The 72089-nt window shown below is 44.5% G+C and overlaps 1 protein-coding gene across 1 annotated transcript; it reads left to right on the forward strand.

Moving 5' to 3' along the window:
* The first annotated feature begins 4878 nt into the window (after positions 1-4878).
* Positions 4879-58270, forward strand: RHEB (Ras homolog, mTORC1 binding). Its single transcript, XM_075587900.1, has 8 exons — positions 4879-5322; positions 27661-27732; positions 46144-46211; positions 47412-47494; positions 52541-52597; positions 52693-52740; positions 56786-56867; positions 57772-58270. The coding sequence occupies exons 1-8, from the start codon at positions 5271-5273 to the stop codon at positions 57862-57864; spliced, it is 555 nt and encodes a 184-aa protein (XP_075444015.1). The 5' UTR covers positions 4879-5270; the 3' UTR covers positions 57865-58270.
* Positions 58271-72089: the final 13819 nt, after the last annotated feature.

Consider the following 72089-nt stretch of genomic DNA (forward strand, 5'->3'; position numbering starts at 1 on the left):
CGCTGTGTCCCCCCCTCCTGTCCACTGTGTCCCCCCCTCCTGTCCACTGTCCCCCCCCCCCCCCTCCTAGCGGGAAATTTAACTCACGGGCAACGCCGGGTCTCTCAGCTAGTATATATATATATATATATATATATATATATTTTTTTTTTTTTTTTAAGGCAAAGATCCTTTTCCTACAAAAGACTGAATATGTTCTCTATAAAAAAAAAAAAAAAGTAGGAGGAGAGAATTGTGCATTTCTTCACGTACAAATCCACTACTTTTTCCACGCAGTGTTTTTCTGAACAGTGTTTTTCAACCAGGGTTCCTAATCGGGGTTGCCACCTTCTACTGAAGGCCAACCCAGAGGGGAAAAAAAAATCCCTTACTTGATGGCGTGGTGCGGCGGTGTCTCCCGGCATCCAGACATGATGGTGCTACGCAGCGCCGCCATGGCAACGCAATGTCATTTGACACCAGGCAGCCATGTTCACTACAGTTGGAGGGGGAATAGTAGGGGAATGCTGGAGTCGCCACCACATCCCGCCAACACCTGGAGATTGACAGCAGCAACCCGTAGCCCGAGCCCAAAACCCGGGTCAAATCCGGAGAGGTTGCAACCCTGTTCCCAGTAACCCTTGTTTACCCCGGGCATCCCTAAAGGATTCCATATAATTTTCAGGTCATTTGAAAATTGTATCAAATACATAATTTACAATGCATCTGATCAGATGCGCTATTAGAGAACTCCCAGTTCACGTATGGTTTCTTAACCCAGGAGTGTGCAAATTTTTCTGTTTGCACCTCCTGTCTGCTCTCCCCCCCTGCTCGCGCCCTACTCCTTACCAGCTCTCTGGCATCAGCGGCGTCATGTAACGTCGCATTGCCAAATGTATTATTTTATTTGACCCTGGCGTTGTCATGGCGTCGCCGAAGAGTTGCCTGGGAGCAGGTAAGAGGGAGTAAGGCGTCGTCCAGGGTAGTGCTGAGCGGGCAGGCGCACTCACGCTGGCCGCGATGAAACATTGCTGCAATGTGTGAGTGCACGCCTGCGCTTGCTCGGCGCTTAGCTGCTTGCCAAAGCAAGCAAATTTGAATCTGCCGCTCGCTCGCACGTCACGTGAGTGCGAACCAGCTCCGTGACGTCTTGGTCACGCCCCCCGCGCGCGCCCCTAGCCAGCTACAAATTGCCCGGCCGAGTAGGAGCGCGTGACGTCATCGCGCATGAGTGCCAGTGCGCTTTCTCCCTGCCTGGCCGCAGCCTAAGAGGCCTCACGCCTGCCCCAGGAGTTAATTTAAATGTTGTGGGCAATACTGTGGGGCCTATGTAAACGCTGCGCCCCCCAAAAAATCCTGCACACCTATGCCTTAACTAAACAAAGGTTGGAAACCACTGGTCTAGAGGGTTACTCACCCCGTCTCTCAGTCACACTAGACATGTACAGGGGTTTCACAGGCAACCACGCAGTCTGTACGATGACACAAACACGTGTAACGGTGTTTCCCCCAACCAATCGCAGATAGGGCCATTACACGGTGTGTGGTGCATATACCTACTGGCAACAGGAGAGCTGAGTCATCTGCCGATGGTAGTGGGGACACAGGACCAGGCTTCTGGGGTTCATACCCCACATATCTCCTTAGCAGTGCAGCGCCTCCATCTGCCGTGGACTTCAGGAACTGAAGGTGATCTTCCACGGTAGAACTTATTACCTCTCCCCCACAGTAAGGTCACGCACCAGGCAGGAGTTATATTGCAAAACAGGAACAGGTTAATTATTACACTCTGCAGTAACAGTTACACAGCAGTCTTCTGCCGGATACAGTCTTTCAGATCAGCTATCACTGAAGATGGTCCCTGGACCGTCACTACAGGCCAAGGGCATCCTAGCTCTTCCCCACCTCCCTAGCGGAGGCAGAGGTATGCCCCGGAGGGAAGAGCACATGGGAAGGCCCCAATCTCAGGCTCCCAGTTGTGTGACCTGCCTTCCTCAGAGGGGAAGGAACAACTAATAGCCTTAGGGCGGTCCTGATTGTAAGTACAGCCAGAAGGCGGGCACCCCGTTGTCCCAGCTACAACAGGATGTACCACCCTCTGCTCTCACTCAAGTGCAGTACCAAAGGTGAGGAGGAAAACCCCATACCAACTACTGGCAACCTGATAGTACCATGGTTTACTGCCAGCCCATTGGGTAGAATAGTAGTCGGGGGGACCCTGGTACACTCTCCCTCTGGTGGATTCCCAACGACCCTGCTTGGGTCCTACAGTTTCAGGTACCATTGTCAAATCAGACCTGAACAAAAACAAGATAACAGTTCACATGATCATCCCATTAATATGCATGATATACAGTTCTCTGTGAAAAACAACACGTCAGGGTATTTGAATATACACATACAAAATGGCTGTAATATTAACATAGGTTCCTCCAACATGGAGAACCCTTAGGGGGGTCGTCTCATGCCATGATCCACTCTCTCTAAAGCGAGAGCAGAACGATATTCCTGGTAACATACTGGGCATCCCGTCGTCCCAGGACGGTTTGGGCATAGGTCTATAGGCCATTACATATTTCTGATACCGGGCCAGAAAAGCAAAAGTCAGAACACCCGGCCACACCGAAGGACTATCTGTCTCAGGGACCAAGGCCGTATCGGCCATGGCAGCGGCCGCTGGTTTACGGGCCAAATGCTCATTCATGGATTGGATAAAGGCAACAGTTCCTTTCACCAGAGCTATAGTGGTAGTCAGCGGAGCGGGAATCGAGGGCTTCTCATTCGCCCCAGCGATCACCGTAGCAGTGGCTTGATCGCCAGAAGATATCACAGGATCCTGTTGCAAGTCCCAGACACGCACCCGAAGGGCGTCGACATCCGGCCGTTGCATAGGGGTGCTGTCTTTGCCTTTGACAGCTTCCGCCGCGTGGACGTCGGCACCGGAAGGTACCTCCATCTGTACCGGAGAATCCCTGGATCAATTTCCGGACACCTCCACGAGGGGTAGGCCCATCCGCCATTCAGGTCTCATGGTAGCGTACCGGGGTTTACTGCCAGCCCCTTGGGTAGAATAGTAGTCAGGGGGGACCCTGCTACACACGTCGTCCCTTATAGTGCCGTCGACAGCGACGCCGCGTCAAAACAAATGCATTGCCGCCGTCGCGTGCGCTTATAGTAAGCGTGACACAACGGCTTAGTTGTGATTGCTGGAAGTTATCTGAATTTGATTTTTCCAACGACCGCAGCCCGACGTCACCAGCACTATAAATATAGTAATATAGTGTGTGCGTGCGCGCGTGCCCCCCCTCCCCGCCCCGCCCCCACCACACCGCACCCCCCCTGCCCCCACCACACCGCACCCCTCCTGCCCCCACCACACCGCACCCCCCCTGCCCCCACCACACCGCACCCCCCCTGCCCCCACCACACCGCACCCCCCCTGCAGCCACCACACCGCACCCCCCCTGCAGCCACATGAGATAATCCCCAAGGTAAGTCTGATTTTTATATGTATTGGGGGTGTATTTTATATATGTGTTGGGGGGGTTGGGGTATTTTTTAGATGTGTTGGGGTATTTTTCAGATGTATTGGTGGAGTTGGGGTATATTTGTTGATGTATTGGGGGGTAGTGGGGTATATTTGTAGATGTATTGGGGGGTTAGGTATATTTGAAGATGTATTGGGGGGGAGTGGGGTATATTTGTAGATGTATTGGGGGGTTAGGTATATGTGTAGATGTATTGGGGGAGAGGTGGGGGAGTGGGGTATATTTGTAGATGTATTGGGGGAGAGGGGGGGGGAGTGAGGTATATTTGTAGATGTATTGGGGGAGAGGGGGGGATTGGGGTATATTTGTAGATGTATTGGGGGGTTAGGTATATGTGTAGATGTATTGGGGGAGAGGTGGGGGAGTGGGGTATATTTGTAGATGTATTGGGGGGTTAGGTATATTTGAAGATGTATTGGGGGAGAGGGGGGGAGTGGGGTATATTTGTAAATGTATTGGGGAGAGGGGGGGGGAGTGGGGTATATTTGTAGATGTATTGGGGGAGAGGGGGGGGAGTGGGGTATATTTGTAGATGTATTGGGGGAGAGGGTGGGGGGAGTGGGGTATATTTGTAGATGTATTGGGGGAGAGGGGGGGGGGGGTGGCTCGGGTTTTCCAGGGGCCTGGACATGACCTCATGCGGCTGGTTCGTCCTCATTGGCTGAACCGCCGGTGGGGGCGTGGCCACCTCTCCGTCGCAAACTGTGAGGCCTCGTTCAGGGTGCCGGAGGCAGGAGTTGCAGGGCGGGCGTTCGCGAGGGCGGGCGGCAGTCTGTGTTCATCCTCCCCAGCAGACTTTTTCAGGAGTTGAGGGGGCGGGACTACAGACCTGAGGTTAGGGATCCAAGTTGCAGTCTTTAAATCATTCTCAAGAATGATTTCATTGGCTGCCGAGGTCCCAGTGACGCTGCTGCAGCTTCAAAAAACGAATTGGTTTGTTTATTGAAACTGTAGCCAGCGTCAACTCCGTACTTCGGAGACAGGGCAGCTGCTCCCTGACAACCAGTATTCAATTTGAATACATTGTGTCCCACGGCAGCTCGGCACGGCAGCACGCCCTCCCTCCGAAGCCTGCACCCTGAACGAGGCCTAAATTTAATTTCTATGTGTTTTGAAAAACTTGGTGTGCAGCGCGACGGTCCGTACTAGGTCCAGCCCCATTGGGGGGCAGTGCTTCTACGCACTAGGACCGTGGCCTCACAACTCGTGGAGCGCGCACAGCCCCCGCCTCTCTCTCTACGATGAACCAATGAGCGATCGCGGCCCCACCCTCCCCCTTCACCTGTCAGAGTGGCACAGCCCGCATCCAATGAGAGACGAATCTTCCCTGCCTCGCCAATCCTCCAATCAGAACAACCCCCAGCCACCTACGGATGAGGGAATGACGCAGCGATTTTCCGGAGCGGCTTCCTCCGGGTGACAGCGGCGGTGTGTGTGGCGAGGGAGCAGAGAGGCGTCATACAACAAACACGTATAAAAAGAAGGCGGAGGAGGAGGAGGAAATAGCTGACGCGTTTACGTACATCGGCGCGAGCTCAAAGCCTGCTTCCTATCGAAGACGCGGGTCGTACGGTGTGTGCGCGCGCCGGGCAGTTGACGACTCCCGCTGCCCTTGCCGGGTCTTCGCATTCCCGGTTCTGCTGTGTTTTTTTTCCCCCCCAACCCTCCTCCCCGAGTTTGTTCAATTCAAGAAAATTCTACATATATATTTGGGGGAAGGCTCTGAAAACGGAGAACAAGAAGATGCCGCAGCCCAAGTCGCGGAAGATCGCCATCCTCGGGTACCGCTCCGTGGGTAAGTGTAATAACTGGGGAGGCGCCCGGCGGCCGTTAGAGAGGTGGGGTTCGGGGGTGGGTGTCCTCGCGGGCAGGAGGTGTCCTCGCGGGCGCCTCCGCCGCGCTCCATTTCCACCTGCTTGTGTTCAGTGGCTGCAGCCTGTCCCGCGCTTTCACGCGGCACCCCGTTCCGGTCGAGCGATATATACCAAGGGAAATGGTAACCCCGCACACGGTGTATGTGCTCGCAACCCCCCTCCTGGCGGGAGCCGCGGACAGCCGGAGGGCTTGGCGTTCCCAGAAAGCAGGGAGCACTGGGCGGAGGGGTGGGAGTTGGTGGAGATGAGATGACGTTCCCTGGCTCACCTTGTACAACGGGGTGTCCCGGCCTGTGAAGGCGCGCTCTTTTTTTCTGGACTCTGTGTCCTGTCAATGCGTGTGTCTGACTGACAGGCTTGCATTAGGTGAGTTGCACAAGCCTTACATGTGGATTTTAAAAGAATGAGCCCCCTGGTGTTTTTTTACTCTCCTTCTCTCTCCCCCCCCCACCTTCTCTCTCCCCCCCCCCACCTTCTCTCTCCCCCCCCCACCTTCTCTCTCCCCCCCCACCTTCTCTCTCCCCCCCCCACCTTCTCTCTCCCCCCCCCACCTTCTCTCTCCCCCCCCCACCTTCTCTCTCCCCCCCCCACCTTCTCTCTCCCCCCCCACCTTCTCTCTCCCCCCCCCACCTTCTCTCTCCCCCCCCACCTTCTCTCTCCCCCCCCCACCTTCTCTCTCCCCCCCCACCTTCTCTCTCCCCCCCCACCTTCTCTCTCCCCCCCCCCACCTTCTCTCTCCCCCCCCCCCACCTTCTCTCTCCCCCCCCCCACCTTCTCTCTCCCCCCCCACCTTCTCTCTCCCCCCCCCCCACCTTCTCTCTCCCCCCCCCCCACCTTCTCTCTCCCCCCCCCCACCTTCTCTCTCCCCCCCCCCCACCTTCTCTCTCCCCCCCCCCACCTTCTCTCTCCCCCCCCCCCACCTTCTCTCTCCCCCCCCCCCTTCTCTCTCCCCCCCCCACCTTCTCTCTCCCCCCCCCACCTTCTCTCTCCCCCCCCCACCTTCTCTCTCCCCCCCCCACCTTCTCTCTCCCCCCCCCACCTTCTCTCTCCCCCCCACCTCTCTCTCCCCCCCCACCTTCTCTCTCCCCCCCCCACCTTCTCTCTCCCCCCCACCTTCTCTCTCCCCCCCCCACCTTCTCTCTCCCCCCCCACCTTCTCTCTCCCCCCCCACCTTCTCTCTCCCCCCCCCACCTTCTCTCTCCCCCCCCACCTTCTCTCTCCCCCCCCCACCTTCTCTCTCCCCCCCCCACCTTCTCTCTCCCCCCCCACCTTCTCTCTCCCCCCCCACCTTCTCTCTCCCCCCCCCCACCTTCTCTCTCCCCCCCCACCTTCTCTCTCCCCCCCCCACCTTCTCTCTCCCCCCCCCACCTTCTCTCTCCCCCCCCCACCTTCTCTCTCCCCCCCCCCACCTTCTCTCTCCCCCCCCCCACCTTCTCTCTCCCCCCCCCCACCTTCTCTCTCCCCCCCCACCTTCTCTCTCCCCCCCCACCTTCTCTCTCCCCCCCCCACCTTCTCTCTCCCCCCCCCCACCTTCTCTCTCCCCCCCCCCACCTTCTCTCTCCCCCCCCCACCTTCTCTCTCCCCCCCCCACCTTCTCTCTCCCCCCCCCACCTTCTCTCTCCCCCCCCCACCTTCTCTCTCCCCCCCCCACCTTCTCTCTCCCCCCCCCACCTTCTCTCTCCCCCCCCCACCTTCTCTCTCCCCCCCCCACCTTCTCTCTCCCCCCCCCACCTTCTCTCTCCCCCCCCCACCTTCTCTCTCCCCCCCCCACCTTCTCTCTCCCCCCCCCACCTTCTCTCTCCCCCCCCCACCTTCTCTCTCCCCCCCCCACCTTCTCTCTCCCCCCCCCACCTTCTCTCTCCCCCCCCCACCTTCTCTCTCCCCCCCCCACCTTCTCTCTCCCCCCCCACCTTCTCTCTCCCCCCCCCACCTTCTCTCTCCCCCCCCCACCTTCTCTCTCCCCCCCCCCACCTTCTCTCTCCCCCCCCCACCTTCTCTCTCCCCCCCCCCACCTTCTCTCTCCCCCCCCCCACCTTCTCTCTCCCCCCCCCCACCTTCTCTCTCCCCCCCCCACCTTCTCTCTCCCCCCCCCCACCTTCTCTCTCCCCCCCCCCACCTTCTCTCTCCCCCCCCCCACCTTCTCTCTCCCCCCCCCCACCTTCTCTCCCCCCCCCCCACCTTCTCTCTCCCCCCCCCCCCACCTTCTCTCTCCCCCCCCCCCCACCTTCTCTCTCCCCCCCCCCCCACCTTCTCTCTCCCCCCCCCCCCACCTTCTCTCTCCCCCCCCCCCCCCACCTTCTCTCTCCCCCCCCCCCCCCACCTTCTCTCTCCCCCCCCCCCCCCACCTTCTCTCTCCCCCCCCCCCCACCTTCTCTCTCCCCCCCCCCCCCCCCACCTTCTCTCTCTCCCCCCCCCCACCTTCTCTCTCTCCCCCCCCCCACCTTCTCTCTCCCCCCCCCACCTTCTCTCTCCCCCCCCCCCACCTTCTCTCTCCCCCCCCCACCCATTAGCATAGTGGTGACTTGACCTGTAGTGAATACAGCTGCTTTATTCAACTTAAGCCCCCCTTTACCAACAAGCAGCGCAGGGTTCCAAGTGCAGTGTCATGTGTATGCCAGACCTGAGACAGCTGCTCCGGAAACAGATTTCGTGGCAGTAGGGGATGTGCCGCAATGCACATAGTTGCAGCAGGTGTATATACCTATTTCTATATTTTAAAATGTTCTGTGCCAAATGGGCTCTATATGTATCTGTAGTGATTTCTATCCTTATGTTCTGCTAATCTTTCCCCTTCTCTCCACCCCCCCCCCCCCCCCCCCACCGCTCTTGACTATTACTAACTGCTTGACCGATCCTAGGCAGCTTAGGGTCCTAAGTAGTGGTGTACCGAGTACCCGGCACATTTCCAGCTACCCGGACATTACCCTGACCCGGCAACTGAGAAGTGGGCCCGGCGCCTGGTAATGTCGGGGTAGCTGAAAATAATCTTATTACTTACCTTTCTTACCTTTCAGCCAGCGACGGACAACATCTAGGAACAGCAGCAGCGTACCTGTGGCGGAGGCAGCATCGGAAGTGTCTTCAGCCGGCGTGGGACAGCAGGAATCTATTCCACAGCACCGCAGCAGGTAGGCAGTGTGTGTGTGAGCCGCCGGGGAACAATGTGACCGGAGAAGGAGTGTTCCTATTGGACAGCCTGCTGTCCAATAAGAACCCTCCGGTCACGTGGTTCCCCGGCGGCTCACACACACACACACTGCGTACCTGCTGCGGTGCTGTGGAATAGATTCCTGCTGTCCCACGCCGGCTGAAGACACTTCCGATGCTGCCACCGCCACAGGTCTGCTGCTGCTGTTCCTAGATGTTGCCGCGACCCTGCAGGTAAGTGCCTAACCGGATACCCAGCCGGGTAGAACTATTGATTTTGGCCGGGTACCAGTTACCTGTTTTTTTCCAAACTCACTACCCCGGTACAACACTAGTCCTAAGCTCGTGAGGGAAACACATGCTTGTGGCCGCATGAAGTCACTTGCGCCTGCCGCTCGCGCGATACGTGCACTGAGGTCCAAGGCGTCACGCAACAAACTCAAAATTTTGTCTGTATGAGATGCGCACTCTATGGCCAGCCTCAGAGGTACGGCCTTTTGTTCGTGCACGCCATTGCGGTTACTGTAATCGCGGCCTAAGGCCCCAAACTGCACCTCAGCGTGTGCAGATAGCTCTGTTAATAGCTCTAATATCTGTTAGCTCTGTGCAGATAGCTTTGTTAGTCACGTCCCACAAGGCGCTGCTGCTGTGAATGCAAAGCAACGGGGAGTAACTTTGGAAGCTCCTGCTCCAATTGTCAGCTCCCACACGTTTTTGTTCTTGCTACGGACTCAAACTTGCTATACTGCCGTTAAAAAAACAAAAAACAAAAAAACGATCCCCTAGCTTTTTTTTCCCCCCCTGAATTTGATTAGCTATTTAACTTTTTCATGTAAACAGGCATGTGTCCTCTTTGAGCCGCATCTCTGAAAACCTATTTATTTTTATTTAATAACCTCTGACAGTTGGTCACCTGGATTTTTATTTTGCAATGTATTGGCTATGGCTATCCAGATTTAGTCTGGGGTGACAATTGTACTTTACTTTTTTTTTTTTTTTTTAATTTTATTTATTTTTTATATACAATACACCAATATATGTTGGTTTAATGGTTTTTGTCCTGAAGCTAGTCAGATTATGCTGCTCCACAATTTTTACTAACTTTCTAGAGTAACAAAGCAATAAAGCACAAGTTATATTTTCTAAAAGTAGATGGTGAAATGCTGGTATTGTGGTCTTTGAACTATTGCACACAATGTAACCCAGTTCTCCATTTCCTCCCCCTCCCCCCAATATGGTTTGGGAAGGGGGTACTTTTCATGAACTTTTATGGGTTATAAATGTAGGTTAATTTGTGAAGTACGTGGGGCACTGCCAAAATGTGTAATCCCATATGTGTAGGAGGAAAAATCTACTGGTGGAATTGTAGCTTCAATTAATGTATACACGTAAACTTTTACCTTTCACATAGAACTCCTTTTAAGGATGCCATAATTACGGACCACGTCTCAAGGGTCCTAACACTAAAATAGATTCTTAATAACTTGTACATTACCAGGAAGAATGATTTATAATAAATGTCAAATTAGTTGCATAGTCTAAGTCTGATTGAAGCTCTTATTAACCTGTATAATACCAGGAAAAGTACTCTGTATTAGATTTGTTGCAATCAAACTGCATGTAAGTTCCCATGAGTATGGAAGGTGAGATGGAGTGAGCTTTTAACCATTTAATAGTGGGAGGGGATGAGCTTCAAACTTGGGAAGGAGGAGCCACCCTCCAAATCAGCTAGGACCAGCTGAACAAGAATTGCAAAACATATAGGACACCTATAAGCTCATATTCTACCCCCAAAATAGCCACAATATATGTATGTTTAAAACCAGAGACAGAACATGAAACACAGACAGAGCTCAGTGCTACATCCAAAGACACTAATACATGGTACAGTGCCTAGATATAGATATCTTTTGAATAAAATGGTCTTTTAGTTTAACTCTTTGGTCAAAGTGTTGTAAGCCCTTGAGCCCCTCCAAGGCAGACCACGTCTCAATGGTCCTAACACTAAAATAGACTTAGAACTATGCAACTAATTTTTTGACAGATTTTATTATAAATCTTTCTTGCTGATAATGTACAGGTTAAGAATCTATTTTAGTGTTAGGACCCTTGAGACGTGGTCTGCCTTGGAGGGGCTCAAGGGCTTACAACACTTTGGCCAAAGAGTTAAACTAATAGACCGTTTTATTCAATAGATAGATAGGCACTGTAACGTGTATTTGTGTCAATGGATGTAGCAGTGAACTCTGTGTGTCATGTTCTGTCTCTGGTTTTAAATATATATTGCCATGCTCAGTAGCACTCCTCTGACACTTATACGCATGTACAGCTCAACCCCCTTATAACGCTGTGCTTGTGGTCCAGAGAATCACATCGCACTATAAGCGGATCGCGTTAGAAATAATGTACAAATGTTTGCATTGTACAATACAGTATTTAAGATACCAATAATCGTGTTGTAAAATATTCATAAATACGAAAATTGGGAGCCACGCTTGCATAGCGTTATAAGCTGATTCGTGTTGTAACAGATCGCGTTATAACTGGGTTGAGCTGTATGTATGTGTTTATTTTGAGGGTTCAATATGAGCTTATAGGGGTCCTGTATGTTTTGCCACAATTATGACAAGAAATTTGTCCCTTATTAATTAAATTAATCAAACCTGTTTATTTGTAGCAATACAATTGTGCCTGTGGACATTTTGGCTTTCCACAATCGCCTCCCTTCCAAATAAAATGTTACCATTTTAGAATGTGTTTGATAAATAGAACGCACGATACACATCCAACCTCCAGATTAAAAAGGGGACTTCTAGTTTTTGGGATAACCCTAAAACAAAGGTTGTCGCCCCCTCTCTTGCACATATAAAATACTCTGCGAGCAGTGGCCCAGCTCCTCATTGCGCAATCATAAACTGGGTTTCTCTCCAGTACCTTCGTGTTGGCAAATGACATGAGGGCTATCTAGCACCTCCACCCCGAAGGCCCAACTACAATCCTTATCTGATTTGTCCAAGTTTCTTGACGATATTTCCTCTGAATAGAAACAGGGCGTTTATTGGTGACTTCAATCTCCATTCACTAGAACCTAAAAACAATATGTGCACAGTTACAATCACTAAAGTGAACTCAGCTAATTTCTCAATCTACTTGCTCAAATGTAAAGTCCTATAACCACTCACGGTTTTATCTTATCCTCATGTTTCAGAATCCAAACATCTGGTTTATTGCCTGACTTTCAGCGATCATGCAATAGTTTATTGCATATTTAAAATATGAATATTCAAATCTAGACCTAAAGTCCTGTTTACTAGAACTTTCTGACATTTTTTTAACCTTCAGCAATTTCTTGATGAACTTACCAACTGCCCTTGGTTCACAATTAATTTGATACCAGCGCCTGATTTTTGCACTTTACTATTTCCAGTGAATTCCTAAAAATCTGTGATATGCGTGCTGTACTGCAGTCAGTCCATGGGGCCTGTCTTCCCTGAGTAATATCAAATTTTATTGAACTTCAGCTTCTATTTGATCTTAGACAAGAACTTAAATTAGAGAGCCTGGCGAAATACATGCATTAAGCAAACTAAATTTGCTAAATCATAATACTACTGTAATAAAAAAAAGTATAACATCTTGCTTAAAATCTTTAAAGTCATCAATCTTTAGTCATGTAGCTACCAAGAACATTCCAGAATCAAAAAGGATGGCAATGGCTGAATGATCAGACTAAATTACAACACAAACAATGAATACTTTGTGGGGTGTTCTACTTCATTATCAAGAAGCAAACCGTTGCCTTAATCTGAAATCCCAGATTGACCACACCCTTTTTTTTTTTTTTTTTTTTTAATCAGTATGCCCTCACTGTTCATGAATTTTAATGCATCGGTGGCTGAAGAGGAGATTGTACAAGTCCCAACACGGCCATAGTGCGCACGCGTTTAGCGATTTGAGGACTCTTAACACGCGTTTCTTGGCGTTGGGGCAGTGACGTCACCAGGCGTCGCCCTCATTGGTGGAAAAGCTCACTTGACGCGCCGTAACGCAAAAAATCACATTTTTTTTTTTTTGGTCTGCTCAAAATCTTGCCGCGCACATTGCATGTTCTTCAAAAGTTCAGGGGAGCGTGTCTCGTAGTCATGAAAGATAGAAAAAACATCAGATAGTACAGTAATGTTAGAATCAGTGATTCTATGTGCAAAAGCTCAAAAATGACTACTCGCATGAAAGTCGCCAAAATCAAGCAGCCATCCAACTTTAGGGGTGGATGTGCCCTGTGAATATGCAGCAGCCACCAACCTCCAAGAAAGAGAAGACCATATAGTGTAGACGGTAGTATATTCTGACAATAGGTATACAAATGAAGGCTTATACTCTGTATGCTCAAGATAGGCGAAAATGGATAGCGGGTAACAGGTACACAGTGAGTCGCGATCCCCTGGGTTCCTCGTTGTCCTCCGCTTCACCGGAACACAGTATCCACGCCAGGGCTCCAGTCACGTCACTTTCGGTGCGTCGAACCGCCGGGCCTGATGGTAGGAGTGGATTCTCGGTGTTCCTTCTCTTGGGTATTGCTGGACTGAAACACTCTACGCGTTTTGCCGTTAGTGCTTACGGCTTCGTCAGGAACTCGTAGGCGAAACGCGTAGTGTTTCAGCCCCCCCCCCCCCCCCCCGAATAACTGGTCTTCCATTGAACCCTGGCTCTGCAGAGATTTTTCGAGTTTATTCTCCAGCTGCGTTGTCCGTTCTGTCAATGTAGAAAGATCCGACCTGAATTCTGTTTTCAGGGCCACTTGGACAACACCCTGCATCTCCATAAACAATTCTTTAAGAGCCGTTGGAGTGATTTGAGTGTTCTCCTGTTCTTGGGCTGGTTGCTTAAAGTTTTCCTCTTAAGGCATTTCAGGCTGCTGATGTTCCTGTGAGTGCGCGGGCGCCATCTTGTCTTTCAGCTGCAGCAGGGAAGCCAGGTTTTTTTGGTGGGGAAAAAAAGGGACACCGGGGAGGCTGCAGCTTCCTTACTGAGAGGCATCTCTGAGGATTCCGCCAGCTCGGGAAGGTACTTTAGCGATTTTGGCAGAGATTGGATGGCTCATATGTCCGCAATTATACTGAGTCCACGGTGCAGACCTAGAAAGCTCCCATGCTCTTCGACGCTGCGTGCACGCCCCTGAGTGAAAGTTTTGCGACCGTAACACACCTCCCACCAAATGAAATGTAAAACTTATTTTCCATATCTAAATGTACTCATGTCACTACTTTAGTACTTACACACGGGACACATCAATACATTCAGGCACTCATGGCGGACAGAATGAGACTAAATATGAACATTTTAAGACTAACTTTAAGAGGAATATTAATATCTGTCTCCTAGTACCTGCTAGATCTAACGTCTAATCCTGTGCGACTCGGTTCCACGGATACACACGTAATGTTTAGCATGTTCAGAGGATGTCGCATGATATTCTCATATTTAATCAGGTCCCTATTGATACCTTCTGTAGCCACGTCCCATGCCATCTATACACCCCCTGCCGAGAAATGCTTTGACGCTTGCTGTAAGGAGACCATGTTTACAGAAAGTTGTCAAAGGGGCCATATTTTACACCTAAGTCTCCAGACACTGCCCTTATCTCGACTCTTATCAGCCATATACAACCCATCTGGCCTTTTTAAAGTGAGCCCATACAGGATTTTGAAGCCTAGCACAAAGCTGGAAAAAAATCTGAGATGTTCCAATCCCATTAACCCCTTAAACACCAGAGGGATTAAAATACCTAATCTCATGACAGAGGGTTTCTTTAAAAATGATAAATGTGACATCCACTGTACCTAACTAAGTGTTATATGGGGTTGATTGTGGCACTGAGTGGTATATAATTATTAGACACGTGAGGTTTAGGATTAAGATGGTTGTGAATCAATTGCTGCTACTTGCGTGCCTCCAGAGGTGACGTTATGAGTGCGGTTATATACTGAGGCACAATTCAAAAGTCTTTTATTTATTTTTTATTTTTTTTACTTTTACAATCAAAGCTGTCAATCTCGCAGTTGATTTATGACAGCGGTGAGTTTACGTTTCAATGGGGGAAAAATAGGATACAAGCCTGAGCAAAGGTTATGAAAATCCGATTTCAACAGAGGTGTTTTTGGGCCAACACGTGAAGTCTCACTTCTGCGCCAGTGAACCTATGGCATATGATGTATTGGTTTTTTTAAAAAAAAATTTATTTTTAAACAGTCCTGCATTTATTGTTAATTGTATGTTGTAGTCATTTTTCTGTAATCTAAGCACTGTATTTTTATATATTAAAACATCTAAGTGATGCTTTTGGGCTCTAAATGAACTGATTGCACGCTCTGGAGTATTTGCATTTTCAGACACATTTTGGTACAATAGATTTAGGTTTTAGTGTTAAGTGCATAGGTTTTTCTATCATAAGCAGGGACCTGAGATGCTGGCAGATATTAATTACATATTTTTATTTGTAGAATACTAGTGTGGTGGTGGTAGCGTGCAGATTTGATTGAAATTGAGTAAGATGTTAATATTCATTGAAAGTACCTTTTTTGGAGTGGAAAGGTGAGTTGGCTAGAGTAGCAGTGTGTATAAACCCTGGTTGCATACTGTATCTAAGACACGTACTCACTTGTGTGCTGTTCATGACCAGTGGTATATGGTGACGGATTTAGGGTAGATATTGTTGGGGGACCTTTGCGAAGGTGAAAAGTGGGACCGCTTGCAAGCTGTGTCCCATATGCAGGTCACGGTCTCACGTGTGACAAGGGCCCATCCTGCAGTACCTTCAGCATGGGTACTGGGGTAGGCCCTCCCTCTCCATGTTTAAGGTTTTCCCTGCCCCCCATGTGTTTTACAACTGGCCTTGCCCAGGGTACGTTATCCAGGGCCAAATGTACAGCCCGCTTCCGGATCAAGACGGAGCACAACGTCTGTGGAGGAAAAAGCGACAGGTTTTTAGATACGTTTTTGAATGTGAGTAGTGTGACCACTAGGCAGCGTGCTTGGGCTACTGGGTGTATGATAGTACTTCCAACAGTAATGTGGAAGGAGATGGTAGGGCCATGTTTGGGAAGAAGTATATTTATAAGCAGAAAACCCACTTCATATTTTTTTTTTTTCTCTACACCAATTAGGGATCTGACATGAATTATAATTAAATTTAAAATAAATGATGCTCTTTATAGGTACTTCCCAATCTTATTTATTTTTTAAAGTGGCATTTCGTGAGTATTTTAATGCTGTTTGTAGCAATCTTTCCTTTGTGTTTTTATGCAGTAGTAAGTGTCCTCGAGTCATAGTACTGGGTGCATAGATGCCATGTACCGTAAACATGGTAGATTGGACACGTATCTGAATTATGGATGTGGCTTTAACAAGAAAGATAGCTGGAAACCAGATCTCTAGTAATTATTTAATTGTAAAATTAGGTGCAAAACGAGACGAATCAGGTCGTCACCATTTCTAAAACTCAGGAGTTTCAACGTGAAATAGAGTACAATAAGCTTGTGATAATTCAGGTCACGCTGATTGCAGTCCAGAAAAATCGCAGCAACAAAGTAGTGATGTCCCTATACGTGCAGAGAGCTTTTGCTAGATCTGTGGGCATACAATGCAGAAGCTTCCCACGTACTCAACAAATGTAACCGAGGAGGGTTTTCAACAAGTTAGTCCCAATGAAACAAAGTCCCAATGAAAATATGCACTTTGCAATCTGAGTCGTTCTACTTTTGTGCCAATATTAATGATGTAAGACTAAAAAATTTCAACTTAAACACAGATAAATTAAACTGAACAAAAATATGGTCATCATACCGCTTCACTTGAGATGGTAATCATGAAGTCGGTTTTTTTTTTTTAATTTTTTTTTTTATTTTTTTTATTTTTTCCATTTTAAGATGCTAGTTGAACAATGATGTAATAGACACATTTGTGATTTTACAGAATAAGCAGAAGTCAAGACAGATGGATGAGTAATTAATCCATGCATCTCGGCCTCCTATACTTCTAAAATCCTATAAAACCTCACATTAAAGATGGTAGCCTCTTGACTTGAGCAGAAAGTACGTACATTAATTTTATGACTATGTACCTCCAGTGTACATCAGCCTTTTATTTGACCTCTTGAAGGCAGGTTGAGTACAGCTTTGCAAAGTTCATAGTTCTAAATATTGAGTGCTATTCTTAATGTAGCTGCCACATTTGCTAAGCAGGCCTTTTTGTAATTTCCCAGGAAGGGGTGAAGTTTGGCTTTATCCTGTCTCCAACCCCTCTTAGTTTAAATATGTTAATGAAGTATGAAAACTACATTGACACTGATTCCCTTCCCAGATAGGTCCGTACAAGATGTTCTGCATCCATGTCTCATTTGTAACCCCTATGTCCGGTGAAACCAATTCCCTGCTCTTCACAGCTTCTAATCCAGCGGTGTGCAAAGTGGGGGATTAGACAGTATATTGTCTTGGGGGGTGGGGGGATAGAGGCCCTGCGCTTCCCCGAAGGCATTTAAAATAAATGCCGGGTATCGTGAGCGCCCTCTGTAACTGGTTTACTTACCTTGGTTCCAACGACGCGTCTCCATGGCAACCGGTGTCAAAAGCCGCCGCCGGGTCATGTGACGTCACATTGCTATGGCAACGTGGTCACACTACCCAGCGATGTCATTTGGGGCCGTGCAAGGGGGGAGCGCGCACAAGCCGGAGGGGAGAAAGGGGATCCTGTTTATTAAACTTTAATGGCATTCCCATGTAGAAGGGGATTGTCGCAAGAAAAACATCTCGCTGTATTCGTTGAACCGTAATCTTGTCCAAACTTAACCGCAATTTGAATATGCAATATTTAAAAAAAAATAATAATAATTTTGTTTGGGCTGCACAAATCCATGCGGTGTGTAAATGAAGCGAACGCGCCCTGTTAGCATGCAAATATCTAATGAGTTACAACATTGTGCAGAAAGACGGGTCACAACCGGAAATCCCATTTTCCTCCGTGTGCAAGTGAATCCATTCTAGCAATATTTCTCTGTATTAAACCACACAATTCAATTATTCTATACATGGACTAAATATTTTTAAACCTATTCAAATGCGGGAAAAAACATTGCATCATTGCCCTTGGGGGATGTGGTGGTTCTCACCAAGTTGATGACCTCTCTTGTATGTGAATACAGAAATAGATTACTGTAATGGACTCCATGTCTGCTGGAGTTGAAACAAATCGCGTATTGCCACAATTTGTTCACACAGCATTTTTAATCCTGTCTTTGTTTTTTTGTTTTTTTATATATATATAAACCTCTATATATAATTTGAGCTATTTTTGAATGGTAAAACTTGTATTTTACAAATATGCTCATCAATTATACCTTAAAATGCTGCCACCACCCAAAATGAATGTCAAGGTGTACTTACAGGGCGTTGGGATGTTTACGAAGAAAAATATGTAGTTGGCGCACATACTGTAGCAAAATGTGACCGACAATGTAATCACTCTTTAATACGTGCAAAGTTCGCGGACTCTCTCCTGGTTGACTATCTAAATTCATGATTTTTATCCTAAAATGTCCTGTATTGGAAACTAGATAAACCCACCACCTTAACTCCTACACTTACCCCCCCCCCCCCCCCCCATATCATTCTACAGTGACACCTTTTTTATGGCTTTAGGAAAAAAATATATTTTCTTTTCAATTAAAATATGCCTGAATATAGAAGACGTTGCATATCTTTATCCCCACATCTTAGAATAACATGACTTGTTTCCATGTGTTCTGGTGAATTTGCCGCAGAGTATTTTTCACTTGCTTACTCCTAAATTTGAGACCAACAAATCTGACCTTTGCACCCTCACAATCATGGATTATTTAGCATTATTTATTTCATCAGATCGCAAATGTTACAAAGATTTATTGTTTTTGCGACTAGTTGTCCGACCCACGATATTTTTGTAGTTGGTAAAAAATACTGAATATTTTCTTGCCTTATCACAGATACTGTAAGCTTTAAATGTTAAAATGTTATTGAGTTGACGAGGCTACAATGCTTGAAAGTGTCACAACAAAACTTCATTAGGGCCATTAAGTCAAAGGAGGGCTCTTTAATTTTCAGTCCCAAATTGGTCAGGAATTTTAACTCTTCACGTCTTTATAATATTGCTCATAGTGCTCCTAACAATTCTCTCCCCTCTTCTCCCCCCCCCCCCCCCCCCCACTATGTTACATTATTTATCTTGTAATTCACCTCTTTCCCCTGAATAGTGACTACCGGTACTCCAAGAATAATCTTCTGTAAATGGACTAATCAAGAATTTGAAGGTCTCTTGGGCACCAAGTCCTAATGGGTTTAATCATGCCTATTAAGAAAAATACTGTATATACTTGACTCCCATCTTTACGCTTTTTGTAAATTCCATCAATTATTCCCTCCTTTCTACAGCAAATGCTGTGAGCTACTATAACATTGGTTCTTCAAAAGTGGATGGATCCCACCAATTGTAGTACAGTAGTTGGAGCCCAATCTCCTTAATTGCTTTAGCTTTTGTTGCTAATAGACTATAAATTCCTTCCACTTATAGACCATTCTGACCAGGCCAGGTTTGTCCCTAACAGACTAGTGATATTATAAGAAACTGTTAAGGTGATCCATTTTGCTTCTTCCAACATGACTTCTAGGACCTAAATTCTTTTGGATTTTAGCTGATGTGTTGGTATACCAGAGTTGGCTATTTCCACTCCCTTATTTGTCATTTCAAATTGTGCTAGTCATAGCTGCCATCTGTCCTCGCTAATTTTCCCATCTGACCATGGCGCTGCTAGGGTTGGAGCTAAAATGAATTTTTGGTTCATTCTTCATAAAGAATATTGGCGTGATTACTTTTTACTGACCATATTCTGTTTGTTAAAATCATATTGTTTTGCTTCCTAACCTTAAGAATCTAATTCCACCGTAGTATGTATGTATGTATGTATGTATTTTGTGTCTTTATAAGCCTATTGCTTTTCTGGTGTCCACATTTGGTACTGTATAATACTCGAGGAATAGTATCTGTTCACATTGCTTCGTTCTAAGCAGTGGGGGAAAGCATGGTCTTTAGTCTGTAGTTCATGATTTCTAAGATGCTGTTGCCCCGGTCTGTCATAAATTCTAATCTGCACAATATAAGGCTTCCTAACAAAAAATAAAAAAACACACTATTGGTCATACTTTGGTACATTTGAGAACCTGTTTCCACAAGTAAACTTTTTTTTTTTTTTTTTTTTTTTAAACCTAATTTTCCTTCTCAGATCACCCTTTTCAATCTTTTTGTTCCAGCCTGTAATTTCCACCCTCTTTGTTTCTGCTCTGACAATCCTTGGTGTTATAATGTTTTCACTTTTTTTTCCCAAAATTCAGACCCCTTATTTTCCCTGAAGAAAGTGCAAAAGATATGCATTAGTATATTACATTTTTACTAGAAAACAACCACATCGATAAGTTGCCTTTTTACAATAAAAAAAAGCTTTAAAAGCATGCATCACTGTTCCAAGAAAAAGTCTGGACATCTGATCGGGCAACCTTCCTGTTCAGATCGCTCTCAACCTGGATAGATACACCATCTCAATCTCCTCAAATCCTGTGTCGTAGGTGCCTCCGTGATGGATAGCTCTTTAAATGCGTCACTCACACGTCTCATTCGTATGGGTTCCAAAACTGACTCGTTCAGATCTTTCCGCAGTTGCACTTGTCGTTCAGATGGTTCAGTCGCATGGATCGCCTCTGAGCAGGATATCGGTGTAGCAAGTACGTCTCCTAATCTGCTTGTTCATGGGACGGCACCATTCCGTTGGTGTAGCACCGTTCCCACAATGTGCCCTATGCTTTACGTGGTTCATGTCCACTTAAAGGGATAATGACATGCTGATCTCACTGCTGTTATGTAGTCCATGCTTCATTCTTATTGACCAGTCATGGCTCATATTTGAATCTGTAAACAAATGTGATCTGGCAAATATATATTATCATAGCTATAATACAGTGATAAAACATAGTAAAAAAACATGACTAATGCAATGGTAATCTATCTAGAGGACAAAAAATAGTGACCTCCATTGATCATTAATTGCACCCTTGTAACACATGAGTAGTAAAATCAATGACTGCATCACATACATTCCATATCAGTTATATAGAAAGAGCTCAAAATTGAAAAAATTTATATAGAATATCTAAAATGCATACATAAAATAAATTGTATTGGAAAAATATTTTCAAATATGAAACAAAAAATCCTAGTATACAATAAAATAAAATTATACATTAGAAAAGACCATTTCAATCAAATACAATACTGGTTTTCTACAATATTTACACACAAGATTTGTTTATATAACAATCATGGGCTTTATATTTTAATAAATGGCATAAGATCTATCTTTTATACACTTATTTTCCCTAACTCAAAATGAGGCTGTATGAAAGGAGAAAGAAACCATGTTTATGTTGCATATATTCCCATCATTCAAAAGAAACAAACGGTCTGCGTTCTTTTCTGTTTTTGGCTCATTGGGAAGGTTTCAGTTTCTAGTTTACATTGAATTGTTCATTGCTTTGAGGCCATTTTCAAACCCTTGTATGTTTTTAAGCTGGGAATAGCTGTTGAATAAATATCTCCCTGGAGCAGTGGCGGGAAGGACATCTCTTAGCGTACCAATCAGAATGCCACTTCTCACTATCAGAGGCAAGCTATAAACTCTCCGTTGGTACTTAAGTCGTACCCGACTAAGCTATATACCCTGCGTCCTTGGGTATATGCTGGTGTCAGTGTGGATCTAGAGGTTCAATGGAATTAATTTATCTTTGCCCTGTTTATTTCACATGTAAAGCACATCACCATATTTGTTTCTCTTTGATCCTTCGGTTATCCTTTTTTTGATCTGGTAGATTATGTATACTCGAACGATAGTTGGTATTCATCTCTGATAGGCTGCCCATGGTTCATTGCCACTTTTGGGAAACTGTGTTCCCCTCCTAGAGCTTCCTCAGGCCTCGTTCAGGGTGCCAGAGGCAGGAGTTGGAGGGCGGGCGTTCGCGAGGGCGGGCGGCAGTCTGCTGGGCGATGTGTGTTCATCCTCCCCAGCAGACTTTCAGGAGTTGAGGGGGCGGGGCTACAGACGGCAGCTTAGGGATCCAAGTTGCAGTCTTGAAATCATTCTCAAGAATGATTTCATTGGCTGCCGAGGTCCCAGTGACGACGCTGCAGCTTCAAAAAACTACTTGGGTTGTTTATTGAAACTGTAGCCAGCGTCAACTCCGTACTTCGGAGACAGGGCAGCTGCTACCCTGACAATCAGTATTCAATTTGAATACATTGTGTCCCACGGCAGCTCGCACGTAAGCACGCCCTCCCTCCCAGGCCAGCACCCTGAACGAGGCCTCAGAAAACAAAAGTTTGTAACCATTTGGTCCCCATTGTTGTATCGGTAGTCTGCATTCTAAGTTTCTGCCATATCTGGTGTACGAGGTTTTTTAAATGCTTTAAAGAATTAAGATTTGTTTATTTTAAACATATGAAAATATTATGGCAATTTTTTGATGGGAAACTAGTAAATTGTCATAGGACAAAATTTCCTACATTAGAATGAGGAACGTAAGGAGTGTGCAAGAGCACGCATGCCCCCGCGTGCTACCCTCTGCCGCCTGCGCATAAGGGCGCACACCCCATATTTTTTTGTTTTGCATTTTTCTCATTTAGAAACATGGTTATTTCTGAATTCCTCCCCCTCCCCCCAAAAAACATTATCCATAAACTATATTTTAGTTTTTTTTTTTTTTTGTTTCTTCAGGACAAACAGCAAGTCGTGTTTTTTACAAGTGTGGTAAGCACCACACATGTTTTTATTACTGACTAGGCATTATGTTGAAAATACATTCTTCTGCAGTTATTGACTTTATTAAATGGTAAGGAATAAGACTATAAATAAATTAATAGTTCACATTACTGATTAAAGGTAATGAAGGCCAGCAGAAGAGAACAAGGTCAGAAAGAGGAGACAGTTTGACTATTGGGACTTCCTTGCTCCTTTTTTGACTTTCATGCTTTTTGTCTTATGTTCACAGGAGCCCTACATGCAATTCATTATTTACTGTACCATGGAGTAGGCACTAGGTTATTCATCAACTATGTAATTTTAAGTCTGTACTTTATCTCGAGCTACATTAATTACACATTTATTTTAGTGCTATATAGGCTTGCTGCAATTCTCATGTAGGTAGGTGTGGTTACAGTACTTGGTTTAACAAAGAAACAAAACAAAGACCAATGCAACTGAGATCCAGTAAGTAGCCATAATCCGTTAACCAATATTTTAGAAAATCAGTAGTCCCAAATTTTTTTTAATATATACACGCTTCTGCAAGTGTTGAAATGACTAAGCTTCATTATGTAATCATGAGTGAGTAAAAGGGCAAAAAATAAACAAAACTTCTTTGGAAGTGACATTGCACCTTTTTATATTGGCTAACATTTCGTTTGCACGTTCAAACCGTTAATTCCGATTCAAACCTTACAAGTGGGCTCTTGGCACAGCTTCCTCAATCGCAAGTTTTATTTCGTGATTTCACGTTTCGGAATTTATGTGACGGTGGATTCCCTATCTGACGGTTATGCATGGGAGACCTACACTACCGACACACTTTATTGAAGTGTGGTCGGTACCGCAAGCCGGGAAATCTCCCGGCTTGCTAGTGGCCGCCCCTCGGCGTGCCGCGTGTCATAGACGCGCGGTCACGCGTCATCGGGAGCGTGCGCCCCCTGCATGCGTGTCCAGGGGCTCCCCGAGGGAGCCCTGGTGTCCCGCGATCGCGGGACAGCGGCAGGGTGTTCCGGGGGACCCGGCGGACCCGGCAGCGGTAGGGAGAGTGCCCCGATCGGAGGGCGCTCTTCCGCTGCTTCGGCGCGCGCCCGTCACACTCGGGCGCGCGCCAGGCTACTGCTGCGGCACAGAACGGGCAAATGCTCGAATAAACTGTGCCGCAGCAGTATGGTTAACGGTTGAGCTAACTTGATTAGCCTGCTCACCTTGTTAGTGTCTTTAAAAGTATGCATCTCTCGGTGCTCTGTTTTGGCTGTCTGAACCAGAGACCCCTCCTAAAACTCTGGCTGGGGAAAAACCTTCAATACTGTGTTTATATTGAATCTCTTGCTCCTGTGTATCATGGACTTGACTTTCCCTTGATGGGTAAAGGGCCAAGCCCTTATCAAGGATTTGTTTTTGTTAACCATTTAAATGCTGAAGATGAGCTCTGTTTTTTTCCACCTTTTTTGAGGCTAATAAAATGCCTCTAGTCGGACAAACCACGTGTCCTTACATTGTTCCTGCAACAGTAATCCAACTATAGTGCAGCTTTTTCTTTCCCATAAAAATGAAGCTAGACATAGCCTTATTCCTCGAAGTGCTTTCAAGCTTCGAAAACTTATAAGCCCAGTTCTTAATCACCTGGTATACTGTAGATATTCACTCTTTAGAAATTTTTCAAACACTGCAAAATCCCATCCTTTTGACCTTTTTTCAGCTAGTCTCAAATTCCGAATGCAACTGTTGCGGAATATTGAAATTTCCACTCTCCCCCCCCCACTCCCCTTTCTCCCCCCCCCACTCCCCTTTCTTCCCCCCCCCACTCCCCTTTCTTCCCCCCCCCACTCCCCTTTCTTCCCCCCCCACTCCCCTTTCTTCCCCCCCCACTCCCCTTTCTTCCCCCCCCCACTCCCCTTTCTTCCCCCCCCCACTCTCCTTTCTCCCCCCCCCACTCCCCTTTCTCTCCCCCCCCACTCCCCTTTCTCTCCCCCCCACTCCCCTTTCTCCCCCCCCCACTCCCCTTTCTCCCCCCCCACTCCCCTTTCTCCCCCCCCACTCCCCTTTCTCCCCCCCCACTCCCCTTTCTCCCCCCCCACTCCCCTTTCTCCTCCCCTTTCTCCCCCCCCACTCCCCTTTCTCCCCCCCCACTCCCCTTTCTCCCCCCCACTCCCCTTTCTCCCCCCCACTCCCCTTTCTCCCCCCCCACTCCCCTTTCTCCCCCCCCACTCCCCTTTCTCCCCCCCCACTCCCCTTTCTCCCCCCCCACTCCCCTTTCTCCCCCCCCACTCCCCTTTCTCCCCCCCCACTCCCCTTTCTCCCCCCCCACTCCCCTTTCTCCCCCCCCACTCCCCTTTCTCCCCCCCCACTCCCCTTTCTCCCCCCCCACTCCCCTTTCTCCCCCCCCACTCCCCTTTCTCCCCCCCCACTCCCCTTTCTCCCCCCCCACTCCCCTTTCTCCCCCCCCACTCCCCTTTCTCCCCCCCCACTCCCCTTTCTCCCCCCCCACTCCCCTTTCTCCCCCCCCACTCCCCTTTCTCCCCCCCCACTCCCCTTTCTCCCCCCCCACTCTCCTTTCTCTCCCCCCCCCACTCTCCTTTCTCTCCCCCCCCCACTCTCCTTTCTCTCCCCCCCCCACTCTCCTTTCTCTCCCCCCCCACTCTCCTTTCTCTCCCCCCCCACTCTCCTTTCTCTCCCCCCCACTCTCCTTTCTCTCCTCCCCCCCCACTCTCCTTTCTCTCCTCCCCCCCCCACTCTCCTTTCTCTCCCCCCCCCACTCTCCTTTCTCTCCTCCCCCCACTCTCCTTTCTCTCCTCCCCCCCACTCTCCTTTCTCTCCTCCCCCCCCACTCTCCTTTCTCTCCTCCCCCCCCACTCTCCTTTCTCTCCCCCCCCACTCTCCTTTCTCTCCCCCCCCCCCCCACTCTCCTTTCTCTCCCCCCCCCCCCACTCTCCTTTCTCTCCCCCCCCCCCCACTCTCCTTTCTCTCCCCCCCCCCCACTCTCCTTTCTCTCTCCCCCCCCCCCACTCTCCTTTCTCTCCCCCCCCCCACTCTCCTTTCTCTCCCCCCCACTCTCCTTTCTCTCCCCCCCACTCTCCTTTCTCTCCCCCCCACTCTCCTTTCTCTCCCCCCCACTCTCCTTTCTCTCCCCCCCCACTCTCCTTTCTCTCCCCCCCCCACTCTCCTTTCTCTCCCCCCCCCACTCTCCTTTCTCTCCCCCCCCCACTCTCCTTTCTCTCCCCCCCCCCACTCTCCTTTCTCTCCCCCCCCCCACTCTCCTTTCTCTCCCCCCCCCCACTCTCCTTTCTCTCCCCCCCCCCACTCTCCTTTCTCTCCCCCCCCACTCTCCTTTCTCTCCCCCCCCCACTCTCCTTTCTCTCCCCCCCCCACTCTCCTTTCTCTCCCCCCCCACTCTCCTTTCTCTCCCCCCCACTCTCCTTTCTCTCCCCCCCCCACTCTCCTTTCTCTCCCCCCCCCCACTCTCCTTTCTCTCCCCCCCCCACTCTCCTTTCTCTCCCCCCCCCCACTCTCCTTTCTCTCCCCCCCCCCCACTCTCCTTTCTCTCCCCCCCCCCCACTCTCCTTTCTCTCCCCCCCCCACTCTCCTTTCTCTCCCCCCCCCCCCACTCTCCTTTCTCTCCCCCCCCCCCCCCACTCTCCTTTCTCTCCTCCCCCCCCCCACTCTCCTTTCTCTCCCCCCCCCCCCCCACTCTCCTTTCTCTCCCCCCCCCCCCCCCACTCTCCTTTCTCTCCCCCCCCCCCCCCCACTCTCCTTTCTCTCCCCCCCCCCCCACTCTCCTTTCTCTCCCCCCCCCCACTCTCCTTTCTCTCCCCCCCCCCACTCTCCTTTCTCTCCCCCCCCCCCACTCTCCTTTCCCCACCCCTACACAGTGGTCGACAAATCACCAAATAATCTACTCGCCAAACAAAAAAATATACTCGCCACCTAGTACCAAACGTGTGCTGCTTGGGCCAATAGGAGCTCGCCACGATGTTAAATCCACTCGCCCGGGGCGAGCAAATGTATAGGTTTGTCGAACACTAATGTGTGTGTGTGTGTGTGTGTGTGTATATTCAAAACAGAAGTGCGCATTCCATCATGTAGAATAGTTACAAAATTTGAATCAAACCACAAAAGAAATGCACTTGAGGATAATGGTTACTGTAGATTTAAGACCACTCTCAGAGGTTACTGGCCGGTGGATCAATGAAGAGGAGCCACTGAAGGTTGTCTTAATCATGCAAAGGTCAGCTTTTGTGTGCTCTATTCGAGACATTATTTGGTTGCTTTGAGACCCTCCATATCCTGTGCAGCGCCTTCATTGATCCACTCAACTACAGTAAACATTAGCCTTGCGAGTGCATTGATTAGTTTTGGAAGTATTTTACACAATAAAGCTTTTTTTTTTTTTTTTTATTATATACAGAATTTATACTTTGGATTTGTTACATCCAAGAAGCGATCCAAGTCCACCACTTTTGTAATTGGACATCAGTAATTTGTATTGTTTGTATATTTAATAACCTTGTTTATACACACACTGTTTAGACATTTTCATAGTGCAATATATTTTGCATTCATATATCATAATTCGCTAATCTAACTAAATTTGAATCGCTATATATTAGTGCTAATCACTTGCTATTGAGAACTATCATCGTCTGGGTGTGCTAAGGGTAGAGCGTCTGTAAACACATTGTCCAATAAAGCGATGCACTGAAGTCTTCTGCAGTAATTTATTTGCAAAAATAAAAATTGATCTTTATCAGGGTCCAGGTTAGGCCCAAAACTTAGATACAAAAACATGTAGGTACAAATAACTGGCTTTCCTATCTTATGTTTATCTGTTATAAAAGGTATGAATTCTAATAAGTAACAAACTGCAGCTGCTTCTGTTTCCTAACGTACTTTATTACGCATTATTTTTTCACTTTTGTCATTGTTCCAAGAGCCAGTCTCATTAACTTTTCATGGGTTTCCAAATACCAGAGTTTGTTTTCCAACATGAGAACAGGCAGCACTCCTACTTCCCCCTGGAATTGTCCTGCGACATAGTTGCACATCTTTGGATCCGGTCATAGCCATATTTGGGAGCTGGAACTAACCGACTAAAGCCACAACACCCATACATACCACATTTCCTCTGTGGGTTGTTGTCTCTAATACCTTTCCTGAATTATCCTATAAATACTGATTTTAGGGAAACCATTAGTCTCTCAGATAAAACCTGTTACATTAACTTTGTTTTGTCTTCTAGGAAAATCTTCATTGACAATTCAGTTTGTTGAAGGCCAGTTTGTTGACTCCTATGATCCAACTATAGAAAATAGTAAGTGATTCTCTTATTTATTTGCCTTACAATGCAAGTGCTTGAAACAGCATATTACGGTATGTGTGCTATGGGTATTCTTGCTTTCAAAAGGTCTAATTAAATTCCAATTTGTGTTTTTTTTTTTTTTTTTAAGCAATAGTGCAAAAGTGCAAACACTCTCCAAATATATGGAAAAATAAGACACAAAATAGTGCAATAACGTACAGGAGGGCCCCAGTCAAGCGGCAGGTTCTGTTCTAAGGACCCGCAGGAAAGCGCAATCTGCGATTTTCGTTATGTGCGCAGACTGGAAATGCGCCATTCTACGCATGCGCAACATTGTCAAAAACCCCTTTCTGCGCATGTGCAGACATGGCGGCCCCCGTCTCAGTACCGCCGGATCGCCGAAAAGCGAGGCACCGAGAAGCGGGGCCTTGCTGTATAAATAAACGCTGGGAAGGCAATAGGAGGTATCTCACTCACAATTGAGAAGTAAAATATAGGCTGTGTGTGGTTATTCAGTCACCAACTCATAGAAAATTTCTTCCAATGCATGCTAGTGGTTATTCCTCAGGAACAGGATAAGGAGGTAATTCCCATATGCGACCAGGATAGAGAGGGCACAGTACAGATTGTTTTATAAACAGAAATTCAAAAGTAATATACTTGCATAAGTACTAGATGTGCAGGCATGTGGACCACCCTGGGTCAGAAAGTGGATATGATCTGGTCACTTGCTCTTGGAATTGGCAGCTGTGGTGGCCATCCACTAAGAATGCTACTCGGGTGCAGACAGAGACCAGGCAGATCTCTGTCCAGGATCCTCACAATAGTCTTCCACACAGCTCAAGGGGCTCAAAAGGGTCTGCACATTCACCCTACATGTTTCACTCACAGGAGCTTCATCCGGGGTTATACTATCTGTGTGGAAGAAAAAAATGGAGAGTGAACTCCTGAGTTCCAATGCTAAACAATCACATATAATATGCAATCACTGTCCAGGTGTAACTAGGATTGGAGTCTCCAGCAGGTATAAATAAGAAAAAGACAGATTTGTGACCAGGGATTACTCTACCAAAGATTTAGATGCGGCCTTCTTGAGAGCGGATTCTATGGATAGAAACAATCTTATTCAACGAACTGTTTCAAGATTAAAAAAGCCTAGACAATCAAAAAATATGGCAAATAATACCACACAGAGTCCTTTCTTTGTAACTACTTTCAGTTCACAGTCATCATTAATTTCTAAAATTATACAAAAACATTGGCACACACTCTTACTAGATGAGGATATTGGTCCTTCATTGTCCAGTGGTCCAAGGTTTACCTTTCGCAAGGCTAAGACCTTGGCCGCTCATCTTTCTCCCAGTCTTTTTGACTCAAAGGCTCGAAGTCCCAGAATCACAACCATACCTAAGGGGTTCTTCAGCTGCGCAAATTGTTCTATGTGTCAGTATGCATTGCCTGCAAAGTTTATTACATACTCAAAAGAGAAAAAGAAGTTTAACATCAAAAACTTTTTAAACTGTAACACATCCTATGTTATTTACGTTCTCTCATGTGCGTGTGGCCACAGATATGTGGGCCGCACGATTAGATCGTTGAGACTACGTATAGCCGAACATACTCGTTTAATAAAAAAACAGGATTTGACCCATCCGGTATCCAGACATTTCTCCCAATGCCCAATGGGGGGCATTGGTAATTTTTCCTTCTCAGCCATCGAACATATACCCCATCACCCAAGGGGTGGCAATAGGGAGAATAGGCTAAACAAAAGAGAAATGTACTGGATATATATGGTCGATACTCTCCATCCATTTGGAATGAATTCAGACTGGGAATTAAAACATTTTCTTTCAGATTAACTGTTATTATTATATATTTGTTATACTTTATTTATTTTATCTTTGGTTCATATTCTTCATACATATGTAATGATTTCTCTATATAATATACTATATTATTTAGTTTAAAATAATGGTCATGATTTATAAATCTAATTAATATCTGCTATATATTTTTCCATGATAGTTATTCATTTTTTTAAATATTATTGCTGATCATCATGTTTCTTGTTTTTAAATTCACATTGTTTTTTGTATATACACTGTTCATTGTATAAATATAAATATGCCTGTATGTTTCCTATCAGACTAGCTGAGGTTAATATGTTATACATCTGAGTCACCACTTACTATGATTGGTAAAGTCCCTTCTAAGGGATGAAACGCGTCAGAGTTGTTTGCATGATGTCCAGCTTTTTGTAATAAAGAACTTTTTATTCATCAACAACTTGCTTTGGTTTACTAGGAAGTAGTGACCATTCCTTCCTTTCTATCTCCTATCTGTGTGGAAGACTATTCTGATGATCCTGGACAGATCTGCCTGCACCTGAGTAGCATGACCAGGGAGGCGCCAGAATCCCCTCTTTCCCCTTTTTCCATTACCCACAAAAATATACAAATAATGACAGACACGATCTGGAGGTATAAAAGGCTGCGGCTATAAAGATAGCGTAACTGCTAGTCCCTGCCAGAATGCTCAGATAATGGGTTGAGTAAAGGGCACCAGGGCTTTGAGCCGGCGTCACAAGACGGCTCCCCTAAGTTACGTCCCAGTGACTCGCCCCTCGCCTCAATCCCCGGCTTTAACAGCCCAGAGCCCCTTCTGGCAAGGATAAGCACTTACCCCCTAACTGCTGCCGCGACAAAGGCTATTTAACCCCCCTTAAATTAGGCCCGTACTGCCAGACTCGCAATAACCCTCTCCACACCCTCCTGCAACTCGTTATTAAACATGTCTGAACTGATATTGGATAAATGAACCCATCTGCTTATCTTGTGATCGAAATCTGGGCAGCCTCTGAAATTGCGTCCTCTGTAATCGGGACAAAGCACTAATACCGGGGAAAGGATGGGGAATGGGGGAAAGGAAAACTGAACCCTCGCAACTGCTATGTCAGTATGTGAACAAGCGGTGCTGCAATCTGGGGTTGGCTAGGGTATACAACAAAAGAACAGAACCTCTACTATGAGAGCACTCACTACATATAATCAGAGACCTAGGACACACCAATGGTGGGACCAGGTAGGATGGGTTGAGTGGTGAAATGGGGTACTGATGTGGACGTAAAATCCGTTTAATAGAGAATAACATTTTCTCAAATAAAATAAAGAGCACATAGCCTGGGTGTGTAGGAGGCTGCGTGTGGCAAAGGAGCGAATTAAAATAGGCAAAGTAACAAGGATATGTGAGCAGACTAAAGTGCTAGTCTCTCAAACCTAACAAGCTACCCAATGTAATGTATGTCTAAGGCAAAGGGCTCTCGGTGGATAGGGGGTCAGTGGATAGTATGGTACTGATAGTGACTATAGGACTGTAGTAGATCCACTATCGCTTCAGCTGCACTCTGTGACTAGGCTGTTGCCTCTATGACCCTACTGTGGCTAGGTGGTGGTTAAAGGGAATAATAGGAAGCTAAAAGCTTGGTACCCTATGGGTATGTATAGAAGCCCTCAGGGCTATATATAGCCTATAGGTATCCTGTGCACAAATGAGTGTGCTTAAGTGTATCAATACAGGGCTAATGCTGGTATGTGAGCTAGGATAAAGAGGGTAGTCGGTGTGGGCTGCCCCATAATCATAAAGTGACCCACCTAGACCAGAGGGTAAATGGATACCTTGCTGTGCAGGCAGGTATTTAACCACAATAGGGGGAGGGGTTTCCTCCATGCAGGCTATGAACTGTGTAAATGCTGAAGTAATCAGTTACACCTTGGTCTGGATTCTGGGCCAGCCTGGTTATGGCTGGTCAAAAATCTCGTCTGACCATATATATATATATATATATATATATATATATATAATCTCTCAATAGCTATGTTAGAGCAGTATATAGTCATCAGTATCAGACCAGAGTTTTTATATAACAGGTCTGGATTAAGTACTGACCCAGTTGTGGTCAGTTCAAAACCTCATCTGACCATGTACGCTTGTGGTTCTACACTGCACAGTGGTGCCTTAGGGAATACAGCAGCTTGTTTTGCCAGTGAAGCAGATGCTACCAGTACATGCTCTAAGGAGCTGGACACTATGAACAGTGCATAGTGTTCAGTGTAAATACAAAGGCTGGTAGTTGAAATCAGGAGGATGGCTCTCATAAGGGCTATATACAAACCATTCAGGCCATAAGGTGACATGGTCTTGAGTATATATCCACCTATATTCTTTCCTAAGTAATTCCTGATCCCAGTTCCCCATGCTTATGCCCATAGAAAATTGGTCAATGCCAATAAATGATAATACTGTTGCGTCGCCCTGATGTTCATTGTTTGTGTCTAGCGACGGGTGTATCCAAGCCATTACGGATACTTCCTAGATGCTCCAGGACACGTAAAAAGCACACCAAATTTTGGTGGGAAGTCTTCAGTTTAGAGTCATACCTGCGGGATGACCTAATCCCACGAGGCCTTAGGAGCAATCTAGCCGCAGCCCACAATATAGTAGACGCAACTTTTACTAAAGCGTGGGATAAAATTCTTGGGCACTGCTCCAAGGAGCTCATGCAATTGTTGGTTGAGTATCAGACTTCGCTATTGAAGGTGCAAAGGACAAAGTCGATCAACTTCTCATAGAGGCAGAAAAATGGAACATACTGAATTTAAGGATCTTCAGAATACACTACAAACTAATAGCGCTAAATTCACTAAAGAGCTTACGGAAAGTAAACAGTGCAAGAACCAAAGGGATAAAGACTTTGAAATAGGAAAAATCTATAGGTATCACTTGTGAGAATCAAGAACAAAAAGGGGTACAAGAATCATCCAGAGAGTGGGAAACTCAGACCTAGAGGAAGAGCACTCGGTAGCAAATAAACATTATATGCAAACAAGAAACCAGGGACAGACTTTTTTTTTTTTTAAGAGGATCCCAGGGCACAACCCAGCCTACGTGGTAGAGACAGACTAGAAAGGGGCAAAAGAGGTCCAACAAGGGGAAGGGGGAATACAGAAGATCAATGGGGTACAGTCATCCCCCAACCTAGATCCCCCTTCACTACTGGCCAACATCAAAACTGCGCCAGGGGACTCTAGCCTTATTATTAATCTTTCTGATCACCCACTAACACCATATTAGTGTTCTACTCAAGGGAATATCATTCTCTCCTACATCAAAAATGGACATATTTTGTGGGTAAAAGACACCAACTTATTCGCTCGTAAACTTCTCCACAGGATGTATAAAAGGGATGCTCAGATTACCTCAAATCTAGGGATTGAACCCCTAAATGTTCTTGATACTGAAAATTTGAGAGTCTTAACCGACCTGTGGGAAGATTCAGAAAGGATAGAGGGCGAAGGTCCATTTACGTCTTTAAGACCTAAATCAAAATTTATGCCACCACTTGATGCTAATTCAAACATAGCAGTCTTCGTGGACCTAGTCACGAAGGAACTAGAGGGTCTAACACATCACTCTGCTATAACTCATCATAACCTCACTACCCTTGAACTCCAGACACTCGCAGATTTAGAACAAGACAAGTGTATCACCATAAAACCTTCGGAAAAGGGGGGTAATCTAGTAATCATCCAAAAGGGAGGATTACATTATAGAAAATCTTCGCCTACTAGCAGACACAACCTGCTATGAGGTCTTAACGAGTGACCCGACCCCTAACTAACAAGAGTTGCTAGTGATCCTGAATGACGCTAAATTGTTGAAACTTATCACACAAAGGGAGATGGACTTCATCTTTGTAAAATTCCCCAAAATAGCAACATTGTATTTGCTACCTAAAATCCATAAAAAACCGACCCCCCCCCCCCCTCCCCCACCCCCTGTTGCCCGATAGTCTCGGGCATAGGGAACCTCTCTGAAAAAATGCTAGCAACTACGTTGATTTGATACCAAGACCCTTTGTTACAGCCCTTCCATCCTACCTGAGGGATACAAAAGATATCCTCAAACTTGAACGTAACAATATCTGATGACACAATACTAGTGTCACTGGACGTGGAAGGGCTGTACACTAGTATACCCCATCAGGCAGGTATCGAGGCAGTAGCGTGCTTCCTTAACGCAAGGGGATCAACATGTAACATCCATAATGAATTTGTCCTGAAACTACTTTCCTTTGTATTGAAAAGACATTATTTTCTGTTCAATAAGAATCTACCACCAGACCCAGGGTACAGCGATGGGGACCAAATGTGCCCCCTCGTATGCCAACTTGTACCTGGGCTGGTGGGAGGCCGAAGTAGTGTTCAAGGAGGGCAGTGAAAGATACACGGACCACATTGAAATGTGGTACAACTTCATCGATGTGTTCCTACTGTGGAGGGGGCCACAGGACCTCCTCCTACTATTCATCGATGAACTCAACAACAATCTGAGGATTACCTATGAGATTGGCCCACATAAGATCACGTTCCTTGACCTCCTCATATCTAGAGATGTTCAGGGCAACATCTCCACTACCATCCATAGGAAGAGCACTGCAACCAATAGTTTAAGAGCCAACAGCCACCACCCACATACCTTGATTAGAGGTATTCCAGTGAGGCAATTCTTGAGACTGAGGCGCAATTGCACAGATGACGTAGAATTTGAGCGCCAGGCTGTGTCAATGAAAGACAGATTTATAACACGTGGCTATAGTAAGAACGTAATAAAGCCTACAAAAGAGCTAGGAATACCTCCAGAGTAGATCTACTAAAAAATAAAACTCATGAAGCACAGACTAACACCATAAGCTTTATCAGAACTTTCAACGATCAGTGGGACCGTGCAAGGAACATACTGTATTTGCCAAATACTGGTACATCCTAAGGGCAGACGAGGACCTCAAAGAGGTTCTCAAAACATACCCAGAAATGACAAGTCGTAAGTCATGGAACCTGCGCGACTGCCTAGTGAAGAGCCATTTCGAAGAGTATACCTACGACATGGCTCCCCAATAAACCGAAGGGCTGTCATAGCTGTAAGGCATGCATGGCCATAAACAACGCCAAAACCTTTAAGACCTGGAATGATACACGCACGTTTGAAATCCGAAAGTTCATCGATTTGTAGAAGCTCTGGGGTTATTTACATGGCCATCTGCAACTGCACCAAAAAATTTGGGCAAAACTAGGCGCCCCTTCAGGATATGTGTCCTGGAGCATCTAGGAAGTATCCGTAATGGCTTGGATACACCCGTCGCTAGACACAAACAATGAACATCAGGGCGACGCAACAGTATCATTTATTGGCATTGACCAATTTTCTATGGGCATAAGCATGGGGAACTGGGATCAGGAATTACTTAGGACAGAATCTAGGTGGATATATACTCACAAGACCATTTCACCTTATGGCCTGAATGAAGGGTTTGTATATAGCCCCTTCATTTAATACCCACCTAGCACTCCTTACCATTCCTACCCTAGCACCAACTCTGGGGCAACAGGATTTTTACATCACTTGGTCACTTTCCCATGCATGGAGGGGCAACATAGCCACAAAGATCTGTCACTTTCGCTTCAGATCTGGTGCAACCAAACATTCTGCGCCTTAGTGACAGCACAAATGCTGCTGCTGCCTCCGTTTATGGGGATGCACTGTATTTTAGTCCCCCCCCCCCCCCATCTCTATCCCATCATGAGCCCATCGCAGTCAAGGTTAATGGCAATGTGTGCAATATTTAGCCAATACCTATGCATCACATTGCACCTTATACCTACTTGCCAGTCACATGCTATAAGTGTGCATCCTTATTCCAAGTACATACATGGTGATGTCACATAGCCCACGATAATCTGTTATGATGTTCCCAGATCTGGTGCATCAAACCTCTCCGTCCGTGCTTTACCTATAGTACATGTGCTGTCTTTTATTGCAGGGAGATAGTATGCTCATTAGCCTACTTGGAGGTGTCACATAGCCCACCACGATCTGATATGATATTATATTCTCAGATCTGGTGCATCAAACCTCCCTGTGCTTTACCAACAGCACAGATGCAGGGAGAAAATATGCATATCAGCCCCTATGGCAACCTTTCATTCTCTCCTGCACCCATGGTAGCTCAGGGCCATGGCTACCTCCACGACGACAAGCCAGTACTCCTGTATCACACAGTACTGTACTTCTACTTACCTGCTACCTGTCTTCAGTGTGGATACTACAGGTCCTTGGTAATTGCAGGTGCTCCTTTACTACTGGTACTACGGTACCCTTCCTCTACTGGATTATGAGCGCCTTTTTTAAACCAATCACAACGAAGTCTCTCTGACAAATAGTGGGGCAGTACCTATGCTCCCGTTTAGCCTCGACAAAGCCTGCCCAGCGAAACGTATGTCGGCACGTGACGCACTGACGTCAGAGAGGCGGGGCTTCAGTGTTCATGATCGGAACACAGCCTCCCTCTACACGGAGAAAAGCTTTCATTATGTCCTTATGAGAGCCATCCTCCTGATTTTAATCAATGCTCGCCACTACCAGCCTTTGTATTTACTCTGAACACTATGCACTGTTCATAGTGTCCAGCTCCTTAGAGCATGTACTGGTAGCATCTGCTTCACTGGCAATAACGAGCTGCTGTATTCTCTAAGGCACCACTGTGCAGTCTAGCACCACAAGCTTACATGGTCAGATGAGATTTTGAACTGACCATAACTGGGTCAGTACTTAATCCAGACCTGTTATATAAAAACTCTGGTCTGATACTGATGACTATATACTGCTCTAACATAGCTATTGATATATATGGTCAGATGAGATTTGGGACCAGCCATGACCAGGCTGGCCCCGAATCCAGACCAAGGTGTAACTGATTACTTCAGCATTTACACAGTTCATAACCTGCATGGAGGAAACCCCTCCCCCCTATTGTGGTTAAATACCTGCCTGCACAGCAAGGTATCCATTTACCCTCTGGTCTAGGTGGGTCACTTTAGGATTTAGGGGCAGTAGATCCACTATCGGTACCATCCTATCCACTGACCATTCGGAGAGCCCTTTGCCTTAGACATACATTACATAGCTCGTTAGGTTTGAGACTAGCACTTTAGTCTGCTCACATATCCTTGTTACTTTGCCTATTTTAATTCGCTCCTTTGCCACACGCAGCCTCCTACACACCCAGGCTATGTGCTCTTTATTTTATTTGAGAAAATGTTATTCTCCATTAAACGGATTTTACGTCCACATCAGCACCCCATTTCACCACTCGCCCCATCCTACCTGGTACCACCATTGGTGTGTCCTTGGTCTCTGTGATATGTAGTGAGTGCTCTCATAGTAGGGGTTCTGTTCTTTTGTTGCATATCGGGACACAGCATCAGCAATGTTTGCCACCCCCGGGATGTGCCCACATTGTCCGACCAGAATGTAACTTCTCGGTTTGCAAACAGGCAACCCCATAAATGCACGGCAGCAAGCAAAGGGAATAGCTCTAAGAGTGTTAAATTCCTGATAAGCAGAGTCCCTCTCCAGCTCAGAGGCCACCGTTCTGCACACAAAGAACCGTTAACATAGGCGCCGAAGCCCATTGATCCTGACGCGTCTGAAGAGCTGCAGGTCAGCGTTTTGGGCTGGGGGCCTCCACCACAAAGCTGTATTTCTGCAGAAATTCGAGCCATACCGCCAAATCCTTCTGGATTTCTACTGTAACTCGAAGAAAATGGTTAGGGCATCTTATAGGGACCACCCCCAACAGGGATACCTTAAGATCGCTAAAAGGGCGGGGAAGTCAAATTGGCTGGCCATCCACCCCAATTCAACCTCCTATTTTCTACAAAGCCATTTTAATCTGACCGATTTTTTTTAAATTCCTCGCGCAGCTTGATCCTGTCTGATATTCAAACTGGATCCTAAACCCTGCTAAAAGTAGCTTGGCTGCCTCCCTATTGGGGTATCTTGCCGGCCATGGTGCCACTGCCTCTACAGGTATCGGTAACACCGCCCTCTTGGCCAAACTTGCATCCTTAAAGCATTTTCCCCTTGTATGTTGTACTCCGCATGCGGTGCAGGCGTTCCGAAAACGAAAGTTGTCGTACTTGCGTTTGGACTCATTGGCAGTCCATCATATGTCTGGCTGCTTTCCTGCTGTATGACACCCCCCTGCCAACGTGTGCGTTTGCTTGCCACACGCCCCTACCGTTGCTCGCCCCGCAACAGGGGTTTCACCCCTCCTGAGATATGCTCTAGGTATAAATCTACATCTTTCGTGTTCCGAGATACCATTCCCTTGTTGGCCTCCATGCTCTGCCTAAATCTCTCATCATATTTCCACCGCCCCACGCCCCTGTATTTCTAGTAGGCATTTCTACTTGTATCTTGGTACTAAAATAGTGCCTAGCATAATTGCGGTTCCTTTTCCCCACCACACCTGCCAATTTCCCGAAAGCTTGCGCCCAATTTTGGAAAGTTCATGGAAACGGACGCCTTTCAACTTTCTGCTCCTTGGCCTCCCCTTTCTTCGCTGACCTAGCCAATGGCTTCCTGTAGCCTGGAAGCAACGTCAACATTTCTACGTACTCTGCCGCCCAGATCTTATCACTCAAATCCTCTTGTAAATGTGTACCTAAATGACTGGGCGATTGGTTGTGTAAGAATCCCTATATGCAACTTCCTAATTTCTGATGCTGGTGTGGATGTACCCGTGCGCTCGGCTAACGGCTGACTATGCGGTTGTGTCATCTCTGCCGTGGGTGCACCCATAGACCACCCCCCACGGTTTGCTGTGCCAATGCTGGATGTGCAGATTCCTGGGTCAAGCCCCCTCCTGTCTTCCCGCCCCAGAGTTGGAACCCCTGCTTACCCCAGATGCTGGTACCCCTTGAACCTCGCTCGACACTCCCGCGTTTCCCAGCAGACCCGTAGACTGGTGTCATCACTGGTAATAAGGCCAGCCGTACACCCTTCATTATTGCTTCAACAATCTATGCGCCGGGTGCCCTCGCCCCTACCTTTGCCCCTCCCCCACCCTGTGCGGGCAACCAAAGGGATCAGGGGCAGGAGGGGAAGCTGAGCCACGCGGGAGCATTGCGCATGCGCCGCCGAGAAGAAACCAGAGCCGAGCAGGGGAGAGCCGTGGCCGGTGGCAGCAACACGGCTCCAGTCCAGCAACACCGGGAACCGAGGTTGGAGGACATAATTTTAGTAAATCTGCGTGCCTACCCCCCCCCCCCCCCCCCCCCGAGGTCAGCAGCTCCCCTCCACGAGCGCTATTGCCAGCAGATTTGAAATGGACAGTGTTTAGCACCACATGGTAACATCTGAGTTGACCAGCAACATTGCACAAAGATGAAACTTATTTCGTATGGCTTGCTGTGCGTTCTAGTCATATTTTAGCATGTCTGTGATAATCTAGTGTTTAAAAGTATACAAATATGGCGATTCTCCTGGGTTTGAGGGTCGAACAGCTAAAATTAAGTAATCTGGAAGTTGTTTGTTTGCTTCTAATCTCACTGGAAGAATACCCTGTTCACAGTGGTTTTAAAAAATAAAATTAAAGTTCATTTAAAAACTGCAGCAGTACTGGACAGTTGACATACTCGTCTGGTATCTAGCAGTCTTTGGTTTATTTATATTCTCAAGTGTCAGGGAAAAACATTCAAAGTTGACATATCTGGTGCCTTCCCTTTCCCAGCAACTGTATTACAAGCCAGTTTTTATTGTTCATCAGTTCCTAGAACCTTATAAAATGTGGGCGCGGTCTTTGAGGCCTTCACATGTCTATTTTGTTTCTATACAGATTTTCCTGATGGGGTTCCGTAACTGAAGTTGCTTTTCAGTTTAGACTAACTATTTTAACCAGTAGTAAATTATCTTCTACCAGTAACAAAACAATACATTTTTTTTTTTTTTTTTGGATTTGTGAAACCAAAATACCAGCTTCAGTTAGCAGCAGTCACACAATGTTAAAGTTTAAATCAAAGTGTTTTGAAAGTTGGACTACTTTAGATTATACTACACTACTACAAATGTTTAAATTGCTTCTGACATGCCTTTTACTTGCAGACTTGTAGTGGGTTACACATTAGGCAAGAATAACTTATTCTGTTTCAAGAGTTTTATTCCATGGTGTATAATGGTCACATTGTGTTGTATAGTGTGCAAAGAGGACCTTGGATGTCTCTCCCACACAATGTACATTCCTTTCATAAATCTGTTTCTGCTGGGTGCTCTTGAAAATTGGTTCCTCTTGGTTTTATTGTATTTTACATTGACTCCATGACTCTGTGTACTGAAGACTGGTGGACCAAAATACTTGGGAGCCAGACAGAATTTTTAGGGGCCAGCTTTTTAAGCACATGGGGTGGAAGGCATCCGTCTACTACCTTTTACATACCATTACATACGGTATTGGGGCAGACAGCTGGGCTTCATCTTTATTATGAGGCTGGCTACCCCTAACGTCACAGTGGCTACCCTGCAGATACAGATTTGGGGTGGTGATCTGCTAATGAACTCTCACTGGGTGGTGTCATTTAGCCTCTTAAAAAAAAAAATAATTTAGATAGGTGCCTAGATCCTGCATCCATACCGCTCGATGCATACAACTATAAAAAAAAAAAAACATACAGGCATACCCCGCATAACGTACGCAATGGGACCGGAGCATGTATGTAAAGCGAAAATGTACTTAAAGTGAAGCACTACCTTTTTCCCACTTATCGATGCATGTACTGTACTGCAATCGTCATATACGTGTATAACTGATGTAAATAACACATGTGTAAAGGCTCTATAGTCTCCCCGCTTGCGCACAGCTTCGGTACAGGTAGGGAGCTGGTATTGCTGTTCAGGGCGTGCTGACAGTTGCATGCGCGATCTGCCGTTTGCCTATTGGGCGACATGTCCTTACTTGCGAGTGTACTTAGTGAGTGTCCTTAAAGCGGGGTATGCCTTTATAGGGTTAGCACTCCAAAAAAAAAAATATATATATAGATTTCCTTTTGATCTCCCCAAGTTTCTTCTTTAATATATATTTTAAAAAAAACAGCAACAAGACAAATCTAGAACACACAAGGGATGGCAAGTCTGTAGACACGATTAAATGGGCAAACTTGAGCAATGTTTACCTTGACGCCCTTACCTTGGCTATGGTGTCAAATGACGCTGTGGGGTAATGTGACTTCACGTTGCCATAGTAATGTGACCCCACGGCATTTCCTTACAAAAATAGGTTTGCTCTTCAGATGTGCTCACATTTTTGGAGAGATTAATGTTTAGGTATTTGGACTCTAACCAAAATCCGCCAACTTCTAACATCACCATGGCAGCACCACATTCTTTAAGTCATCATATTGTGGAGGAATTTGAAAGCCAAGTAATAGTTTGTATGCAACTACCAACAAACATTTTGGTCTGTAATACGCTTACATTACTGATTTAAACAAGTTGTGCCTCTGAATCAGGAACAATTGCAATATGCAACTTATTTTAGTTTATTTTCTTTACCTTTCATTTCAAGGTGCTACCTATATATACTACAAATTGAACTAATGGTATCAATTTTTTTTTTTTTTTTTTTTATTTGGTTTAAAAAAAAAAGTTATTGCACTAAACAATTGTTAGTAATATGGTGTCTCACTTACTTGGTTGAACTCCTGTAGGCCATATTTAATGTTGAGATTGTATGTATTTTTGCTACTTACAAATTTATTGGTTGTGAAACTTTTTTTTATTTTTTTTATAAAATTTGGCTTTTCTTTTGACTATTTTGTACTTCTAACTTCTAAAATGTATTGTATGTATGGGCCTATAAAGTGTCTTAAATGCATGTGGCAAGGGACTTATATTATGTTCTGATGTCACAACTATTATGCCTTTTTTGTTTTAGAGTGAAAGAGTTAATGATGTGGTTAATTTAATCCTAGATTGAAATGTTTGCGTGCCACATTAAAATCCACAAGTGTCCCACTCTAGCTCTGTCAGCAATTCTCAGTCTTGTTCACTAACTGGCAGCTGTTTAAGTATTCTGTAATGCTATTCACTTCAGTGGCATTAAAGAACACAAACTATTCCTGTCTGTGAATTTGGACCCAAGTAGTCCTATACTGTGAAATGTGTTAAACAAAAATATGGGGGAAACTAAAGTTATAGTTTTAGTTTTGTGGCAATGCATAGTTTGAACAAAACAGACAAATCAATTCAGATTACTGGAAGTGCTAAAACAAGTAGACAATTAATCCTAAATCTGAATTCCCCCTCCCCCACACATACAAACTGAACGAAGATGCACTTTTAGGCTAGTTACAATTTGATTTTTAGTACTATGCCAATATTGGCAAACACGGTTATAGCAGCAATTATGGTCTTGGAGCAATATTTGTTTTAAACCAGTGAAGTTATCTACAGTAAGTAGCTGTTACTGATGGCAGTGAGATTACAAAAGGTCTGCATAGTTATTACTTTATAAAACACTTATGTAACCTTGAACAATAGTTGGTCAAATGCAAGTACTTGCTGTTGGTCAAATGCAAGTACTTGCTGTTCTTTCAACATGTTACATTTGGTAGTGTTGACTTTGATTGGCACCATGTTTTGGGAAGAACAAACTGTATAAACTTTAGTCTGTTATTCGAAGCTAGTACAGGAAAAAAAAAACACAGCGCACAACGCTCATAGTGCATTAAAAATAAGCATTATGCGTACATCAAAATTGAATTAAAACAGCATGTCAAGGGTTGTTACCCGAGCGCCAACCAGGTGTCTCCAACAAGATGTCATCTGGAATCGTCACAAGTAAGTGCCTCCTGATCTTGGAAGATATCTCTGGTGTCTTTAGGCAACATCCACCCGTTCACATGAGTTCCAGTCTGCAGGAGTGTCCAGCTAGCAATGATACACTGTGTCTACAGCCGCCCGTCTCTTCGTCTCACTGCCCGTGACGTCACTCACCCGCGACGGCGTGTATCATGCGTCCCAATCTCCTTACAGGATGACGGTACAGAATGCTGATATGTTTCAGGATGTGCAGTCCACTTGAATAGCCAGATCGGAACTATTCCAACGCGTTTCGAAACCTTAAAGGTTTCTTCATCAGGGAAGAAACCTTTAAGATTTCGAAACGCGTTGGAATAGTTCCGATTTGTCTATTCAAGTGGACTGCACATCCTGAAGCATATCAGCATTCTGTACCGTCATCCTGTAAGGAGATTGGGACGCATGATACACGCCGTTGCGGGAGAGTGACGTCACGGCGGAGAGACGGGCGGCTTTAGACACATAGTGTATCATTGCTAGCTGGACACTCCTGCAGACTGGAACTCATGTGAACGGGTGGATGTTGCCTAAAGACACCAGAGATATCTTCCAAGATCAGGAGGCACTTACTTGTGACGATTCCAGATGACATCTTGCTGGAGACACCTGGTTGGCGCTCGGGTAACAACCCTTGACATGCTGTTTTAATTCAATTTTGATGTACGCATAATACTTACCTATTTTTATAATATAATTTTTAATGCACTATGAGCGTTGTGTGCTGTGTTTTTTTTTTTTTTTTTTTCTTCTCTGTACTAGCTCCAAGGGGTGTTTGAGCCACCCCCATTTCCACAGCTGCAGACGCTCCTTCCTAAATATTTGTAGGATTACGTAATATACTTTATATATTTTTTTCCCTTCATTTCACTTGGGTATAATGAGATAGATTTTAGTTGCGCACTATATCCACTTTGCTTCACCTATTATTCGAAGCTAACCTTTGAGCCACCTAGCTGATTTCCTAAGCTGCCTACTATCAAAAAATATTTACTACTTTACCCATCACGGACGATTGTTGGCAGAACCAAACCCAATTCAATTTGTATACTTGCATGACTTTTATGGGGTTCCTGTTGCGTTGGTTTTCAATCCGTAGCATTTGACAGATTGTTAATCAAAATGACGTTACTACTTAAATTCAGGTCAGACTGTTATATAGATTTATAGTATTTCTAGATGTACAATGAAGGCAGTAATTTCCTGACACTGCTGTATTCACTCCAAGTCATGATATCTGTAGCAATTTTTATTTTTAAAAGGATTTGGCTTTTTAAAAAAAAAATATTATTCAGTAACTATTTTGCTGTATCAACTTTAGTGTGTGTGTGTATATATCTCTATCGCATCTCTCTAGCTCTGTATCATCTCGCTCTCTAGCTCTCAATCTCTCTGGCTCGATCTCCAACTTTAACCTGCAATCTCGGCACTACTGCTTTGACACTCCCGTTCAATTCCATAGGCGTTCACATGCCCTGATCTGGACGGTTGCAGTTCCATGAATAACCCCCAAGTTGGCACACCTCTGCTGTAATTGGGCTCAATTTAAGACCCAGAAATGGGCCAAACGCTTCAGAGAATTTTCATCACATTTGGATTGTTGGCTTTTGAGCACAAGCCACACCCATTAAGCCAAGTCCCATTCTCAATCACCCACAGTCCTCTATTTGCCCCCCATATCTCTTCCTCCTTTTTATAGGTCAACGCGAATGTATTGTCTGATATTCACATATATAGAAATGTATGAACTTATCTCTTTCACTAGAGGATATAACATGGACTCTGTGAGTTGCTGTTTGTAGATGAGGAACTGGTAAAGTAACTTAACACCAGTTAAAAACAATGTAAAATACGCCTTTGCCAGTTTTGTGACATTACATGTAGCAAACTTCACAATTCTCTGGATACGTGAATTGATTGAGTGCCATGTTTAAAGTGATTTTTACTATGGAATATGATGGTCAACGACAGCACTTTCATTTTTGACTACTCACTGAAGCATCTCTAGAGCACATGTAGGGTTTGTGGATACAATGCAATAGACCACATCAAAGTTGTACAAGTGGTTTCCTGAAGTAATAAATACAATGTAGCACTCCACTTAAGATTAATTCGTTATGAAAAGCCTTTCATTTTGATTACACCTCAGTTGTGTTAAATGTTTTAAGAAAAACAGTATATACGAAGTATTGAAGAAACACATTGATATTCTAAACTTTACGAGAATGCAACTTCAACCATTGACTTATACGAAGACGCAGGCAAAATAAGGATAAGCAAGGGTGTGCGTCGGATATCATGTCACCATGGCTTTTCACAGCAACACTTGAACTGAGATTGAATTGGGCAGGAAAAGCAATCAAATTGGTGAATACTTGTGGCAAAACTAGGTCGTCTGCAAATTTGTAGGTGACCAGTACAGAAGACTCCAGCAACAAGTCTGAGAACTTGCCGAAGCAAGCAGATAAGTGGGCATACATACTGTATGAATATCTGCAAGTTCGAAGTGGTGATCAACAAACATGTCTACTCTTCAAACATTGTTACATTTTATTTCAAAGTTCTTTTTGAATGTCTTCAATAGAAGGAAGATGGGATGGAGCCCATTTGGAAGAAGCAAGATAATATTTTAAGAACTGTCCACTGTACCTCAAGAGGAAAGTGATCGACTGGTTTTATTCTGCCTCTTATGTGAAGATGTGAAAATTGGACCCTAAACACACACTACTTAAATGCTTCTGACCACTTAAAGTTTGGAGAGATGTGTTGGGTATTGCCTGAAGAGGCAGGAAAATTAAAAGATTTTTAAAGCAATAAGTCGATGACATCCAAGAATTAAGACATGAAAATGACTGCGAGGTTGACATCTTGCACAAAGATGGTACTTTGCTGGATTCCAAGGGATTTCAGAAGACTGGGAGGATATCAGAATCTGTTGGAGTAACATAGAAAGAGTTTTGCATCGACTACCTGTAAAATAATTGGGGTGGCCTCATCCAGCAATGGATTGACTGGGGCTGCTGAACACGCAATTATCTGTGCGGCCAATGTTTATTCCCAAAATTGTCAAACTCTGAATGCGTTTAATTCTTTCAGTACTGCGACGGGTGGGACTCTTTAGTGCTTTATCACTTTAAGCAAGTAATGACCACCTAATCCCTTGTAGCAATCACATGGTTCCAAAATGACCACATGGAAGAGGGTGAATGTCGTTCCCCCTTCCTCCCCCCCTCCCCCCCTGCCCTCCTAGAAAATTGGTAAAGAGAATATTTGCTGGACATCACACGGTCTATTGGTGTCCTCCAAGTCCATTGAACATCATAAGGGGCACTTGAGATGTTACCGCCAAATGTATCCTGCATTTGTTGAGCTGCTACGACATGCTTTATTGAAGAGAAAGTAGTAAAAAATAAAAACCGGATGTTGCGGACATCGCTCCTTGTGGTGTGTTGCAGAGGGTCATTTATAACCCGCCCATGGGAAAAGCCCCCATTTTTCAGAATTGACAAATGTGCGATAAAGGGATGGGTGCAAACTGGCAGCGAATGCAATGTACTCAATTTGTATGTTGTGAGGTTAAGAACATACCCATTTGTAACAAATTATCAATTGGCATTAAATGCTGTTTACTTATTGATATTCTAATTTAATTATTATTTTTTTTTTTTTAAGCCTTTACTAAACTGATCTCTGTGAACGGACAAGATTATCACCTCCAGCTAGTAGATACTGCGGGACAAGTAAGTGACATCTATATTTGTGCCCACTTTAAACATGTACTTCAGCTTACTGCACCAAGTTACCGTAAAGCAATGTGGGAAATAGGCGGCCTTCAACCTCTGGTTGCCCTAGCAGCTCGCTCTTCCCTCTCCCCAGTGTAGTGCAAAGTGAGTGTGGATGTTGGTGTGATTCATGGCTTCTCCCAGCTCCCTCAGACAATGTGCTGATGAATGCTGCAGCGCTTCCCCTGTGCTAATCGCAGAAGAGCAGAACAGTATTCACCAACGTGCCGGCATTATGCTGCTGACTGGAGCAGGGAGAAGCTCCTGCCCGTGGCTGTAACTTCCCTTTTGCTTGTGTAATGTGTGTGTAAAATGTGCGGCCCTTGAAGTACATCATGTTACCTAACACTACCTTGAAACTTAAAGTTTTGATCTTGACCACATTCCTTAACATGTTCTATGGATTTCAGGAGTTAGATTTCATTGAGATTTAACCAAAGCTCTTTTGGGAGCCTCCTTAAAGTTGTATACATCTTACTATTATGTCAATTTTAAGTGCAGCACAAAAAGTTAAAATTGGATCACATTCATCAAGGCTACATTCCTGTGTCTTTTTACATAGCGCTTCACAGTAGTAATACACGTGACAATCATATAAATAACAAATACAAATAACAGATCGTGGGAATAAGTGCTTCAGACATAAAAGTAACATTTAGGAAAAGAGTCCCTGCTTCGAAGAGGTTACAATCTTAAATGGTAGGAGGGCATACTGGTAAGTGCATCTGCAAGGGGCCAAGCTTTATGTATCGGGTGTATAGTGTTGGCAACGGAGCTATTCGTATGCTTCGTTAAGCAGGTGGGTCTTGAAGGTGGATAGAGAGGGTGCTAGTCGGATATTGAGGGGAAGGGCATTCCAGAGTTGTGGGGCAGTCGGTGAGAGGTTTAAGGCAGGAGTGGGCTTTGGATACAAAGGGGGTAGAGAAGACCTTGAGCAGAACAAGTCGGGATGGTGCATTATTTGCGTTGCTGCCCCACTTGAAAAGATTTACCTTTTTGCTGGTTTTCTTTTCTTTTGGAAAACACAAGCAATCTAAAATGTAAATATCTATTTTAAAAAACCCTCTAAAATGAATTGTTCCTTCACACACTGCTGTACGGTGACGTTTTTGTTGTTTTTATATATACATATAATATTGATGTCTGTTTTTCCTATAGGATGAGTACTCCATATTCCCTCAGACTTACTCCATAGATATCAATGGCTATATTCTTGTATATTCTGTCACTTCAACCAAAAGGTAACGGTATAAGCTTTGTTTTTGTAAGTGTTACTAGATTTGATAATAGATAATTAAAATTGCAGCGAGACCTTGTGTAATGTAAACATTGTAAATCATGCCAATAGAAATGTTATCAATACAAAGTAAGGCATCTTGTGTGGCGGTTTAATTTTATCCAGTTTTATGAAAACATGACAATTTTATGACGCACAAATACAGATTGTAAAGTTAACATTCAAAACTGTTAAACCCAACATGGGTGGGTGACGCAGTAATACTGGACAGTGCATGTGCTTTAATTAACATTTGTAGGTGGATATTTCCTGCATCTCAACAGTTCCCCAAAATCCAATTTTTCTCCTTGAATAACCCACAATTGGTGTACCTTTTATTTTATATTTTTTGTGCGCAAGTGAAATGGGTACAAAGCTACCTATTTGCCTTGCTTGCTCTTTCATCACATCCAATCTGCCCCCTAACTATCTTCAGAAGCAAACTCATCTCATCGCATTTTATGATCTCCACCCCTCCGGTTAACCCCCTTCTATCCCCTCCCAACGCCCATTATCTCCCCTACCCTCACCACTTCCTAACACTTAGTCCCTCCAAAGTCACGCCCCCACTGTCGGACCCATCACCATACCACAGATGAGACTAAATCCAGAGACTTGACCCAACCCCTGCCCATCAACCAAGTAAGCGTTCTATGCATCTAATCCATAACCTGACCATAATGTTCCCACCACAGACATATTAACGATTACTCTATGCCCATCACCTTAGATGTTCCATATATAAACCCTTTATGATTGATTTGGACAAGGGCACACGGATTTGAATCAAACAAAACATATAATTTATTGTCATAGACTACAACGTTTCGGCCTGCTGGCCTTTCTCAAGTAAAGTGGCTTTACTTAAGAAGCCAGCAGGCTGAAATGTTGCAGTCTATTGCAGCGGTGCGCAAACTGGGGGGACGTGCCCCCCTCTCCAATGACTTGGCTCAAACGATGTAGTGGGTCATGTGACCCCGCCACGTCAGTTGAAGCGTGTTGCAATGGCAACACTGCGTCGGCAGAGAGCAGGTAAGTGAGTTGGAGGCCTCACTCCTCCCCCGGCATTTAATTTAAATGCCATGGGGAAGAGCGCGGGGCCTCTGTAACTGCCCGCGGGAGGCCTCTGTCTCACCTGATCTCTGGCGGGTCTTCGGTGATGTGTCGCAATGCTGCGTCATGTGACGTAACGCTGCGTCATGTGACGTAACGCACATCAAATGACGTGGTGGGGTCACATATTACCCATGATGTAATTTGACGCCGAGTCATTGGGGTGCGAGCGCTGCGGCTCCCGAGCGCAGCGCAAGAAGTTTGCGCACCCCTGGTCTATGGCACAATAAAATATCTTTTTTGATTCAAATCCGTGTGCCCTTGTCCATCAATCATATTGGATACATTGGACAAAATGCAGGTCTTCGCTGGGGCCAAGGATCACCGGTAAAAGTATCATTACTTATTATTATTTTTTTGGTGTGCATAAAATACTCATCACTTTTCCATATATAAACCCTCCCATTGCTTTACTAATGTACAGTGCCCTCGATAAGGGCGCTATATAAATGTAATGTATCGAAATATATATTCAATATTTGTAACACTTCCAGCACTTTTCTGTTCTCATGTATGTTACCATCTTATGAAGTTTCAGTTTTGAAATCTCTCAAGCATGTTTTTGTTTTCCCTCGTTAGTGTGTAGTTAAGTGCAGTTCTTTTCATACTGCACTTGCCATCTCACAATGAAATAAATAAAAATGTAATTGTGGATGGTAACATTTCTTGAAACAAGATGAACAAACCCTTTCCATCTTAGTACATGGATATTAAATTAGTTCAATACAAATAAGATTTATTTTACGGACTGACTTTGCCTACACTTGAATGCTGCACTTGGGCAATTAAAAGGTGAAACAAATTTTCCAACCACACTTGTAGTTACAGAATGTGATTGTGCAGTTTTGTTGTTGGTCTTGCTTCTGATCTGTATTTTAACGGACATTAACACGTTGTAGTATATTACACCCTCTGCCCTATCGGCTTTTCTTGGCTGACTAATCTGTGCTCTAATTGAGGTTCTATTCAGTAACATTTATTCTCCTTGAAATTTCCTATTGGGCAGAACTTGGCGGACAATGTCCGAATTGTAGTCGCTTCATAAGCTATTTACAGAGATTATACATGCAGTGCCAGAGACTTGGTACTTGGAGTACTCCACCTCCTAAATTTGGCCATCTTGTTTCACTGGGCCATCATAATTGTATTTCCTTGCATGGACAAAGATCAGACTAGCAAACACATTGCATTCCATTGATTTTAAAGAATTGTATCGTTAATTTTATCCAAGGCTTGCGCCATGTAGAACTTCCAGGTGTACCTAACAATTCTCGTAGATTAGAGGAGCTATATTAGGCCTTACAAGAGAAGTGCTTTATCATATTTGTCAAATGAGATTTACCAATACATTGGTAAAACAAATACAAACCACGCCCACAACAGGATACAGTCCAATGAGTCCAATACGATTAAAAATCAAGTCTGTCCAAATCATTGATTCTCCATGGATTGGGTCCGTGACATGCGGATAGACAAAAAAGAGAATCATAGTGTATACTGCATAATATACTTAAATGATTTGCATAGGCGCCACAATACCTTAATTTTCAACAGTGTATTTAAAAATAATAATAATAAAAGAAAAAATTGGAAAAATAAAAAATTTATATATGAAATGTTACACAAAGGGATGCTTCTCAACCTTACCAGGGAAATGTGCTAAGATTTCCCACAAATGCAATTCTGGTTTGGAGTTGGAAGGGAGCGATCCAATTGGGTACACCTCATGTGAGTAAAAAACATAAAAAAGCACTGATGCAATATGTAATCTTAAAGCATGTAAATGATACCAATATATGTACAGAACCTTTGTACTTGGTGTGAGTACATCTCTTACTACTTTTTGACATAAATCCAGTGAATTGCAATCTGCACTATTGGGCCGTTTTGTGTCTTCTGTTTTTCCATATACCCTGTTGGGAGCTGAATATCTGGAACAGTCCCCTTATGTGAAAGCAGAGTGGTGCCATTACACATCTGAAAGGAAGAACAACTATCTACATACCTCCTGGTTGTACTTTATTATTACCAACACTTCTGTATAAGTAATTCACTTCTATATAGACAAGTTGTTTGTAATCAACTATTGATTTTAAGATTACATATTGCATCAGTGCTTTTTCACGTTTTTTACTCACATGAGGTGTATACTGCATAATGACACAAAGCTACAAAAAACAAACAAAAAATACAAACATGAAACACAGAAGCTGATATTATTAAACGAATTTAATGTAAAACACATAGGAGCCTGTTGCAGCGGATCGTCAAGGGGTTAAAACCCAAAACTATACTTACAACAGGATGGGATAAAACAGCCTTGAACACCAGACAATGGCAGATGACTTTAAAGAGGGCGAGTCCTCCGTGGGCACTTGAATGGGCTGAAAAGGACCGCAAGCTCACTCCGCTATCCGGGGAGGCCCCAAGGTAGATGCGGGGATAAGCAGATGCCACTCGCACAGTCCTCTCGTCAGATGGGGATGTGACAAAACGCTGCACAGATCCAACTTCCTCCAGAGGCGGGACCTCCGACTGAATTGGCTGAATAGCGGAGTGAGCTTGCGGTCCTTTTCAGCCTATTCAAGTGCCCACGGAGGACTCGCCATCTTTAAAGTCATCTGCCACTGTCTGGTGTTCAACGATGTTTTTATTTTGTCCTGTTTAAGTAGGGTTTTGGATTTTAACCCCATGACGATCCGCTGCAACAGGCTCCTATGTGTTTTACATTAAATTAGTTTAATATCAGCTTCTGTGTTTCATGTTTTATGTTTGTATTTTTTGTTTGTTTTTTGTAGCTTTGTGTCATTATGCAGTATACACTATGATTTTCTCTTGTCTATCCGCATGTCACGGACCCAATCCATGGAGAATCATCAATGATATGGACCGACTTGATTTTTATTTTTAATCCTATTGGACTGTATCCTTTGTTGTGGGCGCTGGTTTGTATTTGTTTTACTGTTCCTCTCTCTGGTGTTGTTTCTACCAGTTGATCCCTGGCTGCCCGTTTCATATTTTATTTTTATTTATCCTTTGCGTATTTTATTGCATATTTTTTATAGTTTGTATTTACAATGATTAGTGCTTTAAGCACATTTCTTTTTGTGTTATAATACATTGGTAAATGAAATCCAGTTGATTGAATAAAATCACTCTCCAACTATCTGCTATATTAACTGTAAATTGTTTGGAATGGATATGACCCCTTCACTCCCTCTTTCCACCACATATAAATGTAGAAGATTGATCGGGCTACTTTTGGTAATTTTAGGATTGACCTGTATATTGGTACTCGAGCTACTCAATACCAAATGCAAGCAAAAATAAAATGATTCATTCATTAATGTAGTTATCATAGATTTGTACTCTTGTCATACTTTATTTACTGGAACTGCATTTGGGCTAATAACATAAATAGTATTAACTGCATTTTTCATTTAAAAAAAAAAAAGTATTGGCCCGAATATAGTGCGACCTCGCACATAATACGACCCCTACAGTTAAGGTGTTCTGCATGAAAAATAAAAGGTTAGGCTGCGCATATAATAGGAGTACAGTTTTTGGAAAGACATTTGTAGGAAAAAACATAGCACTATATTCAGGCCAATACCGTATGTGCTGCAGTCACACAACACCATTCCACGTTGCTAGGCAGTACAAACATCATCTCAGAATTTCATGCTCGTAGTAAGGTAGAAGATATGAATGCACACAAGGTGATGCTTAAATGTCATTTTTATATGCAAGCATTTGCAATCCAGTAAAGGTATAATATTCTCTTCTAGCCCAATACAACTTGTGTTTGATACTAAACGGTGATGCAGCACGCCTATGCGTGTAGGAAAACTGTGGATCTGTATATGCTGATATTTTTTGTTTTTAAATCTCTTTGCAGTTTTGAAGTGATTAAAGTTATCCATGAGAAATTGTTGGATATGGTTGGAAAAGTTCAGTAAGTTATAAATCTCCCTTTTTTTCCCCCACTAGTTTTGTTATTTTCCCGTGTTTGTTTGTACCATACTAATTTCTGTTTCTGGTTTGTGACAGGGTACCAATAATGTTGGTTGGCAACAAGAAAGACTTGCACATGGAAAGGTATGTGATCAATAGAAATGTCCAGCACACTAATCCTGATCTTTGAGTATGTGTTATGATGCCTTTTTGTTGGACCATCAAGTACTTATGTTACAAGCCTTCAAACCTCTCTGGGTCCTTTATAGGGTACAAATCTACTGTGTTCTTTTCAAAGTTTATTCATGTTATGTTTGTGTGTTTGCCTCCTCTGTGAGACTGCATCCTTATCTTTGTCCACAAAGAATCGCCTTTTTATTTAAGAAGTTGTAGTATCCTTTCTCCCTAACATTTATCTAAATCTGTTCTGTTTTTTAATCCAAGGAAACCAGTGGTACAGCATTCTTCCATAGGGAGACCATGAATCACTAGTTTATCCAGCACTGGATGTTACGCTGTCCCCCAAAACCCTATATGACCAACTCCTATTATGTTGGTATATTGTCACTTGCACATGCCCTGTTCTTTACCATGGTAACATCAGATTTAGAAAATTTGTATGTGTTTTTGGTTACCTTTTAGACTGTACTGGGCTATGGGGGAGCACCATTTTTACCTTCCCAGACATTCAATGTTGCCAACTCTCCTGAAAAGCACATATTTTAAAAGTAAAATCTGTTGGAAAGGGCAAGAAGAGATCTCTTAAAGGTTAAAAATAACATTACTAAATACTAAACAAATGCTGTCGGTGTACACAATTGCCTTAATAGTACTTTTTGATGGCTTTCATTTAATCCTGTATCACCATGAACCACTAACAGGTAGAATATATCACATTTGTCATATCTTTCACAAGTGCAGAAGATGACATAACGAGTAAATGTTTTACTGCTCATAAATGCGTAGAAGTGGAAAAAAAAATAACACTGAAGACTAAACTACACAAATATTAATATGGAAAACCAGTATCTCCCAGGTGTTTCTTTCCTAACAGCACTGTGATGAAAATCATGTCCATATATCAGAAAATTAGGAAAATAAAACTTGAGAATCAATAGTCAGTGTGCCAACAAATAAGTCCAATAATAATGACTGTGTGGGGTACAAGTCAAAACACACTATTTACATGAAAAAGTTGCATGAAGGATCAGGAAATGGTCAAAAAAGCAGTCAGGAGGGGTGTACCGTTTCAGGAATTGTATCCCATTGGCCCATTCCCACGTATGTTTGAAAAAAGCTGCACTACCCTGAATGTGTCCATTTATACAAAAAATATATATCCCAATGATCAGTAAAACATCTTTCACATATGAGTGCAGGTGAAATATATATCTTATATATTCGTGAAAGCACTGTATGCCTGTCTGCATCTTCCTGTGTCCCTACGGACAATCTGATTGCACCTTTGGCCTGTCACTCCGCCTCAGGCCATGCCCGCCCCCGCACACCTCATTGGTCTGCGGTCCGCCCCCGCACAACTCTCATTGGTCTGCGGCCAACACCACTGCCACACTGTCCCACCCCTCACTGACCTACACCACTGACACACTCTCCCACCACTCACTCACTGAGCTTTGGGAACGCTTGCTAGCACCTAACCCTCACTGCTCTGAGAGATTTGCACCTAACCCTCACTGCTCTCAACCCAGAAAACCCTGACCGCCTGCTACCACGACAGAACTGCACAATCAGGTACACAGTCTTATTGCTTTCAGCACTGCAACATTCCACACCCTCACACAACACCACACACACCGCACGCTCACACACCTCTTACGGCCTACACTGCCAACACACCTCCCCTTCACCTCACCGCACTCTCATCCTCACCTCTCCAACGGACACCGCACCCCCCCCCCCCCCCCGAGGCAGCAGCGCTGTCTGATTTTCTCCCCCCCACACACCCAAAAAACCCCACACACCCAAAACCCCCCCACACCACCCCAAAAACCCCACACACCCCCCACCCGGCAACAGCGCTGTGTGATACTCACATCACCAACGGACACTGCACGTGGCCGCAGCTGAGGTCTGTGAGGTGCAGGGAGGCAGCCACCGTGATCGGCCAGAAGGGGGACACATCCGTCCCGTCCCCCCGGGGACAGCGCAACTCCGCGCCACTGACGCCTTCCCCCCTACCTCTACTTCTGGCCGCCGCCATCTTAGCCACTTGGCGCCGCGAGGGAGGAAGGGGGTCCTTCAGCCTGCCGCCATCTTGGCCACTCGGCGCCGCGAGGCAGCCTGCCTGGCCACTGCCTGTTCCCCCGCCGGGGAGGGGGGTGACTTAAAGCGCCGGGGAGGGGGGGCATGTGCGGAGGGGGGTATTAACCCACCCCCCTCCCGAGGCAACAGCGCTGTGTCATCCCAACATTAACCCCCTCCCAACCCCCCCCCCCCCCCCGAGGCAACAGCGCTCTGTGATCCCAACATTAACCCCCTACACCCCCCCCTCCCCCCCCCCCCAGGCAACAGCGCTGTGTGATCCCAACATTAGCCCCCCCCCAGGCAACAGCGCTGTGTGATCCCAACATTAACCCCCCCCTCCCCCCCGAGGCAACAGCGCTCTGTGATCCCAACATTAACCCCCCCCCCCCCCCCCAGGCAACAGCGCTGTGTGATCCCAACATTCCCCCCCCACCCCCCCAAAACCACACCCCCCCCCCCCCAAACCCACACTCAATACAATCAAAATTTCAACGTACGTCTACACCAACACACCCCCTCCGCTGGAAACACACCTCCCACCAATACTCACCTCTTCTTTAAATAAAAAAATTTGGAACACAATTAAAATTGAGCCGTCTGTGTCATTTATTGCACTAACACTCATCTCACCCACACACACCCACACACCCACACAACACTCACCAACACAACACTCACCAACACAACACTACCTCATCCACACACACAACCAACCTTCACCGTGGTCACACACACACTACACTTAATATAATGCTAAATACCACGTGCATGCCAACATTCGCCTTCTACCACAACCAGCACGCACACACGCCATCAGCCACACACACACACACACACACAAACACACACTCAACAAACCACAAACACACTCAATTCACTGCACTCATCTTTTCTTTACATTAATTTCAACAACACACACTTCACCATTACTACTATCAAAAATTCACATAACCATCTTTCACCAACACTTTCCAACACTAACATTTTCACAACTAACAACCGTAACAACTAACATACACTTATCAAAATTGACCTCATACATGTGCTTTCTACTGTTGTTGTTTTACAAATACACTTTTCACAAATATTACATAACATTCACATTAGCTTACAATTTTACAATACAACATTTACACATACTTATTCACACCCCGGGCAACTGCGGGTCTCTCAGCTAGTGTATGTATGTATGTATGTATGTATGTATGTATGTATGTATGTATGTATGTATGTAAGAGGGTTTACAGGGATCCTCCCAATCACCTGCACCTAGTTAGTACAGAGCATAATTGTTTAGCTCAGGGGGGCGCAAACTTTTTTCCCTGCGCCCCCCTGACGGCTGTCCCCTCGCTCCCGCGCCCCCCCCAACCCCAACTTACCCGCGCTCCGGCGTAATGACGTCACGTTGCCATAGCAACGTGACGTCACATGACCTCGCAGCGTCATTTTGACGCCGCGTTGCCATGGCGACGCCGGGAGGAAGCCGCCGGAGCCACGGGTAAGTATGGTTTACAGAGGCCCTGCATCTCCCCCGGCACTTAATTTAAGTGCCTTCGGGAAGCGCGCGGGGCCTCTGTAAACCCCGCGCCCCCCGTCGGCAGTCTCGCGCCCCCCCTGGGGGTCGCGCCCCACAGATTGCGCACCGCTGGTTTAGCTATTGGTAGTGCTGGCTGTCATTCTTTAACTGGTCTAACAAGTCGTTAAATAGACATATTGTATCTTTTTCTTTGTCCTTATCCCCAACCCTTCAGTATCCATGCTCTATTGCATGTTCACACTATCTATTGGCAACTTTGACTAATTGGCCATGCTGGGTCTGGGTGAAATATACTACAGCTATGGTTGAGTAACCAAGGATATGACTACATAGCCCCCCCCCCCCCCTTCAGTTAATGATTTTGTAATTTCTCTTTTAAAAAAATAGAGTGATCAGCTATGAAGAAGGGAAGGCTGTGGCAGAATCATGGCATGCAGCCTTCTTGGAATCATCTGCTAAGGAGAATCAGGTATGCTCCAATTGCTTTGGTGATGAGCTAGTGTAGTGGCTTCATCGAGCAGTATTTCTTTTCTGATAAAGTGCTACATTGTTGGCAGCTCCGTGCAAAGGATTATATAGGCACAATGAAACACTTCCTCTGAAGTCTTCAAACGTTGAGGCATGGCATAAACCAAAATCACATTGCAGAGATAGATAGATATCTATCATCTATCTCTCCCAGCTTGAGGATTAATTGCCATGGCACCGTGATGTCACGTGACCCCACGGCGATGCGTTGCCAAAAACAAGGTAAGGATAGTTGCCGAGGCCTCCCGTGATAACTGGGCATTTAATTTAAATGCCTTGAAGAGCATGGGGCCTCTGCAACAGCTGTCCTTACCCCCCCCCCCCCCCCCCCCGGTCAACAAGAGACTGTTGGGGAAAACATTTGTTTTCTATAAGGTGAGGGCTCTTCTGTTTTCCCAATATACCCACCCGAGTTCTGCTCTTTCACATCGGAAACTTACACTTCAGATATTTAAGCATCAATTCTGTATAGCACAGCAGCATTGCTATATCATAAGCTTAAGCCTATGCACACACATTTCTCTGGGGCACCCCCAATTGGTTATAATAAATACAATTTCAGTGGAATAAATGCTAATTCATACATGATGGCCCAAGATAGAGGACACATTCGGTGTGGTTCGTGTCCAGCATCCAGTTGTCATGTAGTAAGGGTTACTGTTTATTATGCTGCTCACAATTGAGCAACAAATATTTCTCGTTTTCTGCATCTTATTTAAAAATATACCATTGCTATAAAAAAAAGTGGCCTTTTGTGCAAACGTACATTTATACATTGTTCTATATTTTTCAGACTGTCTTTGTGCGTTTGAATATTTTTGGGTTTTTTTCTCCCCTCTCCACAGACTACTGTTGATGTTTTTAAGAGGATAATTTTGGAAGCAGAGAAAATTGATGGAGGAGGTTCACAAGGGAAGAACTCCTGCTCTGTTATGTAACTCCACTACACAACCTGCAAACACTGGGAATATATTCTACTTGAATAAGCAAACTACCCGTTCTACTTCAAAAACTAGGCTTTATTTCTGTTAAACTAAGTTGTTTTTTTTTTTTTTTTTTTTTTTTTGTTCCCTTCAGATTATGTTGAAAGCTGACTTCTGTGCAGATGGTTTCATTTCCATCTTCAAATTTTAAGCATTCGCATAAATTTTCAATTTGTATATCATAATTCTTAATATTATGGCCAAGAATTTTACTGGCATTAATTTTTCAGTGTAGTTTGTTTATAATATTGTAATCATACAAATGATATATATTGTTACATTACTCTTTACTTAACCAGGCTTGACCGTCGGTGTTTCATTGTTCAATGTAAACTTGTAAATAAAACAGCTGCAGACCTTACTGCTTTTCTTGTTTTTTCTTTTGTTTTTTTATGTTCTGCATATTAAAATAACTGATTCAGGGACATACAGTAAGCATATTTGTATGTGGAATGGCTTAAATATTGATAAGGGCATTTAAGTTGGCAATTCACAAAATAAAGTATTTTATGCTTTGACAAGGTAAATTCAAAGGATTAAGGTTTGGAAATTACCAGCTATCAAACATTTGGATGTTTTAGAAATGTCCATGTTTAAAATTGTCAAACCAATATAATTTTTGATTATTTAGACTAGAGCACCGTGATCTTTAATCGGACCAGTATCTTATCTGAAGCTGGAGAAAGTTGCCGGCAGTACTTCCCAAAGGATATTTTTTTTCAATATCATTAATAGCCATTAATTTCACTGCATTACACAAAGTATAATGTAATTATGTTGGAGGTGAAGTCTTGTGTCCCCCTGCCAATTTTATTTTATGGAATTTCTGTATGGAGGATCTAAGTACTCTGTTTATTTCTTTTGGAAAAATAATATATTTTGTTCCTAGGCTTTATTTGCCTTTACACTTATGCTTAGTAAATTTCTAAAATGTTAAATGTTCTGCGCAGGGTACATTTACTTTGGAAACCTTCTACTCAAGTAAATCAACAGACATTGAAGACTGAAAATGTACGTGTCACGATTATTTCTCTTTGCATGAAGTCTAACATGCACCTGAATAAACATTCATTTAGGTAAACACTAAAGCAGACCATTGCTGCTCGCAGCAGAAGGAAGGAAACTCTTAATATCTGAGATTTCGCGACTTACTATATATCTATCTCTATCCTAACTGAAGGAGCAGCTTCTTTTAGTATCGTGTATTAGAATTGTAAAGTACACTTAAAACAGCAGCCTAGTTTTGTTGGGGTCCAACATTTTTGCATCAATATATAAATTGCAGGATATCAGAAATTAGATTTAGTTTAGTATTGTGGGATTTTTGTTTTTGTTTTTTTTGTGCATCTTTTTAATTGACAGTCGGTTCTCTTGGGTTACATACACAATTTTTTTTAAATCTCCCCATTATCTCCAATTGCACGTCAAAGATAGAAAATGGTGCCAGTAAATACGCTCATGTTGGAGAACTTATGGTTTGTCGCCTTCCACTACCGTTTGCTTTTCTTAAACACATTTGATTCTCTACATTTAAAGAACTGCTGACAGTATGTGGTCATTATGTATTGGTTTCATTTAAATGTAAGAACATCTTTCCAACCTACATAAGCTTTGTCAATGACATTGAAGGTTTTGATTACAATAGCAAAATTTCTTGGGCAATGTTATGTAGTCTAAAACCTTTCATTGATGGGGGTTCAGTTATGTATTTTAAGGCCATCAGATTTGTATCTGTTTGACAATGTATCCCTAGTCAGAAAATATGACGAGGACAGCATGAGTGCGGGGAGAGTAACTGAGCCAATAGAAGTCTGCACATTGTAAACTAATGCATAAATCCCTAATTAAAATGATAAAATTATACAAAAATGCATCGACGTGGTCATCACTTAAGTAATCTACAGACGTCCTTAACAGAACATCATGAAGATTGCAATGAAAGGAGAAGAGTTTGAGGGACTTCAATCTGCCAGTTGCAGAATGGCATGTATGTTGTAGATTTAGTCTGAAGTGGGGACAGTCTGTTTCTTTCACGGGACATATATTGCAAGTGGGCTCACTAGCCTATTGCATAATTGTTTGATTGCTTGAGTTCCAAAGTTTAGTGTTAGATTATTTATTTTTTAGGAGGGCTGATTTTTTTCCCCCCCTGTTGTAAAAAGATTATTTTGCAGGGTGGGGGTATTGGAATGAAGTCCAAGAGAAATGTGGTATATTACAAGTTGCAATACTTAAAGCAGCAGCCCTTTGTCAGGCAGGTTAGTGAAACCATAAGGCAATGAAAGACCATATGGTTCTTAAAGTAGGTGACCTTTATTGCTGGGATATGTAAGGATAAAAAGACTGCTTTTATGAAATATAGGCAGACACAGAAGAATGAAGAGGAGAGCTAGAACAGGTTAGACAGAATGAGGCTTAGCAAATCGGATGTGCAAGGGCTCACGCTGGGAAAATAGTCCAGCTGGTAAAGAAAGGAGAAAATAGGGGTGTGTATATAAAGGCAAGAGGAGGGACACTTAGAATGTCTTTTCTTTCTCCCCCATATATGGGATTGATTAGTGATAGCTACTAGAGGTTATTTGTGAGTAAAGGATGGGAGTAACACCTAATGGGGTTATATTACACTGCTGTTGCTGACTTTAGAGTAAGAGGTGTGACCAGTCATACATTATCTCAGATTCAATATGGCTATAATTAACTATAAGAATAATTGTCTTGGTCTGAGAATACTTAAGATTAAAATGGCCTTTAAAAAGCAGAATATCTGACTAGTTGGCAAAGGCATCGGTGCGCAAACTGGGGGGGTTGCGAGACTGCCGGCGGGGTGGCGCGGGGTTTACAGAGGCCTCGCGCGCTTCCCGAAGGCACTTAAATTAAGTGCCGGGGAAGCTGCAGGGCCCCTGCTTTACTTACCTAGGCTCTGGCGGCTTCCTTCCTGCGTCGCCATGGCAACGCGGCGTCAAAATGATGCCGTGAGGTCATGTGCCGTCACGTTGCTATGGGAACGTGACATGACGCCGGAGCGCAGGTAAGTGGGGGTTAGGTATCTCCAGCAGAAGGGGGTCCCCAGAGCTGAAATTAATTGGGTTCAGCTCCGTACTCCCCCTGCTTCAATCCTGTTTAAAAACAAAAAAAAATGTACCTGCTTGGCTTACCTCTTAAACAACTATTTAATTAGTGCTTATTTATAGCTGTTGTTCCACCAGATGCCTGAAGTGCAAAAGTAGTACACTTCACAAAACCAGAAGTTGGGCAGAGGCAGGTACCTACAGGTTATAGTAAGCTTGATGTCAGTAGTTTTGGAAATTTAATGGAAACAATGTTGAAATAAGAGAATTGTTGAATATCTAAGGTCCAGCAATTTACAAGATCACAGGCAGCATAATATTTGCTGAGGGAGTAGATCATGTCGAACAACCTTAATTAATTTTGTTCTTGATTAAACTATTAAAGTAATAGATCATGGTGGAGCAGTAGAAGTGGCTTATACGAAGGTTTTTGACATTGTCCCACATAGAAGACTAATAAACGAGTTGTAATGCTTGGATTAGGTTCTATGGTGGTTAAATAGATAAGCTATTGAGTGACTGATCGACAACAGTTATGGTAAATGGAGTATATTCAAAGGAAAGAAAGGTGATCAGGTCGGTATGTGTTGGGAATGGTGCTCTTTAATATCTGTATTGGGGCATTACACACAGTCTGGAAGGGGAAGTATGCCTTGCTGCAACAGGATTGACACTCCGTGGGGGAGGGATAAACAACATTATTAATAATTTTGGTAGATTAATGTCGGGTACCATAGAGAAGTGACCTGTTTGACGGTGAAGGGGTTAACGAGGCTCATCAATAAAGGTCAAGCCTACTTGGTTAACCCTGACCTGTGTGTTGGGCTCTTAAGAGTGTCAGCTCTGGGACCCAGGTGTCGAAAATGTATTGCTGCAACTGGTTATTTATTTTGCGACAAAGATTTATGTGACTTTTGCCCTTACTGGGGTGCTGGGATCGGGAGATTTCTAGGCTGTAAGTTTCAGGGTGGGTTTGTCGGAGAAAGTCTTTACAGGATGTGGCTATATATCAGGGTTCCAAAGTTGAGGGATACCCAAAAGTTGTAGCCGGGGAATGAGTGAGATTCTCTGATAGAGCCAAGCACATTACTCTGCCAAACTCGGTCAGCGTTCTTGTGTCTCACCGTCAGGACCCCAGCTGCAGCATCATCATCCAGACAAGGTAAATGGGTATGAAGGGGTTAAACTATATCTGCAGCTATACACGGAGTCTCCAGTGTAGCAGGGGTTCCCCAGTATAGCAGAGATACCCACATACATACCCAAGTACACTAAACCTAGGGGTTATTGGGCTGCACCAGCTAGGTTATAAAGCAGAGCCGGTTTTTAAAGCGTCTAAAAGTTTTAAAAGTTATTTTCTCGTGTGCCAAAAATGAGGCTCGTGATTGTAGGGAATATATACATATATATATATATATAATATATACAGCTAAACCCCGTTATAACGCGCCTCGTTATACCGCGATTCGGTTATAACGCGGTTTTCCCGTGGCTCCCGTTTTAAAAAAAAAAAAAAATTTAAAAAATTTAAAAAAATTTTTTTTTACATTTTTTTTTTACATTTTTTTTTTTGCACACTGCACACACTGCACACACTCACTGCACACACACTGCTCATTGCTCACACTGCCACACTGCACACACTGCACACTGCACACACATTGCTCACACTGCACACTGCACACACACTGCTCATTGCTCACACTGCACACACTGCACGCACACTGCACACTGCACACACACTGCACACTGCTCATTGCTCACACTGCACACACTGCACACTGCACACACACTGCACACTGCACACACACTGCTCACTGCACACACACTGCTCATTGCTCACACTGCACACACACACTGCTCATTGCTCACACTGCACACACTGACACACTGCACACACACTGCACACACACTGCACACTGCACACACACTGCTCATTGCTCACACTGCACACACTGACACACTGCACACACACTGCACACACACTGCACACTGCACACACACTGCTCATTGCTCACACTGCACACACTGACACACTGCACACTGCACACACACTGCTCATTGGACACACTGCACACACACTGCACACTGCACACACACTGCACACACACTGCACACTGCACACTGCACACACACTGCTCATTGCTGACACTGCACACACTGACACACTGCACACACTGCACACTGCACACACACTGCTCATTGCTCACACTGCACACACACTGCACACTGCACACACACTGCTCATTGGACACACTGCACGCACACTGCACACTGCACACTGCACACACACTGCTCATTGCTCACACTGCACACACACTGCTCATTGGACACACTGCGCACACACACTGCTCATTGGACACACTGCACACACACTGCACACACACTGCACACACACTGCACACACACTGCTCATTGCTGACACTGCACACACTGACACACTGCACACACTGCACACACTGCACACTGCACACACACTGCTCATTGCTCACACTGCACACACTGACACACTGCACACACACTCAGACACTTACACACACTCACAGACACTTACACACACTCACACCCACATACACACACCCATATACACACACACACTTTCTCTCCCATATATACATACACACACACACTCTCTCACTCTACACAGACGGGGGGTGGGGTCGGAGCAGAGGAAAGGCCGCGACCAGCACCACCACCCGCTCCCCCCCCTCCTCCCGCGCAGGCAGCGGGAGCACCGGGGACAGCGGTGGGGAGAAGAAACCCCCCGCTACCACCTCCATGCAGGCAGCGGGATCTGAGGTAAGCGGCGACCTGAGGGACATCCCCGCTCCCATCTCCTGCCCCGCGGCCTGTCCCGCGGTGACAGGGGGAAGCGGGGACAGGAGGGACATCCCCGCTCCCATCTCCTGCCCCGCGGCCTGTCCCGCGGTGACAGGGGAAGCGGGGACAGGAGGGACATCCCCGCTCCCATCTCCTGCCCCGCGGCCTGTCCCGCTATGACGGGGACAGGAGGGACATCCCCGCTCCCATCTCCTGCCCCGCGGGCTGTCCCGTGGTGACGGGGAAGCGGGGAGCGGAGGGACATGCCCGCTCCCATCTCCTGTCCCGCGGGATGAATATGCGCTAAAGCGTGGCGGCCATTTTTTTTTCGCGACCCCGTTAGTAACGCGGTGGTCTCGGGGTGGACCCCGAGACCCGCGTTATAACGGGGTTTAGCTGTATATACAAACAAAGAAAAGACTGCGCTTATCAGGAATATTTAAACACTAAAATGACTATATAACTAATTTTAAGCAGTATAGATATGGCACAATAAAAGATTGACTATACACTTGTGTTAAAATAAAAAATGTGTATATATATATAGCTAAAAGTTTGAGTTATTCCTAAACATGCTAAAAAATATATTAAAAAAATAATAGTGAAAATGTTGACCTATTTGATATTAAGCTAAAAATGCTAAAAAAAAACAACCATATTTCAAAAAGATCATATAAACACAATATATAAAAAATGTATTGAATAAAAAAATTTGAAAAATATTTTTAAATTTGAAAAAAATAATTATTTAATAAAAAATGAAAATGAAAAAAGAGTTCAAGAATAGGATCTGGCAGCTCTCCGCAAGGACCAACGACTTCTCAGGAATCTGCGAACAACAAGAAAAGAAAGCGCCCGATCCTAGTGCAACATGAAAAATACACTTTTAATAAAATTTAGTAGGTCCAACAATAATACACTCACAAACGAATAAAAAGTTAAAGCATGTAATGAGTATACTCATTCGCCTCCGCGTGATAATGTAGCTCCGTCGGTACACCGCTCTTTTCTTTGGTGAAGTTTCAGCTTCTCCAGGCTGTCCTCCGACAGGTACAGGAACTGCAACAGCCTCTCCCATTGTGACCCGGAAGTCCAACACACCCGCAGTATGAACCGGATGGGAGGTAATGGGTTTGCAACCCCGCTATTTGGATGTGGGACTGGCAATGTGCTAATGTCCTTGAGGTGTCCGTGGGACATAAACAGCAGGCGGCGAATAAAAGTGTTCTCAATTCTGGTCTCAATAACTACAAAATTCCTTCCCTACGCGTTTCATCACTCTTACGGTGATTTCATCAGGGGATATATGACGGAAGTGCGTCATGCTATATATATATGTGTGTGTCAATCTAATCAGTTAATTATTTATAAATAAAAACATGATTATACTTAATTGATATTACAATGAATATAAAAGTAGGCATTAATTTTTTAGTTCTTATAACTAATTATAATTTATAAATTGTTTAAACATTGTGCATAACATAGATTATTGATGCCTTCTTTTATATTCATTGTAATATCAATTAAGTATAATCATGTTTTTATTTATAAATAATTAACTGATTAGATTGACACACACATATATATATAGCATGACGCACTTCCGTCATATATCCCCTGATGAAATCACCGTAAGAGTGATGAAACGCGTAGGGAAGGAATTTTGTAGTTATTGAGACCAGAATTGAGAACACTTTTATTCGCCGCCTGCTGTTTATGTCCCACGGACACCTCAAGGACATTAGCACATTGCCAGTCCCACATCCAAATAGCGGGGTTGCAAACCCATTACCTCCCGTCCGGTTCATACTGCGGGTGTGTTGGACTTCCGGGTCACAGTGGGAGAGGCTGTTGCAGTTCCTGTACCTGTCGGAGGACAGCCTGGAGAAGCTGAAACTTCACCAAAGAAAAGAGCGGTGTACCGACGGAGCTACATTATCACGCGGAGGCGAATGAGTATACTCATTACATGCTTTAACTTTTTATTCGTTTGTGAGTGTATTATTGTTGGACCTACTAAATTTTATTAAAAGTGTATTTTTCATGTTGCACTAGAATCGGGCGCTTTCTTTTCTTGTTGTTTATATATATATATATATATATATATATATATATATATATATATATATATATATATATATATATATATATATATGTATATGTGTGTGTGTATATATATATATATATATGTGTGTGTGTATATATATATATATATATATATATTTATATATATATATATATATATATATATATATATATATATATACACGCACACACTCTCTCTATTCCTGACACCAGAATAGGAACCCATATCTTTTAGCACACAGAAAACAGGACACAATATATTAAACGGATGTTGTGTGTGTGTACTGAGGGCTTTCTGAGTCATGGATTCCGGAAGACCCAGGTGGCTACCAAGCTTGGTGCCTCTGTGTCTGTCCGGAGTCCGTACTTGAAAGACTCGGATGCCACGGTGTTGGAACAGGAGGGGTACTGCTGTTATACTTGAGTACCCAAGTCCTGGGCTAACACAAGGCTATCCGACGACCATTTGCCAGAATCCAGACTCTGTGGAGCCTGAGCAGCAGGGGGGGCTCAGTATGCAAAGAGGCAGAGGGGCCAGGTTAGCCCATGTCCCCTTGCTACCTGAGAAAAGGTGCCGTCCCGGTTTTTACAATACCGGCGAATTGTTGATTGGCTGGCAGGAGAATTCCCGCACTCTGATAGGCTGTTCAGTTTAGTGAATGAGAGCCTGAAAGCTTAAGGGAGCTTGCAGCCAATGAGGAGCGCAGATTCCAAGCGCCAAACCAACAGCGGCAAATTCAAAGATGCTCAGAACTGAATAGACGCGAGTCGGTTTCAAAGATTTTAAAGGCAGAAAAGTTTCTAAGTCCAGCTTTTTAGAACGTAGCGGTCGCAGCAGGCATTGCATGCCCAAAACCTTTACAGAACTTTTGTGCGTAACTACCGGTCATTGGAAAGTGCTCTAAAAAGGTGATCTTAAGCAATTTTGTTCCGGAAACGGATTTATTCGTTGGCCTCATTCCCAGTAAGTGTGCTAATCTTGAACTGTGTAACTTTGTGTGTCTGTCTTTTACGAGAAATAAATTACCATTTATTTTACTATCTTGTTTTGCTCAATCAAATGATCCCGGTTATAAAATGTGTTGTAGAACCTGGTCTCCCATGACAAGCTGTGAGTAATGTCAGCTGAATGACATGAATTAGATAAGCAATGGTGAAAACCAGCATGATTCTAGGTTGCGTAGGGAGAGATCAGCAGGAGAAAGCTAGGTAGCAATGCCACTTTATACATTATCGGTAAACTTTCATCTAATGAGATCGTGTCACAGGTTCGGTTCCGGAGACCATACAGCAACGGTGTGCTAACTGGGGGGCGCTAGATTTTTTTATTTTTTTTTGATGGGGGGCACGGCATTTATAGAGGTCCCGTACACTTCCCCCAGGCATTTAAATGAAATCCTGGGGGACCGCGTGAGGCCTCTATAATACACTTACCTTCCCTTCCAGCAATGCGTCATCTTGGTAACCTGGCGTAGAATGACGCAGCGAGGTAACGTTACCATGGTGACGCGATGTCACGATCCACGCATCATTTGACGCCGGGGTCAAGCAAGTGCACTCCTGCCATACAGTATCTGCAGAAGACCACATATATTTTTTTAATGTACAAAGAGGGCTACTAAAATGGTCTATGGTTTACACCATATAACTTAAAAGAAAAGTACGTTAATATGTATGTTTGTGGGGAAGGATGTAAACTGTAAAATACAAAAACCGGGTTCAGCAAAGTGCAGGAAGGAAGCACATGGCAGGAAAAGAGAACGTTAATAAGGTTTTGGATCTCTTCACTATCCTGAGCAGAATATGGTGTGTAGAACTACTCTACACTTTGCCTTTTGAATAAAAAAAAATGTAGTGCACCTTTCTGAAAACTATCTTGGCAGCTGCCTTTGATAAAGAAATTATTAGGCTAATCAGTTTGTTCAGTGTGAAATAAATGCAATCCAGTTATATATGTTCCTTAACTTAGTCTATAATAGCATTAACAAAGCAGTTGATACTTTTAAGTCATTACGACTCCATTGGACAGCACGCAATGCTTTTGATTGCTGCACTGTTAAACCGTAGATGAAAAAGAAATAAGTAACAAGAATGTGTCACCTTGGGACAGCTTGCTGACTTATTGCCACTCTGTTATCCCATTACCAGCAAGCATCCCACTGTGTCAGCAGCTAGCATCAGTAGGATGTAGATACAATATCAGCCTTTGTTCAGGAAGAAAATAATGGCAACTTTTTACAAAATTCTTTAGAACCAGAAGTTTCCTCCCCCCCCCCCCTATTCCTATCCAATTGGCAGGTTGAACATTTTATATATATATATATATATATATATATATATATATATATATATATATATATATATATATATATATGTGGAAGAAAAGAAAACAGGCGCACACCTAGTGCATTAACGTAATAACAAATGTTTTATAGAACTTAAAATCAAGCAAATGCCCACTCACAAGAGTACTGAAAAAATAAGCAGGTATGAGATTGGCTCTCATGTGCCAGCAACGCTGTCCAATAGAGATGATGGCGTCCTCTCGTGCCTCTCCTCCGTGTAACCGGATGGCCGGAAGTGAAGTCCTTCCAACTCGGTGCTCCGTTTGAGGTGTCCCTCCGGGAACCAGCAGCTTCAGAGTCTTAGTGCCGGCAACAATAGCACGGGAGACCAGGAACCAGCGTCTCTCCTCCAACAGCACCAAAGATCATGGGCAAGTGACGGCTTCAGTCAGACCACGCCCTACGCGTTTCGTCATCTATGATGAAGTCACTTGCCCATGATCTTTGGTGCTGTTGGGGGAGAGACGCTGGTTCCTGGTCTCCCGTGCTATTGTTGCCGGCACTAAGACTCTGAATCTGCTGGTTCCCGGAGGGACACCTCAAACGGAGCACCGAGTTGGAAGGACTTCACTTCCGGCCATCCGGTTACACGGAGGAGAGGCACGAGAGGACGCCATCATCTCTATTGGACAGCGTTGCTGGCACATGAGAGCCAATCTCATACCTGCTTATTTTTTCAGTACTCTTGTGAGTGGGCTTTTGCTTGATTTTAAGTTCTATAAAACATTTGTTATTACGTTAATGCACTAGGTGTGCGCCTGTTTTCTTTTCTCTTTTTCACAGATATATTTAGGGAGTAGTGATCCCTTTGAAACGGGCTGCCAATACCTGGATGTCATTGCTTTTGGAACGGGACTTTGTTTTTTCAGAGTTTTTTTTTATAAAGGTTTTTTATTTAATCATTTTTTAAATTTTTTTATGTTATTATTATTGAATATATTGTTCATTTTTAATTATTAGTACCGTGTTAAATTAACATCACACCAACTCTGAGATTGTAGGTTTTAGCAGGTACTATTTGCTATCATCACATCACCCCACTAAACGCTTTCACGGTAGGGTTAATTAGTTCTTCAATTTAATAGCCTTGTCCAGGATATATTAGAGGAGCTACTTCACTCTTGTTTGTTTTTTTTGTTATATATATATATATCAAATAAAAAGATCACTTGTGAGCACATTCACATATCTTAGGCAGGTCTGCAACCCTGCCTTTCACCATTATCACCCAGCATACAGCGCTTCCACTGCAGCAAGGGATTCTGGGAAATGACATGCAAATGAGCACACAATGTGTCACCTTTTGTCTGAAAACACCTCATACCAACTGTCAAGCACGGTGGTGGAGGGGTGATAATTTGGGCTTGTTTTTGCAGCCACAGGACCTGGGAACCTTGCAGTCATTGAGTCGACCATGTGTATGTGGAAAAAGGGGGGTTAACCAAGTGTGGCGCTCATATATATAGTGTTCCTAAGCATAAACATGTGATACACATAATAAAATATAATAAATGGTGATACTTATACAAACGTCGGATGCAGCTATAACCCGGTGTAGGGTTTGACACAAGAATTGAGTCGACCATGAACTCCTCTGTATACCAAAGTATTCTAGAGTCAAATGTGAGGCCATCTGCACTGATTATAACTACAGTACCATATCAAGCCTGGATATTTGATATACCAACCAGGGGTTTGATCACTATACTCTACGGATGCAATATTGTTCATAAGTTGATTGAGATCTAATATTGAACATAGAGACACGTCTATTGAAATTCCAACCAGCTGCGAGTGACTCTCCGTTCAATTTATGGTGTGGGATACACAATTCACAATTATTATTTTTTCCTCCTGCCTGCATGTTTTTATTTTGCGTCTAGCTCATCTACGCCAATTCTTCAATCTCGGCTGTGGTGGGGTCGTGGTTTCTTTGCGCTTATTGTTCTTTTTCAATATATATACACACCTGAGTTTGCTTTAACAACATTGACCACAATTAGTGGTGTTATTACATCAATTAAACTTCAAATTGATCTAAATTTAATATTTGCTAAATAGCAATATTAACTGTCCAAGGCTATTGGAATTTGGAAGTTGGGAACAATAGTGCGATAGTGGAATTTGAATTTCACCTGTGGATACATTTGTTCCATTGCTAATTGCGACCATTGTTTATTAAATCACTGTTTTTCCCTGTATTTTTCTATGTCTACACATTTTGCTTGAGCCTATGCGCCGGAGGGCTCCCCCCTTTTTTCCCGTTATACAAAAAATAAATATACAGTAAATCTACATAACTCAAGAAGTGAGCTTTTTCGTGTTGCTGTTTGCATTCTCCCTAACTCTATAAGGTACAGGGGTGGATGGTCTTGAGGTTAAGAGGGCAATTTGGCCCTAAATAGTCAAATTAAAACCTAGTAGCAGAAGAGAGAAACAATGTTGCTGTGTGCAGCTCACTACAGATTCTGCAACGTGCTCATAGGTGCGTGTATATATATTAATATGTATTTACCACTCTATACCGTTCTGTGGCTAACGAAATGCTTTTATTTGTGCGAGCTTTCGAGATACACTGATCTCTTATATATATACTGTATATATATTTTTTTTAAATCTAGATCAGTTTGAAGTTTAATTGATGTAATAACACCACTAATTGTGGTCAATGTTGCTAAAGCAAATCTCAGTTGGACATATTGATAGAATCGCTTTCACCTGATTACTACTTTGAATCCTCTGCTTGGTCCAAATGGCAGTAGATGCCATATACCATTCAACAAGTTTCACTGTGATGCTTCGTCTGACAGCGAAACGCGTTGGATTGAGCCTTACAGACCACCATAGTCTGTGTGATGTGTTGAATCTCCTTGGACCAATCAGGAACCGGCAGCTCATGAAAGTGCTCGTGAGCAGGACATGGGCACGCTCCTGCAGGCATCGCTGGCTCCTTACCCTCCCAGGTTATGCACAAGCTGGGAGAAAACAGAGGCTGCAAATTTTCAACATTGGAAGCCAAGAGGCATGTGGCCCTGTAAGGAATCAGGGAACATGTCCTTTGCGACGTGTTCCCTCCTTACCTGCTGCTACTCAGCCCTCCGTCTTGCCACCAGCGCGTGCGCGAAACCCCGCTCTGTTTACAGAGCGCGCTCGCATGCGCAGCTCGTGTAGAGTTGCCTCGGAGTGTAGCTCTGCCCCCCCGGATGCACTGCCTGTCGCGCATCAGCGGAGCGTTCTTGTGATGACGTGCACCGCTCCCCAGCTGCGCGGCAAGTAATGAGTCTGCCACTTGTCTCCTGTGCCTATCACGGCTTCTGCTGGGCCCGCGCCTCCGCTCCGCCCCCTGTCCTATTGGCTGCTATGCCATTTACATACCATGCTCCCACTCTCTAGCATCACTCAGCATAATCTATTGTAGCCTTGTGTGCCTCACAGTTCTGTTGTGCCTAGCTCTTTTCCAGTCTTGTCTTGCAGTTTGTCTCCTCGTGTACCGACCCGGCTTGTTAGTGAACCCTCTCTGGATATCGACCTCGGCTTACCCTCGACTACGTTTACCTCTCCAACCCACGATCACGGCTACACGGACTTTGACAATTCTCAACTCTCCAATCCCTGACCACGGCTTAACAGACTTCGACTACGCTGCTCTCTATAACCGAAGACCCGGGCGAGTATACAGACTAACCCACTCTCTCCTACCCAGACTCGGCTACGCTGACAATCTGCCTTCCAGGCACGCCTCCGCTGCTATCGGTGCGTAGTTTCACACCTTCCCACCTCAGTACCAGGGTCTTGTCTTGTTTGTGGGTAGAGCAAGCGTTACAGGACCAGAGCGAGGAGGGACAGCGATTGTCCACAA

This window comes from Ascaphus truei, chromosome 2 (genome assembly GCF_040206685.1).
Source record: "Ascaphus truei isolate aAscTru1 chromosome 2, aAscTru1.hap1, whole genome shotgun sequence".
NCBI classification, from domain to species: Eukaryota; Metazoa; Chordata; class Amphibia; order Anura; family Ascaphidae; genus Ascaphus; species Ascaphus truei.

Excerpts from the sequence above, each read along its gene's own strand:
- RHEB (XM_075587900.1), top strand. The coding sequence starts at position 5,271 with ATGCCGCAGCCCAAGTCGCGGAAGATCGCCATCCTCGGGTACCGCTCC. Across the intron at positions 27,733-46,143 it reads TGATCCAACTATAGAAAATA|CCTTTACTAAACTGATCTCT; the intron begins GTAAGTGATTCT and ends TTTTTTTTTAAG. Across the intron at positions 46,212-47,411 it reads TAGTAGATACTGCGGGACAA|GATGAGTACTCCATATTCCC; the intron begins GTAAGTGACATC and ends TTTTTCCTATAG.